The 71,148-nt window shown below is 40.6% G+C and overlaps 4 protein-coding genes across 12 annotated transcripts in view; 1 reads left to right on the top strand and 3 right to left on the bottom strand.

The window, feature by feature from the left end:
* The window catches only part of C1QTNF2 (C1q and TNF related 2), a 20,808-nt gene extending 14,744 nt beyond the window's left edge, over positions 1-6,064 (bottom strand). For both annotated transcript variants that reach the window (XM_055284760.1, XM_055284761.1), the window contains exon 1: positions 5,943-6,064. The gene's annotated coding sequence lies outside the window, so the exon portion shown is untranslated. The remainder of the gene's footprint in view (positions 1-5,942) is intronic.
* Positions 6,065-26,347: 20,283 nt separating this feature from the next.
* Positions 26,348-35,038, bottom strand: FAM200C (family with sequence similarity 200 member C). The gene is made up of 2 exons (XM_055285388.2): positions 33,143-35,038; positions 26,348-29,039 (listed from the first exon to the last, which is right to left on the bottom strand). The coding sequence occupies exon 2, from the start codon at positions 28,988-28,990 to the stop codon at positions 27,206-27,208; it is 1,785 nt and encodes a 594-aa protein (XP_055141363.1). The 5' UTR covers positions 28,991-29,039; positions 33,143-35,038; the 3' UTR covers positions 26,348-27,205.
* A 117-nt stretch (positions 35,039-35,155) lies between these two features.
* On the bottom strand, positions 35,156-52,733 carry SLU7 (SLU7 homolog, splicing factor). Of its 4 annotated transcripts, none has more exons than XM_055285381.1 (16): positions 52,583-52,733; positions 48,724-48,909; positions 47,911-48,064; positions 47,495-47,575; positions 46,848-47,012; positions 45,843-45,911; positions 42,190-42,237; positions 41,869-42,000; positions 41,514-41,611; positions 41,291-41,358; positions 41,021-41,160; positions 40,005-40,166; positions 38,564-38,668; positions 38,342-38,413; positions 37,971-38,087; positions 35,156-37,002 (listed from the first exon to the last, which is right to left on the bottom strand). In XM_055285381.1, the coding sequence occupies exons 2-16, from the start codon at positions 48,891-48,893 to the stop codon at positions 36,823-36,825; spliced, it is 1,761 nt and encodes a 586-aa protein (XP_055141356.1). In that variant the 5' UTR covers positions 48,894-48,909; positions 52,583-52,733; the 3' UTR covers positions 35,156-36,822. The 4 variants fall into 4 exon arrangements, with proteins under 4 accessions (XP_055141356.1, XP_055141355.1, XP_055141357.1 ...); XM_055285380.1 differs by having other exon boundaries at positions 52,166-52,642; XM_055285382.1 differs by lacking the exon at positions 52,583-52,733 and adding an exon at positions 52,162-52,185.
* PTTG1 (PTTG1 regulator of sister chromatid separation, securin) lies at positions 52,709-62,582 on the top strand. 5 transcript variants are annotated; one of them, XM_055285385.2, is made up of 7 exons: positions 52,740-52,788; positions 55,571-55,771; positions 56,157-56,258; positions 56,566-56,750; positions 58,014-58,107; positions 61,559-61,717; positions 62,445-62,582. In XM_055285385.2, exons 3-7 carry the CDS (start codon positions 56,168-56,170, stop codon positions 62,522-62,524), a joined length of 609 nt encoding a protein of 202 aa, XP_055141360.1. In that variant the 5' UTR covers positions 52,740-52,788; positions 55,571-55,771; positions 56,157-56,167; the 3' UTR covers positions 62,525-62,582. The 5 variants fall into 5 exon arrangements, with proteins under 5 accessions (XP_063499220.1, XP_055141360.1, XP_063499221.1 ...); XM_063643150.1 differs by lacking the exon at positions 55,571-55,771 and having other exon boundaries at positions 52,709-52,788; XM_055285386.2 differs by lacking the exon at positions 52,740-52,788 and having other exon boundaries at positions 55,670-55,802.
* Positions 62,583-71,148: the final 8,566 nt, after the last annotated feature.

Raw genomic sequence — 71,148 nt, 5'->3', positions numbered from 1 at the left:
ATTGTAATTGCCACTAACTGCAGTTGAATTAGCAAAAACCAGCCCTGATCTGCCACCCTGAGTCCTGCATGCATTTCAGGTACAGACTCCTGTAGCTTCTCATAAATTCCCATTTTCACTTAAGTTAGTTTGAGTTATGGCTCTGTCAGGCGCTATCAAAAAAAGTCCCAGCGAGGCCGGGCCTTTGTTCCTGCCTTGCTGTTTCTGCTCTGAGGGAAGGATGGGGTGTTGCCTTGGCTGTACAACTTTGAGCCACCTGGCATGTCCGTGCTCCATAATACAAAGACCAGGGAAGAAGTGGGATGGTGCTCATCTCATCAAGTGACAGGGCCAAATGGGATATGAGGTGTGCATGTGTGCATGATACTGTGGCCTGGCACATGGATACCCAATAAATAGTATGGTTTATTATTATTGTCTTTGAGGCCAGACACTGGGGAATTGGAGGTGGAAAGATGTAGTTTCTGCTCCTGTAGGGCCCACTCTGATCCCTAGAACTACCTGGGCAGGTTATAACTGTCTGCTTACCTGAGCATCCAGCCTGCACACCTGTGTGGCCAGGAAAGAAAAGCCTCACTCTCCTTTTCCTTTGTAATAGGCGCCCAACAGCATCTAGATGTAACAGCATTCAAGACCAGGCAAGCAGCAGGGGAAGGAAATTTTGGGATTAGGCAACAATCCCTGGGAATGACATAAAAGGGACTACACTTGAAGAGCTAAGAACTGAGGGAAAGAAACAAATTCTGAACTTTGAAGGGGACAGGGAGAAAAGGCTAAGTTTTCCTTGACTTCTCTGGGTGAACCCAAGAACTTCCATGGAGTCATTTCTGGTCAGGCCTTGATGGGCGTTCAGAGTAACCCTAAACTTCTGATATAGGGCTGGACACAATGTCTCACATCTATAATCCTAGCACTTTGGGAGGCTGAGGTGGGGGGATCACCTGAAGACAGGAGTTCGAGACCAGTCTGGCCAACAAAGTGAGACCCTCTGGGCAACAAAGTGAGACCTCCCCCCGCGTCACCCCGCCATCTCTACAAAGAAAAAAAAGAAACAGATACAGGTCTACCCTTAGAGAAGCACGAGCTGGTCTGGTGGTTAAGTCATTTTCCAGCTGTTTGACCTTGGGCCAAGTTATTTAATCTCTCTAGGCCTCAGTTTCTTTGTAAAATGAGAAAAATAATACTGTATGGTCTTATTTGAATTTGAATATTTATTGTTTCACTTGATTTTGTGAAATCTGAAATAACCCCAATTTTCCCAAGTTAAAAGTTGTCGAGAATCTTGTAAGGCAGTGTGAATTGTAAATTTTAAACTGTGTTTATGCTATAGCCACATAATAGCACTGTCCTAACAGGTAATCAGAAATATCTACCATTCTTCAGCAGGCGAGCTTTTTTTAAAAAAATTTTTAATTTCCATAGATTATTGGGAACAGGTGGTGTTTGGTTACATGAGTAAGTTCTTTAGTGGTGATTTGTGAGATTTTGTTGTACCCATCACCCGAGCAGTATACAGTACCCTATTTGTAGTCTTTCATCCCTCACTCCCTTTCACCCTTTCCCCTTGAGTCCCCAAAGTCCTTTGTGTCATTCTTATGCCTTTGCATCCTCATAGCTTAGCTCGCACTTATGAGTGAGAACATACGATGTCTGGGTTTCCATTCAGCCCATGAGCTTTTAATGACATAAGTTTTGAATTATTTGAGGTCTTTAGGAATGCCTCCCTTGAGTAATTTGACTGTTCACACCTCCCTTATAGAGTAATTGTGAATATTTAATGAGATAATGCAGCAACCAGCCCACAGTAAGCACTCAGTAACAGTAGTGATTTTTGATACAATAATCATTCCTGAGAACAAAGAGAGAGATGACGTCATGGGAAAAGGTTGCCACACTCATGAGAATAAACCAGCAGACCTGGGTAGACTTGGGTAGACCTGGGTCTGCTGTTTCTCCATCTGTAAAGTGGCCCTAACAGTGACCCTGTGAGGAGCTGAACATTTGCAAACTTTGGCATCAATGGCAATGAAAGCAGTTATAATGGCTGATGCACTTTTATAGCTGGGCATGAATGCAAAGAGGTACAGGATTTCTACAGGTGTGCCCCACTTTAAGCAAGATTGTGAAATTCAAATTTAGTCATTCAATGATTAGCTTTTAACTTTTTGTTAATATTAGAATGTGCAGGCTGAGTGCGGCGGCTCACATCTGTAATTCCAGCACATTTGGAGGCCAAAGCAGGTGGAGTGCCTGAGCCTAGGAGTTCAAGACCAGCCTGGACAACATGGCAAAACTTCATCTCTACAAAAACTATGAAAATTAGCTGGGCGTGGTGGTGCATGCCTGTAGTCCCAGTTACTTGGGAGGCTGAGGGGGGGAGAATCGCTTGAGTCCAGGAGGCAGAGGCTGCAGTGAACAGAGATAGTGCCACTGCACTTCAACCTGGGCAATAGAGCAAGACATTGTCAAAAAAAAAAAAAAAAAAAGAATAAACAACGTGCAAAAACTGGCTGAGAAGGATTAAAAAGCTATGGAACATGCCCCTGCCACTGAGGAAATTATAGCCTAGACAAGGGATCAGTTGGCTTATCAGTGGCCTCATGCGGATCACAGACTACTCTGTACTTTTTATTTTGGATTTTTAATTTGAAATTGTTGCCAATGTAAAACTTGGGAGATTTTCTGTTAACATCAACGTCTGCATCTTTTCTTGGGCAGCAGAAGGATCTGGGCAGCAGTGAGCCTGCATTTGGGCAGGTCAACAGGTAGCTGCCCCTTGAGACAAGGTATTACAGCCTGACTTGTGTCTCCTCAGAATTCACACATTGAAGTTGCAACTCTTAGATTCTCAGAATGGGACTGTATTTAGAGATAGGATCTTAAAAACAGTAACCAAGGTAAAATGAGTCATATGGGTAGGCCCTAATCCAGTATGAGTGGTGTCGTTACATGAAGAGGAGATCAGGACACAGACACACACAGAGTGACAACCATGTGAAGACACAGCAGATCATGGCCACCTGCAAGCCACGGAGAGAGGACTCAGAAGAAACCAACACTGCAGACACCTTGATGACGGGCTTCCAGCCTCTAGGGATCGTGAGAAATAAATGTCTATTGTTACAGCTCCCCAGTCTGTGGTATTGTCACGGTGCCCCACACTGACTAGGACAGAGAGCCTGTGTTCTAGAGTGTCCACAGTCCTCACCACTCCCAAATGTCATGCATCCCATTCCTATACACATTGTGCACAGTCTCTGTCAGTATCTGGGTTTGCAACCCCTAATCTAGAGGAAAAGAGTAATGATTCTCCATGTATGTTGTGTGTTCTTATTTCAAAGTTTCAACGTTCATATCTCCTTTAATTCTCCCCACACTTCTAACAGGCTGATACTGTCATCTCCACTTGGCAGAAGAGAAAACAGAGCTCAGAAAGGGGAAAAATTACTTTTCCTAGGTCACTGTTTGGGTGGAACTCAGGCCTGCTGGCTCAGGGCCCAGAGCTCATGTTCTTCTACCATGGCCCCTCAGCTAACGGGAGTTACTAACAGGGCAGTGATGTGTATGCGCATGTGTATGTGTGTTATAGGAGTAAGCCACTTAACAGAAGTGAACAAATCCAGGGGAAGGTTATTTGCTTGAAAAAATATTTAGAACACAATTCCTTTCAAAAGGAAAGCTAGAATGGGCTGGGCGCAGTGGCTCATGCCTGTAATCCCAGCGCTTTGGGAGGCTGAGGCGGGCAGATCATGAGATCAGGAGTTTGAGACCAGCCTGGCCAATATGGTGGAACCCCATCTCTACTAAAAATACAAAAATTAGCTGGGTGTGGTGGCGTGCGCCTGTAGTCCCAGCTACTGGGGAGGCTGAGGCAGAAGAATTGCTTGAACCCAGGAGGTGGAGATTGCAGTGAGCCGAGATCTTGCCACTGCACTCCAGCCTGGGCAACAGAGTGAGACTCCTTCTCAAAAAAAAAGAGAGAAGCTGAAATGGAATATAACTAACAGAAGTTTGATTTCTGCAAGAGTTCATCTCACAGAGGCAAATTAAGGTTGGCAGGCCTTTGACCTGGAAGAAGGAGTGGGTGAAGCTGTGGGTATGGAGACAGACTGATACCCCACAGTGAACATTCAGGAGTAGGAAGCATCAGTGATTGAGACAGAAGGAGAGACTGTCTGTCTGATCAGCAGGGTCAGGATAAGAGAAGGAATAGCGAGACAGGGGAGAAGAATAGGGAGATTTGCAGAGAAAAAAAGTGACATCTTGGAGAACTTGCTGAATATTCCATGGAGACAGAGTGGCTTCAAACATGACTCCAGCCTTGTGAAAAATAATATCAGTTCATCCATACAATGACGCACTATGACACCATTAGAAGAACAAAGTAGGCCTGTATATGCAGATACGAAAACATGGCGAAGACACACTGTTAAGTGAAAAAAGCAAGTTGTACCATGGAATGTTAAGTATGCTTCTCTTTGAGTTAAAAAAAAACAAAACAGCACAAATATAGAATATATATATGTACAGAAGGGTTGGGGAAATACTTTCTGAAAAGACACAAAATCTTGTTAAGGGGTTACCTTTCGGAATCGGGAGGGAGTGTGTGGCCTTTTGCTTTTCTCTTTCTACCTTTTTGAACTGTTCGAATTTCTTGTGATGAGCATCGTTACTTTTATAACATTTAAAACAAAAGGTAACCCTAAGGTTTAAGGATTGGAACACGGGTAAGTGTGATATCCCTGCTAGGAGATGGGGAGAAGTCAGACATTTGGGAGGAAACAAATTCTGCAGTGTATCTGATGTGTTAAAATGAAGGGCTGTAGTGATGCTTGGAAATGTGTGGAGAGTCTGAGGATCGGGCAGTTGAAAGCAGGAGTAATTGATATAATTACTCCAGACGACAGAATAAATTAGAGAATGGTGCAGAGGGAGGGCAAAAATAAGGATGTGAGAGGACAGATTTTTAACAGTGCTAACTGAGCACCAGCCTTGGGTTGACCTATGTAAGACATTGTCTTTCTATTACTGCTACTTCAGCATGGTGGAAACACAGGGTCTCTGAGAGATGGCCAGTCTAAGGAAGTTACCCCTGCAGGCTTTCAAGCAGGGCAGTTTTGTGGTCAAGGAGCAGAGAAGGATCACAATGAGGTAGTGCAAGGGACTCATGGTGTCAGAGGAGAGACCTGGGCTGGGAGACTATTAGGGCCCACTGCAATTGTTTAGCTGAAAAGCGAGGTCCTAGAATGGGGCAGCAGAAGTGGGGATGGAGAAATAAGGACAACGCATATTAAGACAAGTAGTTTAGGTGGGGAAGGAGAGTGAAGAGAGTCATGAAGAATTGGGTACAAATCTCTGCCTGCCGTTCAATACCTTTTGAGCTCAGTTCGCCAGTCTGTATCATATATTTAAATAAATGTGAAGATTAAGTGAAATAATGCATTCAGTAAATGTTAACTGTGATTGTTAGCTCGGGTATTGGACTCAGATTTACCAGACTTCAAGTCCCTTTTTCATCAATTACTAGCTGTGCAACCCTGTCCAAGTCATTAATGTCTCTGAGCCCAGTTCCTCTTTCGTAGACTATCCCCATCTGTTGTCATGAAAATGAAAGAGCACAAGTAAAGTGCTGGCAGGACTTGGCACAAAGTAGGCGCTCAATAAATGGCAGAGCTACGGGTGTTACTATTGTAACGGGTAAACCACTGGGCACAGAGCCTGGTACACAGTAAGGACTCAAAACATGTTAATTTGTATTATAATACAGAAGGCAGAAGTCGAGAGGCAGGAATGCGGGAGCTGCCCAGCCCGCAATAAAGGCGCGCTGGCAGCTCTCCCACCTTCCGCATCCCGCCCCGCCCGCAGCAGTGCAAGTCCTCCTCCTCCTCCTCCTCCCGGCGCGCACTTGGCGCCCCCGCCCGACCGCGGTGCGGGACACTCACCCTCGCAGCTGCCCGCCACGTCCAGGGGCGTCCGGAGCAAAGAAGCTCTCGGCGGGGCTCCGCGTCCCGGCTTTCCTCAGCGGCAGCAGCCGGGCCGAGCGCCGGCCCCAGGCATAGTTTTCCCATCCCGTCATGGGCGGGAGAGCCTTCCTCCCGGTCACGTGGGCTGGCCTGCAGCGCAGCATTCTCTTTTTAGCAGCTGTTTGGAAAAAACTTGCAGTGCTGATGACAACTCGGGTGTGTCGGTGCATCTCTGCGTTTGTAGAGCTTGTTAGTGTATTTGGAGGTTTTGTGCGCCAGAGTGATCAGAGTGATTGTTTCCCACGCGTTTGCAAAGGTGTGCATGTACTTGAGTGTGATGATAAATCATAGGGATGTGTTTAGTTGTGTGTGTGCATACGTGCGTTTATCCAAATTTTCATCAGGGCTGTTCGGTGTATGCACACATGCATGCACATGTCCAAGATGGCAGTTTGGTGTACAACTGGAGTGCACATCAGTGGTTGGATGTACACGATAGTGGCTAGACATCTGTATGTGGGGTGCATGTTTAAATGTATGTGTGACTGTGCAGTGGCTCATTCTGTGTGTTGTTTGACATCTGTATGTGGGGTGCATGTTTAAATGTGTGTATGACTGTGCAGTGGCTCATTCTATGTGTTGATTTCTATGCATGCCTTGGTGTGGATTTTGTCCGGATGTGAGTGTGCACGTACACACTAGTGTGGGTGAGTTCCCCTGTGTCCCAGCTCTCATTTCTCGTCTCCCCAGAAGGTGAGGATTCACTGGTCTCACTCACTCTCTGGCCCAGCCTCAAGTCATTGAGAGACTTATGGAGGGTCTCAGCTCCCAGGATAGGCAAAGCAATCCTGTTTGGGAATCAAGCAGGCAGTGGAGGAAAGGAAATCCTCCAAGGCCTGGCTTTTGCTTCTCCCTGTTCCTCCCACTGCTCTCTTCCACTAGCTACCCATATTTCACTCCTCGCAGCCAGAGCATCTGGTTAACAGCTGGTAAGTGACACAAAATTTACAGTCAGAATTTTAATACAGATATGCATTTGAATTCTAATGTTGTATCCAGCACCTTAATCAAGTCAGATAATCTCACAGATGGTGTTTTATTTTCTAAAAAATTGGGAGAATAATATTACCTGCACTGCCTTTACCCCAAAGTTGGGACACTAACTCATAAAGATGTTTGGTAAGCCATTGAACTATGTAGGGAATTATTACTAATATCACATAAATACGATTTGAGAAAGAAAGTTTGTAGGCTCAACGAACATTCATTTGACAAATATTTAATAAGCATCCATTGTGTGTCAGTCCGCAAGCAAGGTGCTGGGGATATAGAGGGAAACAAATAGGCTTGATGCCTACCCTCATGAAACTTAGAGTCCTCCAGTTGGGGATGACACAAGTGGTTACAAGTGAAATGAGTGTTATAGAAAAGAAAAACTCAAAGTATAAACTGGGCAGTCAGGGGAAGTCCTGGGAAACTGATGTTTCAGGTGAATCCTGAGAAATGACTGAGACTTGTCTGAATGTAGGGGAAGTGTGAACTCAAAAAATGAAGGAATGATAACATGTGGAGTGGAGTTTAGGGTGTTGATACACAGATGGCTGGAAAGGAAACTTCCATCCACCACCTCTTGGGTCAGATGTGTCAGCAATCGGAAACGTGAGGAAACTGCTTAGAATGCCTGGAGGCCATTCAGAATCTAAAGGGCTCAGGAAAGCCCCTCTCCTAGAGTAGAGTGGTAATATCTGCGTGTTATCCATGTGGCTCCATTATGACAGAGGTTGAAATCACTGGCATGCTCTCATTGGTTAAAAATAAAAAAGATTAATGAAAAGTTAAGAAAGGCAGTGGTGCTATACCTGGTAGTGTGAAACATTTAATAAACACTACTGATTGAATGAATGGGGGCAAATGTTTTCCCAACTTTTAAAGGATACCTGGAAACTAGGTTTCCTGAAGCCTAGCAGAGTTCCTGGGTCCTTGTCCTGTGGTTCCTTGCAGTGGTGATGGCTTCATGTAGCATGCAATCCAAAATACTTGTTAAGTGGCAGTTCCACGAGCTGCAGGAATTGTGTCAAGCTAGAATGGGGCTTAGAACTTCCTCTCCCTAGCCTCTCTTTGTCTTTACTCTCTGCTTGAATTCAGTCTACGAACATTTGTTTGTTTGTTTGTTTGTTTGAGATGGAGTCTCACTCTGTTGCCTAGGCTGGAGTGCAGTGGCACAATCTCAGCTCACTGCAATCTCCACCTCCCGGGTTCAAACGATTCTCCTGTCTCAGCCTGCTGAGTAGCTGGGACCACAGGTGCATACCACCACACCAGGCTAAACTTTGTACTTTTAGTAGAGATGGGGTTTCACTATGTTGCCCAGGCTGGTCCTGAAATCCTGGCCTCAGGTCATCCACCAGCCTCGGCCTCCCAAAGTGCTGGGATTACAGGCTTGAGCCACCGCACCCGGCCACAGTCTATAAACATTTATTACCTATTATGAGTATGGGGACAAAGAGATGAACTTCTGAATGAGAACACAAATTACACCAGGAGGCAAAATACAATTAAGTGCCATAGGAAAGGTGCAAAGTGTGAACATGAAAGAGGAGGATTTTCCCCTTCGATTTCATTCAATTCATTTCACATCCATTCACATCTAGAGAACATGCTAGTATCCATCTAGAGAAGATGAATGATATTATGACATTGATGGCCACAGAGCGGGGCAGCCATGAGGCAGATGTGGCAGATTGGCTTGTTCCACAATTGTCCAAACTTTTCTTGGTGTGCTTTCCTATACAACAGAGACTAGAAAGCTAAAAATCCATTTCCTAGACTCCTTGCTGTTGGGGCTCCCATTATAATTTAGGTTTAGCCAGTCCTGTGCACCTGGGAAAGACCTGAATTCAAAATTGTGTTAAGAAAAGCAAAAAACAAAAAACAAAAACAGTTATGTGAAGAGGAGGCAGCAGCCTGGGAGGAATCCACTTTGCTGGTGGTGACCTGGAAGGTGCAGTGTGACTCTAGAGTTCTGCCAGTTCCTGATCCCCAGATTACACCTAAGATGTTGTGTTCTTGTAGTCAGACTAGGCCAGTCGCTGGCCTCCTGATTGTGGCAGAAGGCCACAACCCTTGGGGTGGTGGGGTTAGTACAACGGCAGGTTTTGGGACTCATTCCTGCAAGCCCAAGCCAGAACTTGTTCTGCAATGGTTCTGAGTTTATTTGATTCTTTTTATTAAATTCATGTCTGCTTAAAATCCTAACTGATATGTCATGTTATGAACTATAGGTGCTATGAAAGTCAGGGAAAGGAGATGAGTGTGGATCAGAACAAGCAGAGAAGAAATCTAGAGGACTGCCTTCTTTCCTCTTTCTATCCACCTCCTATGCTCAACCCCATTTCAATCCTCCCATCAACCTTCAGATTAATCAGTTGATTAAGTATCAGCAACTACAATGCACCAGGCACTCTGCTTGATGTTGGGCTCACAGTGATGAACGAATAAGGAAGGTCTCTGCTTCCACAGAGCTTATGAGACAGATGTGAAACCAGCAATCAAATAAACATATAATTCAAAATTGTGGTGAAAATAAGAGGGAAACATGGGAAAGAATAATGGTATGAAGTCTGTGAGATAACCTACTTTGATTGAAAAGTCTAGATGATCTCTTCAGTAGGTGATATTTAAGCTGAGTCTCAAAGGATAAAAAAGGGCTAATCATACAAAGGTGGCCAAAGTGAAGAGTGGTGCCAGGCAGAAGGAGCAGGGTATGTACAAGCTACCTTAGTCTTTCTAAACATCTTTCTAATGCTTCCCTGTGTAACAGAGTATAAAGCCTAAACTCAGCCTTTTTGTTGAGGGGGCTGTCCTATGCATTGTAGGATTGGCAGGATCTCTGGCCTCTACCCACTAGATACTACCTACTAGTAGCAGCCCCCCTCGACCCCAGCTGGGACAACAAAAATGTCTTCAGACTTTGCCAAATCTTTCCAGAGAGGCAAAATTGCCCTCTGTTGCAAACCACTGTCTTATAGGTAACCTCTGCTTTGCTCAGGGTGGTTTTCTCACTGACTCCCAAATGCACCATCAATGCTTACATTTCTGCACCTACATATGCTGTTCCCTCTAATTACTATATCTTCTTCTGCCTCTCCACAAAGCCTTACCCATATTTCTACCACAAATTCATGGCTTTTTCCATTGGGGAACTCTATTTGGATGACTCTCATGTGTTTTGGGTGGTAGGGGAAGAGAGGTCTATCCTAGTGCTCTGTCTGCTCTCTGGCTACAGTGCCAGGGGCATGTGAATTACATACCCTTTCCTTTTCTGCCCAGTTAGGAGTTGAACTGGTGGGCATGAGACCCAAGTGAGCCAATCGGAGTCTTTCCACGTGATCTCCGTAAGAGTGTATTGCTTTTCTTTTGAATTGTTGACTGCAAAGAGGTAGCCCCTGGGCTGCCACTAGCCATGTTTTTCCTGCCACTTGGAGACAGCCTGCTTATGGCAGGAGACAATGACATCAATACACAAATAGAAGTAGATTCAAGAAGAACTGAAAGGTGGAGCAAGTGCCATGACTACATTATTAAAGCCCTTTTTTCAGATACTTGTGCTAAAACAGTCTCATTCTCATATTCTTTTTCTTTCTTTAAGCTAGTTTGAATTGTTTCTGTCAGTTACCACGGAAAGTCCTAATCAAAATCCTTCAATACCTAGTCCAAATCTTTCCTCTTTTATGAAATCCTCTCAGCATAGAACAGTATGAAGAAAATGCCTTCTTTGCATTCTTAACTGGTGGTTTGGTGGATCCCAGCAGCCAATTCCATGCATCTTTTCCCAGCTCTGAGTTTAGTGATGTCATGTTGGTAATGTGAAAGTAATCACACCATGAAATCAACAAATTCTACAAATCAGAGCACTGTTCCCTCTACCCCAGCCCCCAGCCTGTTTACCAGCACATCACTGTCTAAATCCCTTCACAACTGTATCACCCATTTGGATAGTAATCATGTAGTGATTTGTGACACTTCTTGCATTTTGAAAATGGTGAGATTGGGAGGACAAGTACCCCTTATGCTGCATCTGAATCTTCAGAATCTCAAAGGAGGAAAGATCCTGAGAAATAATTTGGTCCATGGTCTTCATTTCGTACCCAAAGACAAAGAGGTCCAGAGACCTTCAATGACTTAATGGTTGTGGAGCCAAGAAGAAAGTCTTCTGACTTAGCACTCATTATTTAAATGTAGGCTTTTTTTTTTTTTTTTTTTTGCCATTTTCAGCCTTTTATTTTCTCCAATTTTGGTATAAAATAATATTTTAAAACTATTGTTGAATCATTCCAAACAGCTGATGGCCAAGACCCAAGTTCTCAGATGCTTACTTTTAATAAGGGTCTGTGAGGTTCTCCAGAATGAGATAATTCCAGATGGTGCTCACCATTGTGGCATTACCGGGGAGATAGCTGTTCATAGAGAGGACTTACTGCCGTTCCACAGACTTCTAAGCCCTCAAGCCTGGAGAACTGTACTCACTGTTGTAATGCCATATGAGGCAAAAGATCAAAACAGCCCAGGTTTAAAAGACCATGACATGGAAGTGAATGTTGGCTGCTCTGTGTATTATGTCTCTTAGAATGAAACAAGATCAACCCAAATGAAAGCTTGCTGATTTATTAAAAAAAATTAAAAATACATGGTTTATTTTTTGATATAGCCATTCTGTTTCCAGGAACTTATTCCGGAAATGTGCATATGGATATTCACTGCAACCTTGTTTAATAAAGGATTGGACACAATCTAAATGCCCAGTAACAGGGAGCTGATTACATAAATCACTATACATATCTACACAGAGGCAGAATTCTATGTCTTATATGGAATGATCTCTGAGATATACTGTTTAGTGAGAAAAATAAGGAGCAGAACAATGTATATAGTTCGCTACTATATACATTAATAAAAGACAGGCAAGGAAAACACACAAACACACATGGGTATAAAAACAATTATTTCTGGAAGGATATAGAAATTGTAACCCATGAAGTTGTCTCTGGAGTGGGGAACTGGAAAAACAGTTGTGAGAGGGAGGCTTATTCACTGCTTGTTTTTTGGAACGATTTGATTTTTAAAACCATGGGAATATGTTACTTATTCAACATCCCTCCCTCCAAGAAAATAAAAAATAAAGTCTATGCTGTATTGTAGTTTTTGGAAATTTTTCTTTTGCTCTTATGGATGAGCTGGATCTGGGGATGTGCCAGAGTTTAGATAGTTAATAATAGTAACGCCTCTACAATGATACACTTTCTGTAAAAAAAAATTTAAATAGCTTTTTGTTCCATCTTTCAAATTTGGGACAAGTATTTCCCTCATTATACACCTGAAGGAACCGAGGCATAGAGGCAGGTCATCTTCCCAAGGTTACACATTGAATGAGGGTCAGAGTTGAGATAACCAAAATATTGCACCCAGCCATAAGTTCCTTCTACTGGACTATATTTAGCTGGGCAGAGGGCATCAACAAGCGAGTAGTTTTCATGGGAAGGAAAAGAAGAACCAGAGTTCTGAGAGGCTTTTCTTGCTTTAGTTTTTTTGTGTGTTTTGTTTTGTTTTGAGATGGAGTTTCGCTCTTGTTGCCCAGGCTGGAGTGCAATGATGTGATCTCGGCTCACCACAACCTCCACCTCCCAGGTTCAAGCAATTCTCCTGCTTCAGCCTCCGAGTAGCTGGGATTACAGGCATGTGCCATCATGCCTGGCTAATTTTTGTATTTTTAGTAGAGACAGGGTTTCACCATGTTGGTCAGGCTGGTCTCGAACTTCTGAATTCAGGTGATCCACCTGCCTTGGCCTCCCAAAGTGTTGAGATTACAGGTGTGAGCCATCATGCCTGGCCCCGTTTCAGATTTTAAGAAAGTTAAAGCTCTGACCGGATGCAGTGGCTCACGCCTGTAATCCCAGCACTTTGGGAGGCCAAGGCAGGTGGATCACCTGAGGTCGGGAGTTCGAGACCAGCCCGACCAAAATGGAGAAACCCCACCCCTACTAAAAAAATACAAAAAAAATTAGCTGGGCGCGGGGCGCATGCCTGTAATCCCAGCTGCTCAGGAGGCTGAGGCAGGAGAATTGCTTGAACCTGGGAGGCAGATGTTACGGTGAGCTGAGATCGTGCATTGCACTCCAGTAGCCCGGGCAACAAGAGCGAAACTCTGTCTCCAAAAAAAAAAAAAAAAAGTTAAAGCTCTGAGACAGAGTCCTAGTGCAGATGAAATCAGACTAAAATAGGTATCGTTTACATTAAACAAGAATTGACCCAGAAAAGCTCCAGTCGGTTTCCAGATGTAACTCGAAGGGCCTCAGCTGGAAAGACTTCATTTTGGAATCTGATGCAAAAAGCTCTTGATGAGGTTTCTCAACTCAGTGTGTGGATCAGAAATGAACTAACATTTGATTTGAGAAAATGCCCTGCTAAGTTCTAGAGGCTTCTGCTTTGTAGAATCAGGTTCTGAGGAAAGTAGCCTATGAATGAGTCCAGAAACAGTCTTTGCCACATTTTGCCAGCATGATTTTAGGAGGGAATATAAGAAATAAAGGATCCATCTTTGCCTTTTGGGAAGAAAAGTAGGAGTCCCACATTAAGGAAATGAGACATGATTAAACTGCATAAATGAGATATTGCTAGTGGCTGGAAAGGGGTATTTTATCTGTTAGCTGTTCTGAAGTAGAAGGTGACTAATTTCTCTAAATCTTGCATTTCAAAAGACTTCCACAGATGTCCTTTAAATAACACTCAGAAGACTATGCCTCATCCACTTAATTTACATCCAGTAAATTTATTTTATTGACAGTAAATTAAAAATCTTGAAGTATTCAAGAGTGTGTAATGTGCTACTACTTGTGAAGAAAAAAAGGAAAAAGGTTACACACACACACACAGACACACACACACACACAATGTACCCAGGCAGCCATGCACATACTTGTTTATTAATAACTATCTCTTTAAAAATCCATAATCTGGTAACTGTAGCTGCCTCTGGGGAGAATTCTGGAGCTGGGAGATAAGACGGGAGTCACACAGCTTTCTCTGTACTGTTGCAGTTTACCATATGCATGTATTACATATTAAAAATAAGACATTCTAAAAAAAGCTCAAAGGGAAAAACATAGATTTGGTGGCTACTCTGTAACCAATTAAGTAAATTTAGCATTACCAAGGATGTAACAATTTGGCATTTTATACCTACTAACCTGAATCAAAGGATACTAACCTGAATTGAATAAAGCCTTTCAATCGAACCTCTGATTAGTAGAAAACCTAGAATAATTCGTTAAATGGCATACAGTAATATACTCAAATCAAGTAAGTGGGATATTCTTCAAAATTTTAATGTCATGAAAAAATAAAAAGGTGGTTCAGAAATAAAAGATAATAAAATCAGAAATAAAAGATATTGGGGGGACTTTCAATATGGTCTGAGTATTAGGTAATATTAAAGAATTACTACTTTTTATCAGGTGTGAAGAATGGTTTTGTAATTATAAAGGATAATCTCAGCTGGGCATGGTGGCTCACACCTGTAATCCCAGCACTTTGGGAGGCCGAGGTGGGTGGATTGCCCGAGGTCAGAAGTTCGAGACCAGCCTGGCCAACATGGTGAAACCCCATCTCTACTAAAAATACAAAAATTAGCCAGGCATGGTGGTGTGCACCTGTAATCCCAGCTACTGGGGAGGCTGAGGCATGAGAATCACTTGAGCCCAAGAGGTGGAGGTTGCAGTGAGCTGAGATCGCGCCATTGCACTCCAGCCTGAGCAAAAAGAGTGAAACTCTGTTTAAAAAAAAAAAAAAAAGGATGTCCTTATTTTTAGGAGATGCATGCTGAAGTATGTAGGGGTAAAGGCACACGATGAACTCACTTTAAAATGGTTCAGAAAACACACATAAACACACATGCCAGTGTACGCATGCACATACAGACACACACAGTATTGGTTATTAAGCTATAGTCTCAGTTCCAAACTCAGCCTACCTGATGCCAGGGCTGGGACTTTGCACATCACATTTCTTCTTTACCAGCCGGCCTTCTGTGAGCCTGCAAATAGGGAATACTAGAAGAAGACTGGAAGTCAAGAAGAGTGGCAAGGAACTTGGTCCTTTCTGTTTTGTTCCTGTTACTGTCATTGTCACTAAGCAACAGTTCCTTACTCTGGCAATGACAGTTATTTCCTGTAGGAGCAGCTGGTTCAAGTTTGCATTTTTTTCCACAATCTCAGTCTCATTATACTTATTCAGACAACCAGTATCAGATGGCAGATGCTCTCTCAGTCCCAGCTGCATGGGGCCCTCCATCAAAGCTTCTGCATTTTAATAATCCCAAATTACTCTCCATGTTCTCCCAGCTGTGGGGCTTGTAGCTGCTTTGTGCATTTACTATAGTATTCCTTTTGCCCCTCCAGTTCTCCAATACCTGGTTAACACTTCTTTATGTTAAATTCTCCCTGTGAAAGTAACTGGTATAGCTTATGTATCCTGACTGAACCCTGATTGATTCAGAAATTGGGATCAGGAGTCCCAGGAAACAGACTCTCAAAGATGGAATTTTTTGAGGTGTTTGGGTTTGTCTTTAGACTTGAATGAAATGTTGAGCTCTTTGTCATGAAATGGGATGCTGGTAATCCATGGGATGGAATGGCACTGATATTCAAATTATTTATTGTAATAAAGAACCCCCTGAGGCAGGTGCCTTGGGGGCCCACGTGGCTGCTTAGAATGAAGATGACTATAAACACTGTGAGGTGGGATGCCTGCTTCTGAGTGCATGGAGTGCTTATAGGAAGAAAATGTCATACTCAGCTCTTTCAAATCTCAGCTCAAGTCTTTGTCAGAGAACTAGAGAGCATCTGTGGCAGTCCTAAAAGTATCTAAATGAGATTTTGATACATTTCATAGCCTACATTTCCCAGCAAAAGTTAGGGTGAGAATTTGGAAAGTGTCCCCAAGACTTGGAATGAGGACATCTTCATGGACTTGGATGAAGCTGAAGATCTTCCATGTCTGAGATTAGCTATCTTTTGCCTGAAGACCTTGTAATAACCTCACCTGAGGCAAGTGCCTTTCAAGGAGGTGCCTATATTCTCTAAGACACAGCCTAACTACTCCTTGTTGCCACCAGAACGTAACTAGGGTCAAACCCAGCATATTCCAAGGGAACAAACACAAAGTCTGATTCTGAAGGAAAGACTTATAATCCAAAAGAACTGCAAGATTTTTCTAATTTCTATAGGCAGAAACCTGGTCAATATATATTGGAATGGGATTCTAAGAGTGTTAGACCAAACAAGGTGGAATATAACAGGCCAAATTTACTGGTATGAGAGTACTTATCAGAGATTCTGGGTGTTAGATTGTATTAATAATTTACTTACTTAGATGACAGAAACTTGGACTAAACAGTAACCTACATATAATCAATTTGAGGTCTCAGAACTTTCTGGCATAATGTAGAGAAAAGAATCCAAAGCCTTAAGAGGTTCTTAGTGATAAGGCAAATGATTTTTTTTTCTCAATACCAATTTGCAATGAACACCAGAAACAGTTTGTCTTTACCTGACAGAGCCAAGAGATCACCTTCACAGACTTGCCTTAGGGATATATTAACTTACTGACTGCTATAATATAGTCTGCAGAGATTTCGATCATCTTGACATTCCACAGAGTAACTGATCTGATAAGAAGGTAGTAGCAAGTACTTTAGATGTCTTAGCAAAATGCATGTGGGTCAGAGAATGGGAGATAACCACCACAAAAATAGAGGGACTCATGACCTTAGCGAAGTTTCTGATGAACTAATAGTCTGGAGCATATTGCAATATCCCCTTCAAGGTGAACAAGAAGTTGCTGTGCCTTGCATGACCTACCACTATATAGCAGAGGAACAGTGCTTGATGAGCTTCTTTTTAAATCTGGATGCAACATATACCACGAATGAGTGATGCTGCTCTGACCCATTTACCAAGTAATCCATAAGACTGCCAGTTTGGAGTGGAGACCAGAGCCCGAAAAGGCTCTACAGCAAGTCCATGCTGTAGTGCTAGCTACTCTGCCACTTGGAGCTTAAGAGGCAGCAGATCCAATGACACCTGAATGTAGCAAATAGGAATTCTTTATGGAGGCTTTGGCAAATGCTAATAGGAGAACTGAAGCACTGACCTCTGGGGTGGTAGAGAAAATCCACACCCTTTTCTGTAGATAACTATTTTTCTCTTGAGAAATAGTCACTGATTTGCTACTAGGCATCTCACCATGGGACAGGGTGCTATTTGATCAAGCAAGCTATAAATTGGAGTGAGCATAGCAGCAATCTATCCTCAGGTGGAAAGAAGTACAGAAGAAACAAAGATTAAGCAGATTTGGAAGGCACAAGCAAGTTGCCTGAGTAAGTGGCTTAACACCTTTGACACCTACTTGTGTTGCAAGCCTTCTTTTTTCTCAATCCATAATTTAGGCTACATGGGGAGTTCCTGATGACCAGCTGACTAGCAGGAAGAAATTTAGAACTGCTTTATAATTTATTCTGACCAATATGCTGGTACAAGCTGGTTGCTGCAAAATCTATTGCAGCATTACAACCCCGATCAGGTACGTCTTGGAAAGATCCTAATGAAGGGAAAAGTTCCTAGAGAAAATTTTGAGCAGTACGTTTGGTTCTCTACTATGTCTGAATTGAACATTATCCAAAAGTATGGATCTAAACTGCAGTAGTCAAGGGAAGTTACTAATGGTTTGATGGATGATCAGGGACTTGGAAAAAACAGATTGAGAAGACAAGTGACAAGAAGGTGTGGGCGAGAGATATATGAAAGGACCTCTTAGAATAGGCAGAGAATTAAAGATAACTGTGCTCCAGATGAATACTTACCAAAGGATGTTGTGTGCCCATGAGAATGCAATTTGCAGCTGTCAACTACAGGCAACATAATTAACCAGGGGCCCCAGATGCTGAAATTAATGCACTCTGAATTTCATCACTGTACTTGTGCCGGTTCACGCTTCCTGGGAGCTCTCCCCAGCAAATGTCTGAGCGTGGCAAGAATACTTAGCCACGCCTATTCCTGGAATATATGGGTCTCTTGTGACAGCTGACTTTGGCTTGAGGTCTTCCGGACTGCCTTGCTGAACCTAAACTAACACAGACATCCATCCACTGCAGAGGAGGCTCTCAATAAACAGTAAGACAGGATGACACTCTTTCTCATAGACCAATGGAAAAGATAAAAGAACCCAGAAATAAATCTACACATTTATAGCCAACTCATTTTTGACAAAGGCACGAAGAACATAAACTTAGGAAAGGGTGGTCTCTTTAATTAGTGGTGCTGGGAAAACTGGATATCCACATACAGAAGAATGAAACAGGATCTCTTTTACAACATACAAAAATCAACTAAAAATGGATTAAAGACTTAAACCTAAGTTCAAGAACTATTAAATTACTAGACAAAAACATAGAGAAAACCCTACAGGATATTGGTCCGGGAAAAAATTTTTGAATAAGACCTCAAAAGCACAGGCAACAAAAGAAAAACAGACAAAGGGATTACCTTAAATGAATAAGCATCTGCACAGTAAAGGAAACAATCAACGGAGTGAAAAGACAACCTACAGAATGGGAGAAAATACTTGCAAACTATCCATTTGACAAGAGATTAATAGCCAGAATATATAAAGAACTCAAGTAACTCAATAGCAAAAACTAAATAATCCAAATTAAAAATGGGCAAAAGTCCTGAGTAGATAATTCTCAAAAGAAGACATAAAAATGGCCAACAGGTATATGACAAAATGTTCAACATCACTAATCATCGGGGAGATGCACATCAAAACCACAATGAGATATCATCTACCCCAGTTAAAATGGCTATTGCCAAAAAGACAAAAAATAATAAATGCTAGTGAGGATGCAGAGAAGGAGAATGCTCATACACTGTTGGTAGGGATATAAAGTGGTACAGTGAATATAGAGAACAATGTGGAGGTTCCTCAAAAAAATTAAAAACAGAAGCACTATATGATCCAGTAATCCCACTGCTAAGTATGTATCCACACGAAAGGAAATCAGTGTATCTGCACTCCTATGTTTACTGCAGCACTATTCACAACAGCCAACATATGGAACCAACCTAAGTCTCCATCAATGGATGAATGGATAAAGATGTGGTATATATACACAATGGAATATTATTTGGCCTTAAAAAAAGAATGAAATCCTGTCATTTGCAGCAACACGAATGAGACCGGAGGTCATTATGTTCAGTGAAATAAGTCAGGCCTAGAAAGACAAATATCACATATTCTCAGTCATATGTGGGAGCTAAAAACATGGATCTCATGGAGACAGAGAGTAAAATGGTAGTTAGCGGAGGCTGCAAAGAGTAGGGTGGTGGTGGTTGTGGTGGGTGGGGGAGAATGCAGAGAAGTTGGTAATTAAGTAAAAAAAATTAGCTATAAAGAAGGAATATGGGGCTGGGCATGGTGGCTCACACCTGTAATCCCAGCAATTTGGGAAGCTGAGGTAGATGGATCACTTGAGGTCAGGAGTTCGAGACCAGCCTGGCCAACATGGTGAAACCCCGTCTCTACTAAAAATACAAAAATTAGCCAGGTGTGGTGGCAGGCGCCTGTAATCCAAGCTACTCGGGAGGCTGAGGCAGGAGAATTGCTCGGACCCGGGAGGTGGAGGTTGCAGTAAGCTGAGATCTCGCCATTGCACCCTAGCCTAGGCAACAAGAGCAAAACTATGTCTCAAAAAAAAAAAAAAAAAAAGGAGCATGTTAGAGTATTCAATAATACAGTAGGCAACCTATAGTTAACAGTAATTTATTGTATACTTCAAAATAGCTGGAAAAATTGTAATGCTCCCAACACAAAGAAAAATGTTTGAGGTGACATATTACAATACCCCGATTTGATCAAGACACACTGTATACATGTGTAAAACTGTCACATGTACACCCCAAATATGTATAACTCTCAAATATCAGTTTAAAAAAAGAAAAAAAAAGATGACATCCTCTGTGGATATCACATGGCCTCTTTCCCCAGCCTTCCCAATGACTGCCCAATAGGTCCATCTACAAGAGAGGCCATGCTGGCAAGGATGGAGACTTACACTTAGGCTCAACAACATGGACTTCCCCTCACCAAGTTTGATATGCTGAGTGCCTGACCTGCCAACAGCAGGGACCAATACTGAACTCCTAACATATGTACTTGGTGGCACGTTGATTACAGTGGGCACTTTGTATTTACTGTCACTAGAAGAGATACATATTCTGGATACGACTTTGTCTTTATTATCTCTGCCAGCCTTATCAACTGTCATGGTATCATGCACCACATTACTTATCAAAAATTAGCAAAGGGGTATGTATTAGTCTGCTTGGGCTGCCACAATAAAATGCCACAGACTAGGTGAATTAAAAAACAGAAATTTATTCCTTACAGTGGAGGGTGTGAAGTCCAAGATCAAGGTACTGGCAAGGTAGGTTTCATTCTAAGGCCTCTTCTCTTTGCCTTGTAGGCAGCTGCCATCTTGCACAAATCTCTTGGCATCTCTTCTTCTTATAAGGGCACTAATCTCACGGGACCAGGGTCCTGCCCTCATGACCTCACCTAACCCTAACGACCTCCCAAAGGCCCCATCTCCAAGTACTGTCATATTGATGGGGGGTTAGGCCTTCAACATGTGAATTTGGGGGGGAAACATTCAGTCCATAACAGAGTGTGGCAATAGACTGATGCCCATGGAATTTATTGGCTTTGTCATGTACTTCATCACCCAGAAACATCTGCTTTGTTAGAAGGATAGAATGATTTACTTAAGACTCAGTTACTTGCAACTGAGAGAAAATAACCTAAAAGGATTAGGTTCTATTTCACAGGATGCAGTATGTGCTTTGAATCGATAACCAAAGATATGTAACCCTAACTTCCAAGGTCAAAATATGAGCCCAGAAATTAAGGAGTGAAAGTGGGAGTGGATCATTTTACTATTGCACCTAATAATCCACTCACAGAACTTGTGCTTCCCTTTGCTGCATCTGTGAACTGTTATTTTGGCAGTCTTGTTTCCCAAGAGAGGAATGCTTCCACCTGGGGATATAACAGCGGTTCTACTGAATTGTAAGTTGAGACTGCCACTGATCATTTTGGGGTTGTGCTATGAGGATGAATTCCAGTGGGCCTGAAATTGGCCTCAGCTGTTTGCATAGCACCAAATCCTGTTCAAGGCATAATATATCCTGATTAATAATATTGTTTTGCAACCTTATTTTTGAGGAGTTTCAGGGTAGTTTGTACCAGTTTATCAACAGTTTAATAGTCAGATGAATGATTTATACCTAGAGACCTCTGCCCCTCCCCCTGTTCTCCTTCCTCCAGGGACACAAAAACTTGGTTGCTGGGGCTGGTTATGTGCCAAAAATATGCCTGTGTGAACAGCAGGGTGTAAGAAACCCCAGCTGAGGCTCCATTTTGAGCCCTCTGGTTCTGAGGTGTTCCATGCTCATACTGTTGGTCCCTGATCCAAGACAGTGTGTCCCTGCTGCCCCATATTAGTTTCCTATTGCCCCTCTAACACTTTACCACAAAATCAGTAGCTTAAAACGACATAAATTTATTATCTTACATTCTGTAGGTCAGAAGTCCAAAATCAGTCTTACGAACTGAGGTAAAGTTGTCAGTCAACAGGCTGATTTCTTCTGGAAATTCAAGTGGAGAATCTGTTCTTACCTTTTCCAAATTCTAGAGGCTGCCTGTATTCCCAGGCTGGTGGCCCCTTCCTTCATCTTCAAAGCCGGCAGAGTAGCATCTTCAAAACTCTGACTCCCTGACCTTTGCTTTTACCCTCACATCTTCTTTGACTCTCCTGTCTCCTTATGAGAGGGACCCTTGTGACTACAATGGGCCCATTGGATAATCCAGGATAATCTTCCTATCTCAAGATATTTCACTTAATCAAATTTGCGAAGTCCTTTCTTCCCATGTAAAGTAACATATGCACAGGTTTCAGGGATAAATATGCAGACACCTTTGAAGGACCATTTTTCTGCCTACCACAAGCCCTGACACTTGGTGCTCAAAACTGTCCTCTCCAGACCTCTTCTTATGAGGCAGCCTTTGGGTATGATGCATACCTGTACTTTAATGCTGATACTATACTACGTCCTTTTCCTGTAATAAATTATAGATTTGTCATTTTGGGTCCTATTATCTGGCAAATGAATTCTGTCCATCACCATTAGTACTGGGCTCATGTCACTGAACCAATACGCAAAGAGGGGGAATATTTTACTGGCTAGGGCAATCAATAATGATTACTAAGGAGAAATTGGGTTGCTGCTACACAATGGCAGCAAGAAAGACTATGTCTGGGATACCAGTGGATGCTCTGAGTACACCTCTTAAAGCTTCCATGTCCAATAACAAATGTTAATAAAAAGTAATTCTTCTTTTTATTTCTTTTTATTGCCTAATTGCCCTGGTTAGAATCTCCAAGTACAATGTTAAATAAAAGTGGTGGCTGGGAGCAGTGGCTCACATCTGTAATACTAGCACTCTGGGAGGCCAAGGCAGGCAGAATGCTCGAGCTCAGGAGTTTGAGACCAGCCTGGGCAACATGGCAAAATCCCATCTCTACATCAAATTTGAAGCTTTCAGAGTCTACCTTAATTTGAAGGGCAGTATAAGGTTATTGTGTGTTGTGATTTGTGCTTCTGTGAATAAAGAGAGACTTTAGATTATTTTACTTTTGTTTTACAAATTTGCTGTAAATCTTATCATAATTCAGCAATGGATTGAGTCCTGTCTCAGTTACTAACTAGTTGTATAAACTTTGTATTTCTTGGCATATAGGAATCAAGAGATCTGACAGTCTGATCATCTTGTTTTGACTTGCTCAGCATTCATTCATTCACTTGCTTCTTTTAATAATAACACCCTGATTTTTCTTGAGGAACTATTTTCCCCCCACTATCAGTCCATATTACCCCCTCCTGGCTAATTAGTTAGCTGTAGTACTTTTGCTGGAATTAATGGGAAGCTATACATGCTAAACTAATAAGATGTGTCTGGACTTCCAGTGGTTTCTGAATTTTAAAGCCATGCTCATAGTATTTGATATAATTTAGTGCTAAAAAAAACCTGTATACTATCCAGAGCTTTTTTTTTTTTTTAATATGGGTCTCTCTCTATTGCCCAGGCTGGAGTGCAGTGGCACAATCACAGCTCACTGCAGCCTCCACCTCCTGGGCTGAAGCAATCCTCCCAATACAACCTCCCAAGTAGCTAGGACTATGAGGGCCTGCCACCACACCGGGCTAATTTTTGTAGAGAAAGGGTATCACTTTGTTGGCCAGGCTGGTCTCGAGCTCCTGGGCTCAAGTGATCTTCCTGCCATGGCCTCCCAAAGTGCCAGGATTACCGCTGTGAGCCACTGTGCCCAGCCTTTTTTTTTTTTTTTTCAGACAAGGTCTCACTCTGTCACCCAGGCTGGAGTGCAGTGGCACCATCATGGCCTACTTCAGCCTCAACCTTTTGGGCTCAAGGAAATCTCCTGTCGCAGTCTTTTGAGTAGCTGGGACTACAGGCATGTGCTACCATGCCCAGCTAATTTTATTTTTTGTAGAGACGGGGTCTTGATATGTTGCTCAGGCTAGTCTTGAACTCCTGGCCTCAACAGCCCTCCTGCCTCAGCTTCCCAAAGTGCTGGGATTACCGGTGTGAGCGACTGCACCCGGCCTCAGAGCCTATTTTTAAAAATTGAGGCTGGGTGCAGTGGCTCATGCTTGTAATCCCAACACTCTGGGAGGCCAAGGCAGGTGGATCACTTGAGGTCAGGAGTTCGAGACCAGCCTGGCCAACATGGTGAAACCCTATCTCTACTAAAAATACAAAAATTAGCTAGACGCAGTGGTGGGCATCTGTAATCCCAGCTACTTGGGAGGCTGAGACAGGAGAATCTCTTGAACCCGGGAGTGGAGGTTGCAGTGAGCCGAGATCATGATCACACCACTGCACTCCAGCCTGGGTGACAGAATGAAACTCCGTCTCAAAAAAAAAAAAAAATTGAGATATAATTCAAGTATCATCAAGTTCACTCTTTAAAAGTATAAGTTAGCCGGGTATGGGGGTGCACGCCTGTAACCCCAGCACTTTAGGAGGTCGAGGCGGGTGGATCACGAGGTTAGATGGAGACCATCCTGGCTAACATGGTGAAACCCCATCTCTACTAAAAATTAGCTGGGCATGGTGGCAGGTGCCTGTAGTCCCAGCTACTCAGGAGGCTGAGGCAGGAGAATGGCGTGAACCCAGGAGGCGGAGCTTGCAGCAAGCTGAGACTGTGCCACTGAACTCCAGCCTGGGCAACAGAGCAAGACTCTGCTTCAAAAAAAAAAAAAAAAAAAAGAAAAAGTATAAGTCTGTTTGGTTTTGCTTTCCATTGGCTCATGCCTGAAAATGCTGACCTATTATTTAATAACTTTAAGCAGCTTTTGGTGGCTTAGACAAACAGTGAGGATGTCAAAAATCCACATGCTTCTATTACAGAAAAAGTCATTTGTATTTTCTCTTTCCCACCTCTGTTTCCCAGTGATTTCTTGCAGTCTCGTAGTTACTGGCTCCAACAGAGTTCTGCCTGCCAATTTTCAGTCCACAGAACTCAGGTAGGGAATTTTAAATTTGAGCCACTACTACCTTTTCTAGAGATGTTTAAAATCAGCTATTTGGCAAAATCTGTAATGACAGTAAAGTTGCTTTCATTCAAACCTATACAGAGAGTGACATCTGCTGGTCATGAACATTATGTTTTTATTCTATTTTATTCCTTTTCAAAATTTATCAATGACTCTAAAATAAAACATAAGAAAAGTAATTATCTCTTCTTTGGGAAAAAAGAAACCAACACATGACTAAAATTCCAATATATGTACCATTGTGGGACATTTTTAAACTCAAAAAAGTTCAAATTCTTTCATTTTAGCAAACACTGCGGCTCTTTCATTTGATCAGGAGAAAATAAATTGTTGTAGAAGTTGAAAATGAATAAAAATCCTAGTTAGCCATTTCCTTAAAAATGTCCTTTGAGTTTTTGTTTCAGAGCAGCAATAACTAATTTAGTCTAAGACCTAATGAAAGACTGGCTATCAAAGGTCATTTCATCCTGGTCCTTCTATCATACTATTAAATCCTAGGTTTCATACATGCCCATGTCCCTATTCCTACCTCCTTCCTAACTTTAGAATTGCATACAGATTAAACTTTATATATACACATCTAGATTTTTTTTTTTTTTGAGATGGAGTCTCACTCTGTCACCTAGGCTTGGGGTGCAGTGGCACGATCTCGGCTCACTGCAACCTGTATCTCCCGGGTTCAAGCAATTCTCCCGTCTCAGCCTCCTGAGTAGCTGGGATTACAGGCGCATGCCACCATGCCTGGCTAATTTTTGTATTTTTAGTAGAGGTGGGGTTTCACCATGTTAGCCAGGCTGGTTTCGAACTCCTGACCTAGTGATCCGCCCGCCTTGGCCTCCCAAAGTGCTGGGATTACAGGCGTGAGCCACCACGCCTGGCCTACACATCTAGATTTCCATATTAGCTTTGGAAATTTTTCTTTGATGTTAGATTGTAATAGGAAAATTAGGACCTATATTCTGTTATTACATTTTTAAGTGAAAAAAGGCATGTATTTATACTTACTGATAAAATATAAACTTTGATTTGCGTACTAATGTGGCATCTAAATTTGGTAGTCAGGTTCCATTTCCCTTCAGGTTTATTTTTTATTTTTCACTATTATAAAAATGTTGTGATTAGCCATCTTATAAGTAAAACTTTTGGACATTCCTGATTCTTTCCGCATGATAAATTTATAGAGGAAAAAATCTTAATCAAAGGGCTATAAATAACCAACAAAGAGACTAACATTAGTGTAATAATAATAAAAAATTGAGAGGAATAGAAGAGATGGATATTTTATAAATTCAATCCTTACGTATTATCTAGGGGAGTCAATATATAACTTTTAAAGCTGATACAACTGCTATATGTCATGGTATGAACATACTACTTAAGAGATGTGGGTGGAACCACAAGAAATTACAGAAGAAATGGGTAATTGGGCAGGAAGGGGATTGTGGCTTTTCCTTATAGGACTCTCTATATCATTTTTTCCCAGCCTTGAGCATGTAGTACTTTGATAAAACATTAATGTTTAAAAATATACATGAAAATTTATTTAAATTAAAAAATATTTCGCCAAATTATCATCCAGAAAAAGTGTGCTAAGTTAGATTCCCATGGGGAATTTTTTGATGGTCTTGAATTACTCCATTGATTTCATGTCAATTTATTTATGATTTATACTCTGACATTTTGAACTTAGAAAAATACATATAAATGTAATATAAGTGACAAAATTAGGGTAAAGGAAAAATAAGTATAGGAAAAATTGAACCCAGAGGACCCAAGAATCCAAGAATCCATCAGAACAGTCTGGAAAGCCGGTTACGAATGAGGATCCTTGACCTTATCACAGACCTGCTAATCACAATCTCTAGGGTAAGGCTCAGGAATCTCCTTTTCAGCAGCCTTGATAACTTGGAGTTCTGAAGTAATTTAAGGATGACAAACAGTGATTAATATATTAGGCTATTTATTAATATGATATTCATAGCACAGGAGCTAGGGGAAGGGACACGGTGAGACTAACTCCAAAGAGTATATTTAAAAATAAGTCTTATATAAGCCAGATCATTCCTTTTCCCATTATATTTCATAATCCTCTTCTGATTTCATTAACCTCTCAACAAAGATGGGCGAACTTAATCTGTCATTTTGCCCTTTTGACTTCTAGGATATCTTCTCTTTTCTCCTGGCTCAATTCCTAGCCTATTGCACCATTTAGCTGGATATTCTAGTGCTTAGGTATCTTTTTCATATACCACACGAACACGTTAAACAGATACTTAGAATTAGGAAAATTTCATGATAGCAACTAGGCAGTAGTACTTAATCTTTTCTGCTGTTTGTGTTTTTATTCTCAAAACACATTTTCACATGCCTCATTCAAAATTAAAGTTCTTAAGTTTTTTAGACATAGAATTCAGCATATCATAAATATGAAAGAGACAGAATTACAGCTTAATTTTACAATGGCATTAAGATTATTCACTAAAAAAGTATATCAGCTTACAGTGACTTCTGCTGTAGCTGTAGCTTTTGTTCAATGATGTCTGAGAAACGAGGAACTTTTTTTGAAATAGCCACACGGATATCATCACTCAGATTAAAGCAGCTTCTGGACTTTGTTTTGAAATGTAAAAGTGATGAAAATCCCAACTCACAAAGGTATGTAGTTGCAAATGGCATAAGGATTTCTAGAGCTGTCTTTGCCAGGTTTGGAAACACTGTGAATTGGGCACACCAGAAATCCTCAAGCTTCATTGTCTCAAATTCCATTAGGATTTGGCCACTAGCTCGTAATTCAGCAAGATCATTTTTCGTTAAATAACTATCATCAACAAAATCGATATTAAAAAGAAATGGATCCAATATCCATTTACTTGCCTCATTAAGATCTCCAACGGAAAAATATCCATGGAAGAAGTTGCTCAATTGTTGCAGATGCAGTGTTATTTCAGCTGCAATGAATACACCTTCATTATCTGAAACAATTATTTCTTCAAGAAAAGGAAAATTGGTAAAATTTCTTTTCTCAATTCGTTTTTGCCAACATGGAAACTTCCTAACAAAAGCAGATAACTTCTCTCTAGCTGATACTGTGTTCATCCCAGTCCTTTGCATAGATGCACTGAGTTCATTTAAGTGTTTGAATAAATCTGCAAGGTATGCTAGGTGAATTTTAAACTCTTTATTTTCAAAGCCATCAACTAAATTACTGCTTTTGTGGTGAAGAAACTGATTTATTTCTTCATACATTTCAAAAATGTGAGTAAGTATTTGGCCTCGGGAAAGCCACCTCATTTCAGTATGGAAAAGGAGGACACTATATTCTATGCCAATTTCTTCAAAGAAAGCCTGAAATAGGCGATGATTTGGAGCTCTCCCTTTGATGAAATTTATTACCCTCACCACAGTAAACAGAGCATCCCTCAGTTTTGTAGGCAATGTCTTTATGATAAGTGCGTGAGGATTCAATAAACAATGTGTGACTACGATATGAGGTATCTCTTTTTTCACGTAGGCAACAAACTCGGAATTTTCTCCTAGCATAGAGGAGGCACCATCAGTACAAACAGAGCCACATACATCAAGTGCTATCTTATGCTTCAGAAAGAAGTCTCTGAAGAGATTGAACACATCTATTCCTTTCATGGATAGCTGCAATGGTTCACAGAAGAGAAATTCTTCTACGATCTCTCTTTCTTTTATATAGCGCACAAATGCCATTAGCTGACTGCAGTCATCCATGTCAGTTGTCTCAGCAAGCTGAATACCCACTTTAAGAGGACTGGCTTTGATATCTTCTAGAACTTGCTGTAAGATATCTTGGCTCATTTCATCAATTCTAGAATGGATCACGTCATCTGATAAGGGTACCTGCTGAAGCTTCTTTTGTGCATCTGGTCCCAAAACTATTTGTGCTATTTCCAGTGCACAAGGTTTCACTAACTTTTCAGCTACTGTATGAGGATTCTTCTCCTTGGCACATAAATACGCAAATTGATATGATGCCTGTAATAAAGTATCCTCATGAGATGCAACTCCAAATGCTTTCAAGGTTTCACTCTGATCAGATGGTGTTGGCATATGCTTCAGGCTATTGAGATCATGCCCAGCTACACCACCATGCTGTCTGTTAAAATGGTCTGACAGTTTTGATGGTCTGAGGTCAGCATTTGAAAATACTGAGTTACACAACACACACTGTGGACGCTGAGTTCCATCTACTTCCGTTGTACAGGTGAACCAGTAGCGAACATAGTCATCATCCCATTTGCGTTTCTTCGACATGGCACACAAAAATTCTCAGGTAGTATTCCAGAGATGCCACAGAATTTTGCTTTGGGAGTAAAATATAACCCACACATTAAAAACCAGTGGCTAACTGAATTAAAACAAAGCCACATCACATGCTATATTGTCATCACATGCTATCTTGTATATGTCAAGATATAGCCTGCAGCATGTCAATTCGAAGTAAGCCATGACAGGATATAGTTCAACTTAAAGCTAGCAACTCATAGCTAATGCCCTGGAATAAATGATTTACCAGCAAGTTATATATGGGAGATTTCAGCTTAGACAAGTTATGAACACCTGTAAGTCCTTTATTGGTGAATTATAGTTATGGCTTGTTTTCAATAATGTATGTTACAAACAAATCTAGCACATTTTGTATCCCTAGAAAGGGCATCTCACTACCACCACCTTCTTCCATTCAGCCCCAAAGATGTATGCATACCCTCAGTTAAGAATCATTGAAAAAAGGAGCAATTCACTAAATAAGGAAGGGTGGATTCTGACATGGAGGTTAAAATAATTGTATAAATTTATGGGGTAGAAGTGCAATTTTGTTATATGCATAGACCGCATAGTGGCGAAGTGAGGGTTTTTAGGGTATCCGTCACCCAAATAACATACATTGTACTCATTATTTCTCATCTACTCCCTCCCACCCCACCCTTCCAAGTCTCCTTTACCCATCACTCCATTATCTACGTCCATGTGTACATATTATTTAGCTACCATTTACGAGTGAGAACATGCTAGTTCTTTTTAATAGTTAAAGATTAAACAGGTCTGTAATACTATTTGAACCTTGAGCAGTTTTGACTCCAACTTAGGCAGAGAATTTCAAATAGATCTTTAAGTCTGATGAAGCCATCCTTGATGCAAAGGTAGGCTACAAATTGGCTCAGAGCTTCCTTGCTGCTAAGTGTAACACACTATCGGTCCATGATTCATAGTGTCCATATAAAAAAGCAAAACGGCCGGGCGTGGTAGCTCATGCCTGTAATCCCAGCACTTTAGAAGGCTGAGGTGGGTGGATTGCCTGAGCTCAGGAGTTCCAGACCAGCCTGGGCAATATGGTGAAACCCCACCTCTACTAAAAATACAAAAAATTAGCTGGGTATGGTGGCATATGCCTGTAGTCCCAGCTACTAAGCCAAGATCATGCCACTGCACTCCAGCCTGGGCGACAGAGCAAGTCTCTGTCAAAAAAAACAAAAAAACAAAAAAGCAAAACAACTTGCTCAGGGAAAACACAACTATTCTTGTTACTGAGACTTCAGAAAAATCCCTCTCATAGGATAACACTCTTAAGTAAAATAACGAATTTCATGATGCTTTTCCACCTAAATACCTCTAAGGGAAAGCAGTCAAGAACACACACACACACACATACACAAAATAAGCAGCATTCCTAAGGTTTGGTTTAACCCAAAGACAGGATGTAGAAGGCCCTACCCATAGAGATTCTGATTCTCTAGCTACGGAGTGGGGTCCTAGAATCTGTATTGTAAATAAGTATTTTAGATAATTCTTATAAATAGTAACTAGAACAGTGATCTGTGACAAGAGATACCGTATCATCACAATCACTGGGAAACCCTTTGAAAATATACAGGTCCCTGCACTACCTTAGAACTAATACATCATCTTCTCCAGAAGCAGAACAAAAGAATATGAAATAATGTTGTTCAGGCAATCCTGAAACACATCCTGGTTAAGTAGTCAGACTTAGGGGAATGAAAACATATCCTTCAAACCAATCCTCAGCTAACAAATATTCTAGGTTTCTAAGTGAATGGTCCCAACGTTTTAATAGATATTTAAATTTTCTACGTTTTCTGAATTGATGACAGCCTCCTATGAAAGTTGAAACCTAAAATGAAAGCCATGTCTTTTCTCTTTCTCTCTCTTTAGCAATGAGTAAAGGCATAATCCACAGGTAGGCTCAAATATACCTTAGAAAACATTCTATCTCCAAGGTAAGTAAGTGATCCCCAAAGTTTCCAAAGTTCTGTGCCAGAGAATGTGGCTGAAATAAAGTAACAGGTACACATTTAAATCTGAATGCCCACTTTGGCCATTAAAAGAAAAATCACAAGCCAAGAATATCTACTTAAAGCATTAGCTTTCAAGTGGATCTACCAAGATGAACTGGTTGTAAAGTGTACTCCAATAAAATAAGCTGAGCTGTTACACAGCTGTTATGAGCCTGTTAAATTGGAGGATGTCTGCCAATCAAAAAAGACAACCTGAAGTTTAAAGAGCTGATCTTAAGACTTCTTTTGTCAAGTAATGAGACTACATGGCCACTTTTGCTTAGAACCACTTCTAATTAATGATGATAAAATTATGACATTACCATAAATGCTTATTTTTCTGTATTCTATTAATGTATATTTATCATGTAATATTTGGGGAGGAAGAGGGAATAAAGGAATATGTTTTTAGTCACATTAGAAATCATTACAAGAGGGGCCCAGCGCGGTGGCTCACACCTGTTATACCAGCACTTTGGGAGGCCAAGGTGGACAGATCACTTGAGGTCAGGAGTTCCAGACCAGCCTGGCCAACACAGTGAAACTCTGTCTCTACTAAAAATACAAAAATTAGCTGGGTGTGGTGGCGCATGCCTGTCATCCCATCTACTTGGGAGGCTGAGGCAGGAGAATCGCTTGAACCCAGGGGGCAGAGGTTGCAGTGAGCTGAGATCACGCCACTGCACTCCAGCCTGGGTGAGAGAGCCAGACTCTGTCTCAAAAAAAGGCTGGGCACGGTGGCTCATGTTAATAATCCCAGCACTTTGGGAGGCTGAGGAAGGCGGATCACCTGAGGTCAGGAGTTCGAGACTGGCCCCGCCAACTTGGCGAAACCTCGTCTCTACTAGAAATACAAAAATTAGCTGTGCATGGTGCCTATAATCCCAGCTACTGGGGAGGCTGATGCAGGAGAATCGCTTGATCTGCGAGGCGGAGGTTGCAGTGAGCCGAGATGACGCCACTGCACTCTCCAGACTGGGTGACAGAGTGAGACTCTGTCTCAAAAACAAAACGAAACAAACTGGAAATCATTACAAGATCTGTTAAGAGTCCATTCCTATCCACCTTGACTATGTCTCTCAAGTATATTTTAATTTAAAATTTATCTGAACAGTTTTAGGAAAATCAATTTATAGTATTCTTCTCCATCCCCCTTAAAAAGGGAGAACAGGTGGCAAGAATTTTCAAGGGCCTCAAAGATGAACTTACGGCCCAAGAGGCTTGTGTTTTAGAACCTCACAATTTGCACTTGCGCTTTTGTGGTATTTAGGAATTACAATATCCGAAAAAATGTAACCATTAAAAAGCATCATCATGATAAGGAGATATTGTTAAACAGGCATGATAATGGTATTGTGGTTGTGTTTTTCAAAAGTCCTCATTTGTTAGATACAGACAATTATTTACAAGTGAAATAAGATGTCTGGGATTCCTTTGAAATACTGTACTTCAGCACACTCACAAACATGCACAAAGCGGGGTGGAGATAAAAGAAATGACTGGCCTTAAGCTGGTAACTCTTGAAGCTGGATGATGGGTACACATCATTACACCGTTCTATTTTAATGTATTTTGGAAACTTTCCATAACAAAAAGATAAAAAGCATTATCTTAAGATAGATATCACTCATTTTAAGAATGATTCTATTGAGAGATTATCTTCAGATGCTTAATGAAAGATCTGATATAACAAGGTAAAATGTTTTTGCAAGTTTATGAAGGGTAGATATGAAAAAGTATTACAATTGAGAAAAATCAGTTAAAAGTGAACACTCACAAAACAAATATTTAGGGAATGGTAATATATACACATATATATTCCAGCAGTGAAAACACCAAAGTGCAGTTGTAAAACTAAAACTCCAAACCAAATACAATTCAACTTCTATCTAGCCACTGCGTATGCAAGATCATGATAGGCGCAGGTGTTTGGGGAGGCAGAGCATTTAACCATTACATTTTACAGTTAAAATCAATAGCCAGGAGAATGGGGGCAGGAACTTGGTGGCTGGGCAGACGCTCCAGGGGCAAACGCCTGGGATCGTGGCTTTGTCACTTACAGGCTGGGACCTTTCCAAGCCTCAGTTCCTCCAGAGGGGATAACAGTACCTACCTTACAGGGTTGTTGGGAGGTTTAATTATAAGAATGCATGCAAATAACAAGCAGCTCTTAACTGATAGGGCCTGATGGTGTTACTGTTAAGGACGGAGATTTTTACAGCCTCCTGGGTGAGATAAGAACGCCAGCAGCTAGGAAAAAAAAAGACTCAGCGCGGTCTCCGCCCGCCCGTCTCCAAGCCTGAGGCGCAGGCCTATGGGATGCTCGGGCTTCTTTTAGGCGCCCGTTTCAGGCTCCAATCCCACTCTCCGCTCAGCCTAGGGCCCAGCCTCTGGCCGTCGGAACCAGTAGAGGCGGCGGTTCCTCGGGTCCGACCCCCGAGCAGGAATCTGCGGTGCGCCTGGAGAGAGAAGCATCCGCAACTACCTCCGCCTCAGCCAGGCCCGGGTTCCATCCGGGTTCTCCAGGGTGCTTCCCGCCCGCAAACGGGGCGAGGCGTCTCCCACACGCAGGCGCAGTAGCAAAGGGCTGTGGGATGGGCTGGCTGGCTTGAGTATTGAGCATGCGCGCTAGGCCTCCCCAATTTTTTTTTTTTTTTTTTTTTTTTTTTTTTTAGATTGTGTACGTGGAAAAAGAAATCGTTTGTTTATTGTGTCTGCCAGAAAGGATGAACTGTACAATTTCAGGAATGGAAGGGGCTGTAAAGTCCACATAGTTCTTTTTAACATGCAGAGAACTGAAACTTTTATATTGTGTCGGGCTTTGAACTTGGAGATAAAACGCTTGATAATTGCCATGTTCCATGTGGAATAAATGAGAGAAAAAGAGAAGGAAGCTCATTGTAATTTCAGATTAGACATTTCAGCAGTGAAGGATGAGCTTCCATAGCTTGTGTACTGTTGCCCATGCAAGGTGATTCCCCCACTTTCTGTAAGTGGGAGCATGGGGATTAATTTCTCTGGCATCATCCATCTCAGAGGAAATATTTTTATTTAAAATTCTTTCAACAACATGATTTCAAAGAAATAAACCCATATTAGAGAGGTTTTAGAGAAAAATCCCAAGTAGAAACTAGGAAACGTTGTTGAAAGAACCAGAATATAGCCCTTTCCTGTTTGGGGGTCTTTCCAGAATTCTTATAAACTTAATGAGTTTACTGATTTTTGTACAGTCTTGTTAGAAGCATTCCATAAGACTAGTGTGTGTGAGGAGTTGTGGGGCGTCAACGAATGTGGGCCAGATACATCATTTTCAGGTGTTAAGGGTGAGCCTGGTAAATATTGAAGGGCTGCTGACGTTTTTTGTGGATGGAAGAAACTGCTAAAGACCAGACTTGTTGGTCAAGAAACTATAGAGTCTTACATACTAGAGAAAGGGGTAGGCTTCAGAATCCGAGACAGCTAGCTTCATGTCCTGACTCCAACGGTTAGGATTTGTGCAGATTACTTGGAGTTAATTCCATGTGCTTTTTGTAAAATTTATATATCATCCATTACCCCATGAAGTTCTTTTGAGGAAGGAGATAACATTATGACAATTACAGTACATAATTCTCACACTCAAAGGCAGCTATTATTAGATAATAAAATCAAAGCTCAATCTGAGTAATGTCCTAGGCATTATGTTTTTCTTTTCTTTTTTTTGAGACAGGGTCTCATTCTGTTGCCCAGGCTGGAGGGCAGTGGCGCAATCTCAGCTCGCTGTAACCTCTACCTCCCGGGTTCAAGCAATTCTTATGCCTCAGCCTCCTGAGTAGCTGGGATTATAGGTGTGTGCCACCATGCCCAGCTAATTTTCATATTTTTCATAGAGATGGGGTTCTGCTACGTTGGCCAGGCTGGCTAGGCATTACTTTTCCAAAATAAAACGGAAAACAAGATTCTGGATATTACAGAATTCTTCCTAAATCAAAGTAAACCAGGCCTTATAGAAGAGGGAAAGAGGTCCAGAAAGGTTAGGTGACAAGATGCTGAAATTTTCTTAAACTCACAGAAGCTAATCCAGGTTCCCCTCCCTGTCCCATAAACACCTTTTCTGCCAAATACTAGAAATAATGCTACAAACCACTCACAGTTAAGTATTGTCATTTATCTATCTTTAACAAAAGATAAAATACAAAACAGACACAACATCAGCCTTTATGTTGAACCACCCTGTTTGGGTAGGAAAATGAACATTGTTTTTCATTCTTAAAGTAAATAAGAATTAATCTATTTGCATTGCTGTTTAATTTCATACCAATCTAAAGCTAGACACTATGCATATCCAAAGTACTTGACAATTTGACTCAGTTACTCACACCACCATTTCTGAGATGCTGACTTAACGCAGTATCCTACAGGTGGTTTCTGGTAGTTTAGAAAAGCCAGTGGGCTGTTAAAAGTTGACATACTGATGTCAGAGGTTTTGTTAGGCTGTTTTCACTGATTCCACTCTGTCAGTATTATCTTCACAGTGTTCTGAGAAGAGGCTTCAGGATCATGGCAATCTATTACTAATATCCCTACAAGCTATCCTTATAATTCTTTCAATAAACCAACTTCAGGTTTTGGTTTTTTGCAAAGTTTACAAACAAAGTAACAGCTGCTGGCTATAAACATTAGGATATTCTACAATTTAAAAAATCTAATATTCATGATTGTTACATAGGGGCAATCACAATGAAAACAAACAGTAACGTAAACCATATCCTCTATGATAAAGGAAAGGATTTCTACATCTAGGCTTATGTCCAGAATGGTAAAAGACCTACTACTGATTAGTCAATATTGACCCAATGGTGAGAAAATAGTTGTTTTCCATTCAAAGACTAACACATTTAGTCTACTCCAGAGGCCAAGGAGAGAGAATCGCTTGAGCTCAAGACTGCAGGGCAGTATGACTGTGTCTGTGAAAAGCCACTGCTCTCTAGCCTGGGCAACATAGCAAGATTCTGTCTCTAAAAAAAATAAAAAATAAAAATAAATATAGTCACAGAGTTGCTAGTAATTATTTTAAAAAAACAAAGCCCTGTTTTTTTCTCAAAACCAAGGTGTGCTGATACTAAATATAGGGCTACAAAAATCGAAGCAATAAAGTTTGAAGTTTAATAAATGTAGAGAAAGAGACATTCTTAATAGGTAGAGAGCCAAGGCTTTTTTACACATGACTCACATAAAACTGGAAATAGGCCAGGCGCGGTGGCTCATGCCTGTAATCTCAGCACTTTGGGAAGCCGAGGCGGGTGGATCACGAGGTCAGGAGATCGAGACCATCCCGGCTAACACGACGAAACCCCATCTCTACTAAAAATATAAAAAATTAGCCGGGCATGGTGGCAGGCGCCTGTAGTCCCAGCTACTAGGGAGGCTGAAGCAGGAGAATGGAATGAACCCTGGAGGCGGAGCTTGCAGTGAGCCGAGATCACGCCACCGCACTCCAGCCTGGGCGACAAAGCGAGACTCTGTCTCAAAAAAACAAAAACAAAACCAAAAAACAAAAAACAACTGAAAATAAAATCTTAATCCAGTTTTAAATTCTATTCCCAAAAGCACACTTCATGTGCCTCTTCTTTTTCTTTTCTTTTTTGTTTCTTCAGTATGGAAAGGAGTTAACTTACTGTGAGGCATCTGAAATATTTATTAAAGCCAGGCAGCAGGAAGAATAAACAAGGATTTTTCTATCTACAATCATCAATAAAAAGCTGAAAAGAATGTATCAGCTGCATCTATCTTGGATGGTCTTCTGACTAGTTACTACTGTCCAAGGAAAGAGGCCATGGGGTCATCTGGCCTCTGACGTTTCATTCTATATGCCTCCATTTCCTCTTCAGTAGGTTCCCGAGTTTCATACATGCTATTGTAAGGCCGCTTCCTCTCATCAATCTGCATGGTCTCCTTGACATGAAGAAGGCGGGCCTCCTCTGCATTCAGTGCCTATAGTGAGAGGAATAAAATCCATATCACAGCTCTACATCAGATGTCTTTTCTTCAAAAGTGGCAGAGTACCAACAGACCCCAACTGAATATGAACTGCTCTATCAAAAACGCAGATTGCCTGAAAGAGCTTTGGAGTCAGCCCTTCTACTGTCAAGCTACAACTAATCACTATTTGACTTATATGATATTTTTATAGAGCACAAAACATTCTATAACATTTTAAATAAATGTTGAAGAAATTTAATAACAAAAATTAAATGAGGTTCACTTTACTGATACAAGCTCACAAATGATGCTTCTGGTAGAGACTACAATTCTGACTTTTCTCAAGGACTTGCCGAAGCTTACAAATTATGGCGCTAGAAGGCAATTCTGGTCAACATGCCAATAACTCTAAAATGCTTTATAATGCACATTTCTTCTGTCCATTAGTCATAATTACTAAATACTCCAAGAAGAAGGCAATACCTACACCTCACAATATCTCCATTAATATAACTTGAGCAAATCACTCAGACTCTAGGCTTGTTTCGTCATTTTAAAAATGCATTTGGAGACAGGACTAGATCATAGGCCATTACAAATAAAGGCCTTTACAAATAATACTGGCCAAGAGCGGTGGCTCATGCCTGCAATCCCAGCACTTTGGGAGGATGAGGTGGGCGGTTCACCTGTGCTCAGAAGTTTGAGACCAGACTGGGAAACATGGTGAAATCCTGGCTCTATAAAAAAATACAGAAATTAGCTGGGCATGGGGGCATGTGCCTGTAATCCCGGCTACTTGGGACACTGAGGCAGGAGAATTGCTTGAGCCTACGAGGCAGAGGTTGCAGTGAGCTGAGGTCGTGCCATTGCACTCCAGCCTGGTCAACAGAGCAAGACCCTGTCTCAAAAAAATAAAAACAACCCAAAAAACAAAGAATACTGTTACTTGTCACTTTTACTATTTAGACTTCACAAATTACCTTTTTCAATTTTTCATGCTTCTTTTCTTCATCATCACTATCTGAACTGCTCTTTCGATGCTTCTTCTTTTTCTTTTTCTTCTTCTTCTTTTCCTCTTTCAGTTTTTCTTGATGCAGCTGAAAGGGAGGATTGTAATGCAGTGTTATTATGTGAAAACAAAGCTCGGGTGCACTACTTGGGAGGCCGAGGCACAAGGATCACTTGAACCCAGGAGGCAGAAGTTGCAGTGGGCCCAGACCGTGCACTGCACTCGAGCCTGGGTGACAGAATGAGATTTTGTCTCAAAAGAAAAAAAAAAACAACTCAGGCGCAGGTTTTAAAGCCCTCCCTCCAGGACTTAAAAATTCAGGACAAATGATTATCAACTTACCTCCATGAGGGTTTGAGGTTTTTTCACAGATTCTTCCCCAGTTATATCATTTATAATGCATTCTTCAGAGTTCTGTGGGAAATACATGTAATTTGAGTTGAGTGTCATAGTTACTAATCATCTAAGAACAAATTAAAATTTGAAACATGAGACAGTATGTTTTAGTTTGACTTAGGAGCTTCGGTTGTTTTATACCTTTAAGAACCAAAGACAATTACTTACAACAATCTCCTTCCCAGCTTCTCCAGTACAATAGGAATACTTGAAAAAAGAGTGACAGCATTTGTATCCCCATCGGCCTTCTTTCCAGTACGATCCCCAGATATGCTGTAGAGAGAGAAATTAAAGAGCTTAAAAAGGAAGCTGAAATTAGAAACTTCTGTATACTGTTGATAGGAGTATAAAATAATACAGCCCTTTAAAGGTAATTTAGGAGAAAAATTATGGGGATTCAAGGCTGGCTAACAGGGAGAAGGTAGTCTGACCTGAAGTGTGAGAAGCAGGACCTGTAGTTACAAAACTCTTAAATTCTATTCCCAAAAGCCTATAAAAAAATTTAGGATATCTGACTTCTCTTGAAAAACGCAGGAGTGGGAAATTCTGGGCCTATATAACCACTTGGTAATAATCAGCTGTTGCTGAACAGTGGATGCCCCATTAGATAGGGCTTGTGTTCTCCAGTTTGTACAATTTGCCTGGCTCACTTCACTCATGTATGATCACTGGTCTGGCTCCTATAGGGAGTTAGGTTTTTGACCCTCAGCTAAGAGAGACAATTGTCGTTTGGTTACTTCAAGAGAACAGCAAAGGACAATATATGCTTTATGATGTTTACAATGCAATATGAATGAATATACTACATTACTTGTTAAATATTCTTGTCAAAATATTTAACATATCCAATCAAGCCGTTAGACCTGAATTCCTATTTATAAAACATACAGGGATAGAGAAACAAGTTATATAACACTACTAGGAACCAGTCAATACAGAAAATGAGACAATTTACAAACTAATTGGCCTAATCTGTTAAATGGTCACCGTCATGAAAATGAAGAGATACACTCTAGAAAAGAGACATAATAACCAAATAATGATCAAAAGAAATTTGAAAAGAATTCTGACTAAAACAAAAAATAGGTGTTAAAGGCATTTTTCTGTATATTTTGGAAAATGTGATTAATGACTAGATATTAGGTGATATAGAATTAATGTTAATTTTCTAAAGTGCAATAATGTCGATGTGGTTATAGAGAAGAAAATCCTCATTTTAAGGAGACATGTGATACAGCGTTTATGGATAAAATGTCATGATATATATAATTTCCAAATGTTTCAGTCAAATGTATACATAAACTATATGTGTGTATATATGTGTATTTTACATGTATATGTAAAACAGTGTTTTACATATACAACTAGACAAAGCATATAAGGCAATATGTTAAAAATTTCAGAATTTAGATGATGGGTATATAGATGAACATAGTATTCCTTCAAAATTTTTCTGTTTTTGAAAAAATTCCATGAAACACACTTAAAATTTTTTTTTTTTTTTTAAAGCACAGAGCATACAAACGGTTAGCTAATAAAGTTGTAGTGGAAAAATGCAATACAGAGCAAAACCAACAAGGACACAAAATTGTTCCAGTTTAGCACATACTGTGTGATTGTGGATCTTCACATCCTCCTCATACTTAGAGCAGGCAACAGCCCGCTCCTGTCCTTTGATGACTGTCCCATGTCTTGAGTACTCCACATAGTCTTCAGTCTGGGCTAAAAGCAATTCAGCTGGAGGAGCATCCAAATGTTCTTGGCCACCATACTATAAGGACATTGGACATTATTCAATACATTTTACAACCTGATTTGCATTTAAATTTCCAGGAAAACATTTATTTCTAATCAGAAAGAAAGGGAACATTCTTTACTGGGTTTTGTTATAGAAAGCACAGTAGGAAAAAAAAAAAGCCACAAAGTTTTTCTGAGGCAAATAGAAGATGTCTCAGTTGCTATTCATCTGTTGAATACAGTAAGTTACAAGATGGCCATAAATTCCTCTTATCCCTGTATATATGCCCTTTCACCACAGGGCTTTGCTTTTCTTCCCATCAAGAGACGAAGTCTTTCTCTATCCCTTGAATCTGGGCTTGGCCATGTTACTTGCTTTGACCAATGGGAAGTTGGCAAATGTGATGCAAGCAAAGGCACTTATGTACCACAGCACACTTTTTGCTGCCACTCTCTAGAACTCCAAGAATGCCATTTTAAAAAGCTGTGCTACCCCACTAGAGGATGAAAGACCACATGGGGTGGAGATGAGCTGTCCCAGAAGAGGTCCCCTTAGGACAGTTAGCCTGTTAACTGCTAAACACGAGAGTGAGGCCATCTTAGTTCATCATCTAACCTCAGCTGAGCAAGCCCAGACCAGGAGACTCGGCCAACTGTGAGAAATAATAAATGTTTATTTTAAGCTACTAAGATTTGAGGTAGCTTGTTTTGCTGCAAAAGCTCATACAAAATTGTATACCATCTGCCTAAGAGAAAGGAAGAAAAGGACTATTCTTCATGGATTAAGAGGGCTGTCTTTGCATTATTTTCCAAATGTAAAACTAATGCTTATTAACTAGTAACTTCTCTTTAACAGAAGTTCTTCTTTAGCATTTTGGTTAAAATTACCTTTTCCAGGATGCTTTCTTTCTGCTGTTCTTTGAAATCTTCTTTTTTGACTTTGAAGGACTTATACAACAGCTCTAGCTTTGTAGGATCTGCCTGTAGATGCACTTCAGATCCCTTGTCATAGGCTTCCCACGCAAACACTAGAGTAATTCAAAACATCTTAATGAGTTGGCAGCTGCATTATTGTATGCTTCTTGAAAACAAGCTTTAAACAATCCCAAACGTCTTATGAGCTGATATAAAATGGCTTGACATAGAGGAGACACTTACACTGTGTCTGAGCCATTGAAATGGTATCTCCTGTGTACCTAACAAAGTTATCTCCAGCATAACTCACTCTGTAAATACAAATAAAGAAAATGTTTCAGATTGATTTAAGGAAAATTAATTCGTAAAACTGAATCTGAATTAAAATGAACACCATCTATGGTCAGGTCAGAAAACAATTAACTTTCCCTCATTTTGAAATCTGTACATTTAATTTGATACTTACTCATCTGGATTCTTTCCTGCATTGGCATAAGGATTCTCTCTCATTGCTCTAGTTTTTGGATCATAGTAGGCAGAATTTGGATCTAAATTCCTCAAATACTAGAAGAAAAAAATATTTAAAGAATAAATTAATGTTTACTCACAGCAAAAAAATTTCAGCAGACTAGTTGGAGGAGTTGAACATGATTAAATGTGTGTATACATTTCTGGGGTACAGGTGAAGAGAAAAAAACAGAAAGAAACCTTATCTTTCAATGACTCTGACTATATTATCCATATGCTACCCAGAGTTGATAAAATTTATGCTGGGAAGACAAGTATTTTTCAAATATGTATGTTGAGTTGACAAGACTTACTTTTGCAATATCTTCTCGAATCCTGAGATTCCGGACAGTAATTCGTCTCTTGGAGTCAAAATTCTGTCCAGGCATGTCAATATCATCTGCATATTTATCTTCATCCTCATCTTCACTATTATGATCTTTTTCCTAAAAGAGGGAGAGGAAGGAAAAAAAAACAAGAAAAAAAAGCAGCATGTAGTTCTTTTTTTTTCCTTTCCCTTTAACCAAACCCTTATTTACTTGTGTTCTTTAAAAGCTATTATTAGTGTTATTTATTATTAGCCATCAGAAATTTAAAAATTTAACATATACTCAGAGACAGCAAATATGTATTACCGTCTGAGAATTTGGTTCCTCTTCTCCCCACTGGTGTTTTGGAGAATTCTGCATCATGGAAGAAGAAAAATAATTCGTAATTTCATTCCACTTAATCCAATTAACACTTAAAAAATAGTTAATAAAACTTAATTCTAACTGAACAAACTCTCACATTTCTCAGTTGTAATGAGCACAAAAATTCTGAATACAAGAGTGCCATTGTGAATAATTTTATTACACTGTCTATAAAGCCACCAAATTTCAAGAGAATTTTAATTAAGATTATAACCACAAAATGGTAACAGGAAGATTAAGATGACCAAAGTACCCAAAAAATATTAATTTCTAAATGTATTAGTCTTCAGATATACTGTATTCATTAAACGTTACTAGTTTCCTAGTAAGTCCAAAAAGAAAATGTTACTGGGTTCATGTCTTCACAGCCAAAGTGAAGTTTGGGCAATGAAAAAAATCTACAAGTGACACAATATTGTAATTTAAGGAGAGGCCAAACTCCTTGTCACAAGGATACACTTTTCTTCGCTAGCAATTGGTCAGAATACTTTCTAACTCCACAGAATGCCTATACTAACGTGGTATTTCATCATGTCCCTTCATAAAGGCTTCAAAGATTAAAAATACTTAAAAAGAAAAAAGAATACATTATAGCATTAGTGAGTAGATATAGAAACACGTATATGTATATATACTATATAGTCGGAAGCATAAATCTGCATAGCTTTTCTGAATGATGGCTAAATGATATGTCATAAAAATTTTAGAAATACAAACTCACTGAAATACACTTCTAGAAGGTTATCCTAGTATCATGTCAATTATATAAAGATGTATAAGAATGTGATGTGCAGTGTTGTATATGTGCAATGTTTTTTCAAAACACTGGGAAAAAATCAAATTAATAGATCACTGGTTATATAATTTATTGCACTCCATGGAACACCGAACGGCCATTAAAGGTGACTCTATCCAAGAGGCAGAAAAGTATGTATCATTTCCTAACTTTTTTGATTAAAAAAAAGGGAGGGGAGAGAAAGGTGGGATAAGAGTATATATATGTATTTGTATTTATTCAAGAAAGTCTGAAAGGAGCCACACACATATACAAGGGGCGAGGGGAAGTTTAGTGTTAGGGTGGATAGAAACAGGGGTGGAGAGACTTCACTGTGCATCTTCTTAAATTGTTTTAATTTTTGAGCCATGTGAATTCATACAAAAATAAATGATGCTATACGTCTATAAATATAGACAGAAAACACATTCCCATTGTACTCTATGTTGTTAAATTTAAAAAGAAGGTAATAAATGAATATATAAAAATGGATTCATGTAAGAAACATTTTGTATTCTAGCACACATGAACAGGTATATGTGGACAAGAGAGACCTGGAAAGGCCTACTTTAAAATGTTCATAATTAACACAGGGATATTTTCTTTTTTATATAATGTTCTAATTTTTTTCCACTTAATATGTGTTACTTTCAAAATCAGAAATATAAATATTTTGTAAAAAATAATTTTTTTGAGTTCCCACTATTTGCTAGTTCACTAAAGACATTTACATACATTTCTATAGTGACAGCTAAGTCTCTAAATCTACTGTATGTGGTTCATCTTAATATCCAAGCATCCTGGGAGCGGGGAGGGATAGCATTAGGAGATACACCTAATGCTAAATGACGAGTTAATGGGTGCAGCACACCAACATGGCACATGTATACATACATAAAAAACCTGCATGTTGTGCACATGTACCCTAAAACTTGAAGTATTATAATAATAATAATAATAAAAAAAAAATCCAAGCATCCAAGTGGGCAAAAATCATTAGCCCCTTACATTAAGTATCCTTACTGGGGAAATAAATTACACTATGTTTACAACAAACAACAGAGAATATATTAGAACAAAAGAAACCGGCCCTGTATCTTTTCCCAAAGTTAGAAATAAATAAAAATAATCACAATAATAGCTACTAATTACCCAGTGTTTACTATGTCATATGTATATAAGCTTCCTGGGGGTAGATGTTGTCATTTCTATTTCAGACATACTAAAATGCAGCTCAGAGAGGCAAATTCTTTTTTTTTTTTTTAAGGAGTCTCACTCTGCACCCAGGCTGGAGTGCAGTGGCGCGATCTCGGCTCACTGCAAGCTCCACCTCCCGGGTTCACGCCATTCTCCTGCCTCAGCCTCCCGAGTAGCTGGGACTACAGGTGCCCGCCACCACGCCTGGCTAATTTTTTGTAGTTTTTAGTAGAGACGGGGTTTCACCGTGTTAGCCAGGATGGTCTCCATCTCCTGATCTTGGGATCCACCCGCCTCGGCCTCCCAAAGTGCTCGGATTATGGGCGTGAGCCACCACACCCGGCTGGCAAATTCACTTGTCTAAGAGCATGTATCTCTCATGAAGCAGAGACGGATTTTGTTATTGATTGATTGACTGATTGAGATGGAATCTCGCTCTGTCGTCCAAGCTAGAGTACAGTGACGTGATCTTGGCTCACTGCAACCTCTGCCTCCTGGGTTCAAGCGATTTTTCCGAGTAGCTGGGACTACAGGTGCTTGCCACCACACCCAGCTAATTTTTGTATTTTTAGTAAAGATGAGGTTTCACCATGTTAGCCAGGCTAGTCTCGAACTCCTCACCTCAGATGATCCACCCGCCTTAGCCTCCCAAAGTGCTGGGATTAGAGGTGTGAGCCATCGCGCCCAGCCAGAGATGGATTTTAAACACCTATCTGGTAACTTACGATGTTAACTTGCCTGATAGGTTACCTTAGTAACTTGGCAACTGCTTACTTAGTAATTATTTCAAGTTCTGTTTGCTTTGTTACTTATACGTGGTTGAGTCCCTTTTAGAAACTTAAACTAAAAAACTATAAATGTTTACTATTTATCTGTGCCTAGATTTGTTAAAAAGAAACTTGACAACTCTAATATGCATAATATACTCTGTTGACAAGGATTTAAAAAAAAAAAAAACTGGCTGCAATAGACCTTTCATTCATATAAAAAAATGTTTTTCCCAGTTATATAACTAATACATATTCATTGTGGAAAATGCAGAAAATACTAAAGAAAAGGATACAAAGAAAAATTCATAAATTCTACATTAAATAAAAACTAGTGTTCTGGTCTTTTTTTCTGTGTGATAATATTATACTATCTTTTCATGTATTATTCAAATACAAGTGTTAACCAGTGTTGTCAATGAAGTCTTGAAAATGCCATTTTAAGAACTAAGCAGCATTATACCATGCAGATGCACTTAACCAATTCCCTGTTCCTGGACATTTAAGCTATTTCAATTTCTTTACTATTGTGAAAAATGCTGTACTATCTTTATGCATAATGATTTTTCTGAACTCTAGAAAATTCTTTAGGATGATAGATCTAATAATTTAACTCGAAAAAGTAAGTGTATGTCTGTGTGTGTCTAAATATAAATAGTGGCAATATTGTTCCCAAACTGACTGCATCAATTTATATTACTATGAACTGTATACAAAGCATCAGTTTTATTTCTCCCCCAACAGCATTTCTCTCTTCCTCTTTAACTGAAGAGCTATAAAATGAATTCTTGTTTCAATTTTCATTTCTTTGTTTAAAAGAAATGAAACTTTTTTTATTGATCATTTTCATTACTTACAGCCTGTTCCACTAATTTTCCTGAGGCTAATTCCTCTTGGAGTTTCTGGGCTTTCAATGTTCGTTTTGCCTTTAAAAGAAAAAAAAAAAAAAGAAAGAAAAAGTAAACATTTAAATTTTACTTACAACATTCAAGTTACCACCTAAATTTTTATATATTTAAAATGAATAACTTTAAATTAATTTATTTCAGAAAAGGTCACTGAACAAACCTATCTCTTTGGGATTCCTTGTAGCCCTAGACCTATTACTCTACGAAGAGCAGGAGTTACACAGTGTTTGAACCAGGCATTAATGTAAACTGAGCCAAATGGCATCAGTAATAAATTGCAGGGAGCAAGCCCTGACAAAAACAAGCAGTTGCCACAGAACTCTAGATGACTGACTCTTACCAGGCAGGCGTGGGGTTACCATATATTACAATGTTCAAGAAAAGATAAAATCCAGATTTTTATATGAAATCTTATAATTTTAAAATGATACCTCTAATTAAAAAAAAAAAGGCAGTGTGACTATGACTTCAAAGGAATAAGGGTGAATAGATCAAATCATAACAGTAAAAACTGAAGTTGGTTTAAAATAAAATAAAATTTTCTGAAACAAATTATCCATTCCCTTTCTACTACTCCCAAATGCTATGGGAGGCAACTATAAAATAGGTTCGTGGGCAAGCTATAGCTTGGGGCCATGCATTTCTAACCTCACAAAACCAAAAGCTTTGGACACTAATCTGTCTTCATGTTTCCAATATCTTTTGCTAGCTAAGTCAGGGAGTAAAGGACGATATAAGAATCAAATAAGAAGAAACTGCTGGCAAGTATGGCTAGCACACTATTTCCTTTATTCAGTATTACACTTATAAAGGTAGCCTATACAGTAGTACTACTACTATCATAAAAATGCTACCATTTTTAAAGTGCTTCAAGATTTGAAAAGTAGAGCTGCTAGAGATACAGCAAAAGGACGATTCTTTAAAAACCCCAGGAAAGCAGGGAATTTTGCTCACCAGATCAACTTTGGCATACTCTTCAACAATTTTCATGTGTTCTTCTGGATTGTAGCCATTCCACCGATCCCTCTTCCCATCATAGTCAAACATCAGTTGAGGCTGGACATGTTCATCTGGCGCTATATTAGTACCTGTAAATTTGGCTCCAACTCGCCTAGGTCTCTAAAAACAGAGTAAGATTTAATCTTTTAATTTAGTCTTTTCCTATAATCTTTTAATTTATCTTTTCCTAAGTGCTTATGGCCCAAAGGAAAACTTCATACAACCTTTACAGAGTGGGCACTTTACGATCTATTCAATTATCGAATTCACTCAAACTACCAAAAATACATCCTAATAATATATACTGTTTCATATGTTTTTTCTCCTATAGTATGTGTAAGGATACTGTCTTACAGCAGAAAATTTTGTTGGTGTTGAACCAATTCCACTGAAACTAATTTTTCACCACTCCTATAGTATGTGTAAGGATACTGTCTTACAGCAGAAAATTTTGTTGGTGTTGAACCAATTCCACTGAAACTAATTTTTATTTAACTTGTACCTAAACATAGGTGATTTCAGAAAAAGAGAAGTAAGCTCTCTGACAAAGAAAAAAGAAAGACTCTGACAACGGTTTTCAAAATTTTCAAAGGTGAACTTACCTCAAAGCAGTCTTTCTTTTTGTGTGTCATGGCCCCACAATTTTCACATGCTCCTTTGCGGTACTTAGTAATTATGGAATTCTATAAATATATATAAAGAAAAACAAAATGTCTTAACCACTTAAGTTAGAAATAACTTTGACTCTCATTACTACTTTGTCTAGTGAAATGATTTCTTTGTTAAAAGGAAAAGGAGTTAGAGTCTCCACACATTTATAAATGTGAAAGTTTAAAGACTTCAGGAGTATAAAATTTATATAAGAAATACAAAGATAAAATAGTAAAGCACTGTGAATTTCAATACCAGATAAAGGGTTTTATTATCTGTTTCTACTTTAAATAGTATTGCATTAAAAGTTCTTACATTTTCTTAAACTCTCCATATCCATGAAGATGTATACAGGTTGCCTACATACCTCTTTTACACCCCTCTTGTACCATTCTCCAGATGAGCTGAACTGCTTTTGTTTTTCTGGTTGTGGTCTCTGGTGTTTTAAAGTAGGTCTTTTTGAAGGATCAATATACCATGGCACAGAAGAAATATACTGAGGAATATGGGGGTTGATGTCTCTGTAATAAAAGTAAAAAAAAAATAAAAATTTTAAGGATAAAGTTGGAAAATAATCAGTATTACAATTACAAAGGTAGCTTATACAAAATCTAAGAACAGAAATATTGCAGTGGTAGGGGGAAGAGAATATGGTTGCTATCTCTATACTATAATAAAGAATAATTAAAAATAAAGTAATTTATTTTAGAGTGAAAATATTTCTAACTAAGAAACTAAGAATAGTGATATAACTGAAGGGGGACAAGAGAGGAAGGAAAATAGAGATGTGTGTTAGTAATCTAAATTTTCTATCACAAGAAGTTTTGGTTCAAATAACATCTATAGTCAATTAATTAAAATAATTGTGTAGGTATTATTATCTAGAGATGTGACGGTAACAACCAGAAAAGCTCAAAATAGAAAGATTTAACAGCAGTCACTTCTGTAGAGCAGGCCAGGGGTGGGAAGGGTAAAAAAGGACTGTTGCTATTCATTATAAGTCCTTCAACATTATTTCATTATTAAACCATATGCATATGAGTTTGATAAAATAAAAACAAAAATGACATAAATGATGAAGAGAGGTTCCTCTCAAAGAAAAGGATGAAAAATTAATAAACTAAGTAGACATGAATTTGAATTTTGAATGAATGGATCATACAAAAAATTAAGTACTTACTTTCCTTCTTCATCAACTTCTGCAGGAGCATTGCCCAATTTTCGCTGTTCTTCTAGCTCCTTTTTCTTTCTCCAGTCCTCTCTGGTCATCTTCTTTGGTTCTTCCAAACTCATTTCTTTGGACCCTGATAGGGGTGCAGCATTAACTGCATCTACAACTGTGGCTGACATGGTTATCTGGCCTCCTCTAGGAAAAGAAGTCAAATTTACAGTAAAAAGTAGGCCTTCATGAATTCACTCAAACTACCAAAAATACATCCTAATAATATATACTGTTTCATATGTTTTTTCTCCTATAGTATGTGTAAGGAAGGGTCTCTTTCCCCTCCTCAAGGTCTCTATATACTGTTAGCACTGTTTCTCTCTCAACTCCAATTTACAAATGGAGACACACACATGTATTTAAAATTTCACAGGACTCTTTTCTCATATATATCCTGAATCCCTCTTTCTGTGTATGTGTCTCAAACTTTTCTAACACAGTAACTCTTAATGAGAGAAAAGAGGGTCCTATCTCTGTACCCCTTTAAGAATGAACATCTCAAGAGTTATCTATATTCACTGCCTCCATTTCCTCACCTTCTACTTTCAACCTCACTCACTCTAACTTAGCCCTCCACTCCCTACCATTCTAAAGAAAAGACTTAAATCATTAAGTCATCAAGGACCATTGTGCTAAATCCAATGGACATTTTTCAGCTCTGTTCCTTCCCTTTTTATATATTATGTCTTGACTTCCCTAACACTACATTCTCTTGGTTTTCTTTTTCCTTTTTTGAGACAGAGTCTCGCTCTGTTGCCCAGGCTCAGCTCACTGCAACCTCCGCCTCCCAGGTTCAAGCGATTCTCCTGCCTCAGTCTCCCGAGTAGCTCGATTACAGGTGCCCGCCACCATGCCCGGCTAATTGTTTTGTATTTTTTGTAGTGACAGGATTTCACCACACTGGCCAGCCTGCTCTCAAACTCCTGACCTCAGGCCATCTGCCCACCTCAGCCTCCCAAAGTGCTGGGATTACAAGCGTGAGCCACCGTGCCTGGCCCTCTTGGTTTTTCTTGTACCTCTCTTGTCATCAAATTTTGCCCAGTTATTTAATGTTGGATGCCTCAAGGTGCAGTCAGCACCTTTTAAGCCACTCTAAACTGCCAGTAATGGATAAGCTCATTTACTTCCAAGGCTTCAATGGTCACAACACAACACTGCTGGCTCTCCAACTTATTTTTCTATAAAATAAAAAATAATAAAGGAACAATGTATTTTTCTATTCAAGACTTTTCATCTGAGCTTCAGATACATATATCCAATTGCTTACTTGACATCTCCACTTAGAGGCCAGAGGCATTTAAACTCAATTAAGTCTTAATTCAATCTCATGATCTTCCCTCTGAAATCTAATGATCTTCCCTCTGAAATCTAATCTCCTACTGTTCCCTATCTTAATGAAAGACACCACCATCTGTCCCTTTACATTAAGTACTTCAGCTTATCCCTACATCTGTCTCATCACTAAGAACCGTTATTTTCACCTTTTGAGTATCAATCAAATGCATCTACTTCTTTCCATTCTTACTGCTACCACCCTAATGTAAGTTATTACTTTTTCCTACTTACTGGTCTCCTCTGATTCCCTCCAATCAATTCTCCACATTGCAGTGTTAATTTTTCAAAACACAAATCTGATCATATCATGTCTGACATGGTTTGGCTCTGTGTCCCCAGCCAAATCTCATCTTGAATTGTACGCCTATAATTCCCAAGTGTTGTGGGAGAGACCGGGTGAGAGATCACTGAATCATGGCGGCAGTTTCTCCCATACTGTTCTCTTGGTAGTGAATAAGTTTCACGAGATCTCATGGTTTGATAAAGGGAAACCCGTTTTGCTTGGCTCTCATTCTCTATTGTTGCCGCCATGTGAGAGGTACCTTTCACCATGATTGTGAGGCCTCCCCAGCCACGTGGAACTGTTAAGTCCAACAAACTTATTTCTTTTGTGAATTGCCTGGTCTGGGGTATGTCTTCACTGGCAATGTGAAAACAGACTAATACAATGTCCTACTGCCCAAGCTTAAAATCTTCCAATGCAGTACCGTCCAAAAATTCAATACAGCACCATCTAAGAGAAATACAATGCTAGTCCCATATGTAATTTTATGTTTTCCAATAGTCACATTAAAAAAAAAAAACAGGTAAAATTACTTTTACAAGATTTTATTTAATGTAATATATCCAACATACTATAACTGCAAATTTGAATTAGAAAAAAACAACTCTGTCTTTAAAAGTTGATATGGGTTTTACACTTATTTAAACTAATCACATTTCCAGTCTCAATAACCACAAGTGGCTAATAACTATCATCATGAATAGTGACAGCTGAGTGTAATCCCAGCACTTTGGGAGGCCGAGGCGGGTCACCTGAGGTAAGGAGTTTGAGAACAGCTTGGCCAACCTGGCGAAACCCCGTCTCTACTAAAAATACAAAAAATCAGCCGGGCGTGGTGGTGTGCACCTGTAATCCTTGCTACTCGGGAGGCTGAGACAGGAGAATCACCTGAACCCAGGAGGCCGAGGTTGCAGTGAGCTGATATTGGGTCACTGCCCTCCAACCTGGGCGACAGAGCTAGACTATGACTCAAAAAAAAAAAAAAAAAAAGTGACGCTCCAAAGGATTTTATCATTCGTACTCTAAAAACTGACATTTTTTAACACACCTACATGGTCCACCATGGTCTGGCACCTGCCTACCTTCCAGCCTCACCATTACAACTATCCCTGCTTCCTTCTCTACTAACTACAGACCTTCTTGTAGTTCCTCTGGTTCCTCTAACACACCGTGCTCCCTGTAGACACTGGGCCTTTACACAAGCCCTTTCCCAGTGGAAAGTGCTCGATGCCTGGGGGTCTACGATACTTCTCAAAGGTGTTCTCTTCTCCTGTGTCTGACCTATAGAAAACCTCCACATATATTTGTGTAACATATAAACTGATGGCCTAAATATACTGCGAAGAGAAGCAAAACAACGGTAAATTTAATCTTTATTAAAACAGCTACCATTTCTTGAGCCTACCGTGTATCACCTCATCTAATCTTCACAATAAGCCCAGTAGATAGGTCTGATGAACACCATTTTACAGTGAAGAAACAGGTTCTGAGAAGTAAGATCCTCAGCCAAGAACACATTGTAGTAAGAAACAAAGACTTCAAACACAAGTCTGTCTGATTCCAAAGTCAGTTCTCTAAACCAGTATGTTATACTCTGTCCAAAGAACATTGGTTTCTGGGCCTGAAATATTAAAAACTAAAACTGAATAAAGTATTATAGTCACCAAGTTGTACTCACTAGTTTCCGTCGCTGTGGAGGGGCCTATTTTCTCCAACTAAAAACAGTAATAGCTCCCACTTACTGAGGGCTTACCGTAAGACACTGTTTAGCGCTTTACCTACACAGATGTTTTCATTTATACCCGCATGATACCCCACTGAAGTCGGATCATCTTGACCTAACAGGAAAAACTGAAGCTCAAGTAAATTTTTCTGGCGAGGAAATACAGTCTGTCAATTTGGGTACTGGAAGCGGCTTTCCCTGCTCGCAGTCCGGGGATTGCTCAAGGTCTTCGAGGCACCGCCACAAAGGCGACACTCTCATAGTTATCCCGATTGTTACCGTGAAGACGCAGGCCTAGTCTGCCATGAATAGGTCTCAGGACAGTGGCTTCCTTTTCGGTCCCCCGTCCTCGCTCCCTCAACACCTGAGGGCTCATCACCCCCATGAAGACATATCCAATAATTAGGAGCCTTCGACCCATTTTCTCAGGTTCCCCAAATCCCCGTCGCCCGCAAGTTCTAACAATATTTTCTTACCTAGTCCCGCCGCAGCTAGCCCCAAGTCCATCCGACTGAATCCAAGCCAATCTCGTAATGTTTACTTCCGGCTTTTCGCCTTCTTCCGGCGGCCACTGCGGTAACTTCCGGAAGATCGGCACATGCGCACTAATTTCCTGGCGGGACGGGGGGCGGAGGGGGGCCTCCAGTGCTCTTGCGCCGTGGGAATCGCGAGAACTCTAGCTGTGCGTATCGCGCTATTTACCCGGTTTGTGGGGAGTTTCAAGTTGGGTAGCTTCTTTTTGGCTTCTATTTAGGAGCTTTCTTTTAGAATCGGAGAATTTTAGGAAGTTAAAAAAAAAAAAAAAAAGACCAGAACAGACAAGCGCTTAAGCCTCACCAGGAGACTATGAAATGAAGGGGGAAGTTGGTGAAGTATCAGCTAAAAAAAAAAAAAAAAGCAGTTAAACTTGGCACTAATTAGTACCAGGCTCTGCAACATGCTGGGGATTTGGTGAACACAGTGTCTTCCCTCAAATTTACATCAGCGTGCAAAAGACACCGAAACAACTATTCAGATAATTTAGCAGTTGTAAAAAGTTGCTATGAAAGGAATACCAGGTGCTGTGAGAACATAAGGCACGTTATCATTAGAAAAAAATACGACCATTTCCATTTTGGAGAAACAGTATCTATGCTATCCCATCCCTTCTTTAAAAGTATACATGTGATGTAAAATACTGGAACATAAACTAATTTTCGTGGTAGAATTTCTTGTGTGTTTTTTTTTTCTTTGTGCTTTCTATTCTGGTTGTTCTCCTCCTCCCCCCATAACGTGTATCCTTTTTGAATGTAAAAGTTAAAATAGCTACCATTTCTGCCTCAATAAAATAGCCCAACATAATAGAATCTATTTTTTTGTATTAAGAATTTGCAATACCTAAAGTTTAGGAACATAAATATTAATTGTGATTTTACAGGGCAGATGAAGAAACAGAGTCAGAGATTAACGTGAAAGTGAGTAGAGTCTATGAATCATTCAGGCTTTGTTTTTTTCCACTTAAAAACATTCCTGAAATTTGCTTAGGAATGTTAAGGCCTAATTAGCCAAAACCACCAGGAGAGCACATCTTGAAGAGGAATCAGAAAGCACAGGACAAGAGAGTTGAATCTTTTCTAAGACTTGAGGTCCCTCTGGAGGGTTCTGAGGAAGGTCTAGGAAAGCTGGGATTGGTTCTGGATGGGTTGCTGTTTGTATAGCAGGATTGGGAGAAACTGATTAGGGACTAAATGCTGTTATGAGTGAGGGTGGTTTAGCAATTGAGTATTTCCAGTAATAGGAATAGCAAAGCTGGTCTGAGGGCATCATTAGTAAGAAATCAGTGGTTATTCAAAGAGAGGGTGGTTATGGTTTACAGCTGCTGCGTGACCTTTGGAGAAACAATGCTTTCTGTTGGTGAAAAAAAGAAGACATCTGAAGGAGATAAACCTTGCACCCCAAAACCTCTGTAGATAGAGAATCCCCACTTGGAAGCTATAGGTGTTGTACAGATTCAGTCTCAAAAATTAACACTTTGAGTGCTGATAATATGATGATGTAAAATTTAGGAGATACAGGAGGAAATAAGGGATGGGGATAAAGGAAAGAGAACAGTGAAGGGACAATAAAGGTATGCATATTTTTCTGTCTTTCCTCTTTTCTTCACCTTAAGTTAGGCTCTTTTCTTCTTGATACCTAGGATAATGTCCAGCATTTAATAGGTATTCAATAAATATTTGTGAATGAATGAATCATTCAATCAATATTGGTCCTGAAATGCCAGGGAAGAAGAGATGATGAACTGGCATATATTGAGAACCATGTCTATGTCAGGTATAGTGTTAAGCCTTTTGTGAAAGAGTAATATGGGGCCGGGCGCGGTGGCTTACGCTTGTAATCCCAGCACTTTGGGAGGCCGAGGCGGTCGGATCACGAGGTCAGGAGATCGAGACCACGGTGAAACCCTGTCTCTACTAAAAAATACAAAAAAATTAGCCGGGCGTGGTGGCGGGCGCCTGTAGTCCCAGCTACTCGGAGAGGCTGAGGCAGGAGAATGGCGTGAACCTGGGAGGCGGAGCTTGCAGTGAGCCGAGATTGCGCCACTGCACTCCAGCCTGGGTGACAGAGCGAGACTCCGTCTCAAAAAAAAAAAAAAAAAAAAAAAAAAAAAGAAAGAGTAATATGGAATCAACTCCTCTCTCTCAGCTGATCTGCAGGTTAAAATGTATATATGGTGAACTGTGGGAAGTGGAGTTTGAATGACACAGGTCAGCCTTATCTTTTGAATTTATACCTTCATCTTGTAGTTGTTCAATGTATTCCATTTTACTATAGAAACAGGAAAAGGTCGTCAACTTTTTCAAGAAAAATTTCTTTTCAGATCTGGGAAATTGGAATTCCTTTTTTATATCTTTATTATCTCTCTGATGTTCTCTTGCTCCCTGGCCAAGCCCTCCCAGGCAGCTTTGGTTAATATATTATTGAGATGTTAGAGGTTTAAAATAAATCACTATCAAAGGACAGGATTTTAAGGGAAGACCACATTATGTATTCATTAGAATAATAATTTTGTTCCGAAGACAGATTCGTGATGGTATAATAGAAACAGCATCTTAGCCTGAAGTATTGAGGATAGTACTAAGATTAGGGAATGATCAGTTCGTTCTTAATCATAAGCATAGGAGAATGACTTAAACGCTACTGTTTGATATATCTGTACTTATACTTACGTTTCTTCTTAATTTTAAATTCTCCTCTGCTAGTATTCTTTAGACCCAACATTGGTGGTTTCCCCCGTTTCTACAATATTTCTATTTATTTTGCATCCTTTCTACAGTGCCATTTAAATAAAAATATCTTAAAGCAATAAAACTTTGTTATTGAGTCAGTACCTCACTCCATGCAGCTTAATAATATGGAGAGCAAAAAAAAAAAAGCCTCTCAATTCATTTTTTAATATTACACAATCCTAGCTTTTTTCTTCCCAGAAAACGTGCAACAAAGTTTGAGCGCTTTTGGGGCGGAGCCCTGGCTGCTTAGGTCCCTTCCATTGGTTCTACTTGGTGACCACGCCCCCTGCCCCGCCTCCTGGGCGGAAGAGCCAATTGGGCCGCGAGTTGTGGTTTAAATCGGGAGTGCGCCGCGGCCGTTCACCGCGCCCTTAGATGAATGTGGCTGTTAAGAGCTGCGTGAGTGAACGGGAGGGTCGCGGGTGGTTAGGTGAGCCGGGTCGGGCGGGGAAGGAGGCGGGCTGGGGCTGGGGTTGGGGGACTGCCCGGGGCGTAGATGGCTCCGAGCCCGTTTGAGCGCGGTCTCGGACTGCGAACTGGACCCACGGCGATTCTCTGATGAGTGCCAGCCCGAAACTGTCCGCTCCTCGGGACCTTAGAGCCCCTGACTCAGGCTGGAAGATTTGAGAGCTGGATTAAGTACTTGTTGGCTCACGCCCGTGACTGTCTGTCTGTTTAGCTCTTGTTTTTGTGTGGACACTCCTAGGATAGAAAGTTTGGTATGTTGCTATACCTTTGCTTCTCCCACCTTCCCTAATATCTAATATGTATTTCTCATTCTTAGAATAATCCAGAATGGCTACTCTGATCTATGTTGATAAGGAAAATGGAGAACCAGGCACCCGTGTGGCTGCTAAGGATGGGCGGAAGCTGGGGTCTGGACCTTGTAAGTATACAAGGCTGCAGTCGGATACACTGGTATTGTGGACGTGGCCTGGAGCTGGACGAGACGTTTGGTGTACTTTTTGGGCAATTGGAGTCAAGTTTGTTATTGGCCCTTTTTCATTTTCAATATCTTAATGAGATGATTTAAGGAAATACTGAATCTCAGCCATTAGGCCTATCATAGCCATGCCATTACCAAAAGTGGGGGGGTGGGTTTGGGGGTGAGAGGTCAAGTTTATATACACAGTATTCAAGTTGTACAGGTATTTTGCTGCTGGAATATTCTTATGGTAAGACTTTTTCTTCAGCAATCAAAGCCGTAGATGGGAGATCTCAAGTTTCAACACCACGTTTTGGCAAAACGTTCGATGCTCCACCAGCCTTACCTAAAGCTACCAGAAAGGCTTTGGGAACTGTCAACAGAGCTACAGAAAAGTCTGTGAAGACCAAGGGACCCCTCAAACAAAAGCAGCCAAGCTTTTCTGCCAAAAAGGTAAGTGTTGGCTATAAAGACACTGTTTAAACACTTAAGCACTTTTGACTCTTAAAATGACGATTGGCATCACCTTGCCTAGCTTTCTTCCCTCTGAGTAGAAGGGAAATAGGGGTTAGCATGCAGAGTAGTAGAGAAGACTCAGATTGTCCTTGTGGACTTCTTGGTACCTTGAGATTGGAAATCTCAGATGCAGCTAATGCATATTTTTGCCTCACCTGTCCTTAACTAGTGTCTTGAAACTGGTTGGTGATATCTACTTACAGATACATACTGAGAGAGAAGATGCTTTAAGAGGTTCTGGTGCTGCTATAATAGCACAGGTGCTGCCATTCTCCTCCTAGCCTTCCAGGGCAAGTAGCAGCTTGTTAGGTGACAATTTGCTAGCATGTTGATCTTTGTGTGAGTCACAAGCTACAGGTCTGTGTATCCCAGATGAGAGGACTTTGCTGTGAAAGATGTTAGCATGTGGATTAACACTTAATTTGAATAACTGTTTTGTATAATTTGCATTAGGAAACAGCTAGTGAATTACATGTAGTGCAACTTAGGACAAGGATGTCTTCTTTAAAAAGTGAATTAACTTAAAGAAAAATATTAAATACAGGAATTGCAAAGATATGGCAAAAACAATGAGACAGAGAACCGAAGTGTGAGAACCTCATAGGGAGTTCTAGGCATGCATATGTGAGGTGAGATAAATCGGGAACATACCACCTTCCATTGTAGCACCCTTCTGTAGTAGACTGTAGTAGACCTGTCAACTCCAGACTAGGAGATTGCCCATGGCGTTTATTCTAAAGTCCTTGACAGTGTCTTGCTGCCTCTTACTCAGTGTGTGTATTTGAGGAACACAAACTTGTTTTTAATATTAACCAAGCAAATAATTTAAGGTAACACTTGTGGAAAAAATCACACTCCTATAAGCCAAAAATGGCTTTGATGATTAGCTACTATCCGGGTGATTCATGCCCATTTTCTTCTCTGTTAGGTTGAATAATTGCATTGATTAGCTCTGAATTAACTCTGCATTCTTGATCACTTATGCTGACAGGTGCTGGTACTTAAATTTCAGATTTCAACTTCTGAGTCATGCTACTCGAATTACATTTGAATCATATTATTTGAAGTATATTTAGGTGCAATTATGAAAACTAAGGATTATGGCTTCTTAGAAGGCAGCATGAAATTGACAAATTTAAAAACTAATCAGCTAATAAGACTTCCACTCTCACTAACCCATATTTTCTTTGGCTGTTCCAGATGACTGAGAAGACTGTTAAAGCAAAAAGCTCTGTTCCTGCCTCAGATGATGCCTATCCAGAAATAGAGAAATTCTTTCCCTTCAATCCTCTAGGTAGTATCTTTTGCAATTGCGAAAAGTGCTTTTGGCCTTTAGTGTCTTCGTATTCAGCTCAGCTGTAACTTGTTATGAATATAATATATGACCAAAAACTATGATGAGACTGTCTGAATCTGGGTTGCTTTGGACAAATGTACTTGTTGATGGAATTATTTGCAAGATATCATCTTAGGTCAGGAGGGGAATAGGAACAAAGATGTAGAAGACATTGTTCCTGTCTGTAAAAGCTTATCACCTAGAGGAGGTAAGATGTATTCATGAACATTGAATAAGTCCCATTGTGGACAGTCTTTCTCACAAGCCTTTTAGAAAGTGAGCTTTATGTCAAGTTGAGCAATGCCTGAGAGTACTTTGGTAGGATTATTTCTTTGGTTAGAAAAATCTACATAAGACAGTGAAGACGTGTTTTTCAAATTTCTTCAACCTGCTACATGTATCTGAAATATTTTCTGTTTTGGAAACAGCTTTTCAAGCTTTAATTTACTCAGCCATTTGAGGAGAAGCTACTGTGTGTCAGGCATCATTAGGTGCTGGCCACACTGTTTAACAAGATGGGCCCTGCCTATGAGAGCCCATAATTTGAAGGGAAAGTCAGATGCTGGACAAGTCATCTCACTTTGAGTGTGAGCCAGAAAAAACAGCATTGTAGGTCAAGGTGGTGCAAAGATCGTGAGGTAGGAAAAGAGACTGAAGTGGTTGTAGGAAAAATACAGGCAGAGTAACTATTTACAGTTACAGAAAAATACAGGAGGATACAGGTGAGGTGTGGGAGCAGATCAGGGAGGGCCTTACAGATTTCTGAGCTGGATCTTTTACCCTTTTATTTAGCCGAAGAGGTCATGTAGTTATTCTTTTACTAATTTGCATTCAGATTGTTCTGGCTTTTAGAAACTGCAAACATTTCTACGATTAGTATTCTTGAAATGATCTTGTTGTAAGTTTGTGAGTACATCCAGAGGGAAACTCTGAGAAGGACTGCTGAGTTCAAGGGTTTGTGTGTTTAAGTTTTAAAATTATAAAATGTGGTGCATCCGTGCTAATAATTACCATTCAGCCATTGAGGAAAATGAGGTAGATTTATGCATATTGATCAAGAATGAAGACCACAATATCCTGTGTTATAGGAAAGAGATATTGCTAAGTGGCCCTTCAAAATAGTGTAAATTGTTCAATCCATCTACAGTGGATGAAGATGTCTGCTTCCTCTATGTTCACTAACTATCAATGTTTTAAAACTCTAATCTTTTTCAGAAAAGAAATATTTCATTGTTTTAAATTTGTTGTGTGTATGGTGAGCATATTTGATTATTGGCCACTTACAGTTTTTCTTTTTTTATTAACTTCCTGTTTGTGTTTTTCTTTGATTTAAAAGAGCTCTTTGTAGATAAAATTAGCTCCCCTTATATTGCAGACTTCTTTCCTCTGGAGTCTTTCGTCTGTTTATGGTTTCCTTTACAATTCAGTGGTTTTAAGTTAAATAGTCACATATCATTCAATTCCTTTTTGACTTCTGGATTTTACCAGGCTTGAAAAAGAGCAGACTATTTCTTGAGTACTTAGGCTTTAGAGAACTTTCACACCTACAGACAAAGATAAGGAAAACCATGATTTTCTAATCTTTTGAGAAAACGGCTCCTTGAAGAAAATTCAGTATTAAATCCTACTTTTGTTACTGTACAGAAAAATCACTTTTTAAAAATAATTGCTAAGAAGTAAGGTACTTGGATTTTAAGAAAGAATGTTACCTAACACAGTGGTTCCCAATTTTTTTTTGTTTTGTTTTAAAGTCCCTTTTACACTCTTAGAAATTATTGAAGACCACTTTTGCTTGTGTGATCTGGTCTTTTCTGTATTCAAAATTAAAACTGAGAAACTTGAGATATTTATTCACTAAGTAATCACATTAATGTAATTTTTTTTAACATAAAATATTTTTTGTTTTGGAAAAGTTTGGAGAAGAATGGCATGGTTTATATTTTTGAAAATTTGCTTTATTTGGCTTAATACAAGACAACTGGATTCTTGTCAAATTCTATGTTCACTCTTACATGTGTTAAAATATACGAAGAAAACCTGGCCTCACACAGATACGTTTTTAATAGATAAAACGTATCTGTTTTATCTTTTATCGCTTTTCAGATAAGTGTGGATAGTTTTTTTTGCCACTACACTAAAACCCACAAGTGGCTGTTTCTGAATATAAAATTGCAATGTGGAATCTGAAACTGTATCAATGAGCATTTTATATTTTGACAGTAAAATCCATTGGTCTATTTTGCACTTGGAATGTATCTTATATTCTTGCATCTATCTTGCATTGATCATTCAGAAATACTGATTCACTGAGATATGTAGATACCCACATGTTGAGATGCTTTATTATACAATATCAAAAGCACATTAATATCACAACTGATCTCATCAGAAAAGTCTAAGACACCTGTCAAGCTAATGACTGCAGATAAGTTTTCCAAAATTCCTTTTTCTGGCCAGATGCAGTGGCTCACACCTGTAATCCCAGCACTTTGGGAGGCAAGGCGGGCGGATCACCTGAAGTCACGAGTTCAAGACTAGCCTGGCCAACATGGTGAAACCCCGTCTGTACTAAAAATACAAAAATCATCCGCGTGTGGTGGGCGCACCTGTAATCCCAGCTACTTGGGAGACTGAGGCAGGAGAATCGCTTGAACCCAGGAGGCAGAGGTTGCAGTGAATGGAGATCGTGCTACTGCACTGCAGCCTGGGTGAAAGAATGAGACTCTGTCTCAAAAAAAAAAACAACTCATTTTTTAATTTTTGACAAAATTTTGACATTTTATATTCTGCCATTGGCAACAAAGACTGTCAGTTTTCCTTGATGTGATAGACTTCTTTCATTCCTTTGAGAAAAAGTGTGACAAGCACCCAGGTCTGGGTGACCATGGGATTTCTTGCAGTTGTTAATTCAAGTAAAAACAGTATTCCAGGAAAAAGTTCTCTAGTTTTAGCTTGTAACTGAGATAATTGCACAAATCCTTTTGCTTTGAGATAGTCATATTTTGGTGTACAGTGGAAGTGCTTTATGGCATACTTTTATCACACAACATTAAAAAGACATCTTCTCAAGGATGGAGAGATAATAAAATTAATACTTTCTACTGCATATGGCGAAGTGACATTAAGTGAAACTGGCATTTTTAAACTACAAGTGAAGAAAGATGTAGAACAGAGACTGCTAATAGGGTTTACTGTCACTGCCTTGATTTGTGTTGAGGCACCAGCAGCTTTATCCGCCATTGCCTTGGTACCATCATTACAAATGTCAACCCAGTGGGAAAAAGTGTGAATATTGTCATGAAAATAGTTCTGACCTTATGGACCCCCTGAAAGGGTCTCAGACCACAAGGGGTCTACAGCCCACACTGAGAACTGCTGTCCTGACAAAAACGCTTTCTCTCTGTAACAGACTTTGAGAGTTTTGACCTGCCTGAAGAGCACCAGATTGCACACCTCCCCTTGAGTGGAGTGCCTCTCATGATCCTTGACGAGGAGAGAGAGCTTGAAAACCTGTTTCAGCTGGGCCCCCCTTCACCTGTGAAGATGCCCTCTCCACCATGGGAATCCGGTAAGTGAGCAAGTGCCATTCTAGAAGGGCTACAAACAATTTGTTTCATAACACTTCCATTACCGTGGGAACAGGGTTGTGCGGGAGGTGAGCCTGTGAGTAATTTCTATCCTTCAAAGGACAAGGATTAGTTTTCAGAAAAATAAACTACTCTAAATTGGTATTGCTTTTTAGTCCCAAGTGCCCCAGTAAAATTGTTGTTCGGGAAACTGGATAGTCTTACTACAGTCAAAAGATTAATTCTCACTTACATCTTCTTAGGCTATAAGTTGAAGCATATATAATAAACTTGCTTGGAATGATGATTCCCTGTTATATCCAAAGCTAATATAAGATCAAAACACCTGTGCTATAGCATAGACAATAACTTCTTACTGCAGAAGGTTTGAGGTCTTTGTTTGAACTGGTAGTCAAAGCCATCATTATGTTTTCTGTTTGTTCTGATGTGGGATAATTTGTGCTAATAAGTTACGTTAGTGAGACTGTTAACTCTTACTTTGGTCTCTAAGAACAGTAGAGATTCAGATACTTCTAAGACTTACTTCCTAATGAAAGTCAATTCTGGGGCCACAGACACATTCCAAAAAGTGTGTGTCAGGAGGGGATGGAGGTGATTGATTTGACAAAGAGAAAAACATGAGTTTTTGATTGACAGCTAATGTCTATGTTGATATGGACAATGACTCAAGGATTTGCAGAAATTTAATAAGAGATTCCTGTTTTCTAGATCTGTTGCAGTCTCCTTCAAGCATTCTGTCGACCCTGGATGTTGAATTGCCACCTGTTTGCTGTGACATAGATATTTAAATTTCTTAGTGCTTTAGAGTTTGTGTGTATTTGTATTAATAAAGCATTCTTTAACAGATTCTTCCTAGTATTGTGGTTGCTTTTCCGTGGAGGTTACTTAAAACAACCTGAAAGCTAGCTGAGGTGTTTAACAAAGAGTCTGTAATGTGACAATAGAGATTTGTCTGATTTCTAAAAACTTAAATCTTTTTGGTTTAACAGCTTATTTTAGAAGCCGCCACTGTTTTTCCTGAAAGGTATACCCCTCAATGTGTACTTTTATTGACTTTTTGTGGCCATTAACTAGTGACAGTTATTAGACCTCTTAATTAAAATAATATAATCTAATTAATAATTAGACCTCTTCTAATTAAAAGAGCTACTTCCAACTCATTAAGTATCTATTGCTAGGCATTCTTTATTGCTGGTTGTACTTAGTTTCTAATGACTTTAATACTCAGTATTGAAAGGCTCTGTATCTTCTGAGAATTCACCCTCCGTGGGATCTTCAGTTAGGTTCCTTAAAGATCACTGGAGATAATTTACTGATAGTAAGGTCTACACTCCACCTATAGGAAACTGTATTTAGTTGTTTACCTTGTGTTGGACATGAGTATTTGAGAAGCATTATTATGTTTAATGTTTGACACTTTTCCAGATAAGACAATGAAGCTCAGAAGTTCATTGATTCGTCAAAGATGTGAAGAGCTAGAAAATGATAGAGCTGGTATTTTGATGTCAGTTCTGAGGTTGGAATCAAAATAGAGATGGCAAATGGTTGCTCATAGGTTTTTTTTTTGAGGGAGGGGGTGGATATTTGAAAAACCTTAATCATTTCCACTATTTAAAATTCCAGTGTTTCACCAATCTGGCTTTGGAGATTCTCTTGGAAAGAGATGTGTCCATAGTAGACCCTGTTTCCAACACTTGCTGGGGCTAGAGGTGGATTGCTGGCTGCTGCCTTTTAGGTGGAGTGTAGGCTTTCTATCCCACAGACCCTGCCTTAAATGGCCTCAGTGAGAACTGAAGTGATCCTTTTACTTTTCGTGTCTCTTCTCAGACCTAGCCTACTTAACTCTCTTGACTTGCTTGGGCCATGTAGTCACATGAATTTGACCCTTGCTTGATTCTAAGTTATATAAGTCTTTCCCTTGATATATCAGTAGCTTCTATGGTCGAGTTAGAATGTGAACCCTTTGCCATTGTTATCGGAGGAAGCTGAAGGATATTAGGCATGAAATACTAAGAACACCTACAACCGCTTATCCTGACTTTAAAACTTTTTACCTTCTAAATACAACTGAATCAGTGTGACTTTCTGGAATTACTGGAAAGGCAGACTTCTAGAAGATAATACCATAAGACTACTAGGGCACTTGGCTAGGGCACTTTCACTTGGGAGAGTATTAGGTTTAGCATCCTCAGGTAAAATAGGGCTGCTAAGAAAACCAAAGTATAGGTTGGACACAGTGGCTCACACCGGTAATCCCAGCACTTGAGAGTTTGAGGCGGGAGGACTGCTTGATCCCAAGAGCTCAGGTTCAACCTGGGCCATGTAGTGAGACCCTTGTCTCTAAAAAATTAAAAATAATTAGCCGGGTGTGGTGGCGCATGCCCGTAGTCCTAGTTTCAGGAGGTTGAGGCAGGAGGATCGCTTGAGCCCAGGAGTTCAAGCTTACAACTTGAGTGGCTATAATCATGCCACTGGGTGGTAGAGTAGCCTGGGTGGTAGAGTGAGACGCTGTCTCAAAAACAAAAACAACAAAAAAAGCAAAGTGTAGTTCTGAATGGCTTTCATACTCTGCAACACAAACTGAAGCTCTGGAAAATTGTCTTTTGTGGTAGAGGGAACCAAGGGCTGGGAGCAAGGGGACTAGTCAGTCCCCTACCAATTAATTGCTGTCCTCTGGGTCAGAACTGAGTATAGAGGGATCTGATTTTTTCATCTGCTGTTAATCAGATTGCAATGTGCATAATGTGTTTTGAGACTGAGAACTTTAAGCAGCTGCTCCTTCATTAATACAGATAATTTGCATCTTGTGGGGGTTGTTGCTATTTTGTTAAGTTCTGACACTTTGAAATAAGACAGACTTTATTCATACCTTTACAACTCTGTAAACCTTCTACATTTCTCTACACCACCTCTGAACCTGCCTCTCAGGATACTGTACCTTCTTAAAGTAGGAGCTAACAGTCAGGAATGCCATTATCTTGCTACCATTTTTTCTTTCTCATCACAAGTTGTATTTTTCTACTTCTTTGCATGCCAGCCATGGATTTTACCTTTTTTCATGCTGGGTGTTTTTACATTTCTATTAATATTCTTAACCTTTGTTCTGGAGTATGGGTAAGTTACCTAGAAGCAATTTGATTCATTTGAGACTTGCCTTTAAGGTCAGGCATCACCAGAGCAGCATTTAGCCCAGGGCTAATTTCCCCCTACTACTGAAGTGTGAGACGCTTAGGACTCTGCTGCCCCCTGAATTATGAGGTTTTCCTGTCCTGCTGGTGGGAGCAGACATTATTCCCAGCCCTGTGTGGGCTTCAGGAATTCTTCCCTCTCATCTTTTCAGCTAGTTTTCTCATATGCGTGTATGGATCAGTGCTCTTCTGAATATTACAGGGAGACCCTCCGCAAATTTCCAGGGTTCTCTCTGTGCAGCGCTCTCCTCTCCAGTGCTCTGCTCTGCAAACTTGGTCTGCCTTGGCCTGACTCTCTGCTTTGTCTCTTCAACTCGGGAAATTCACTGAGCTCTGCCTGCCTCCCTTACTTCCCTACTCTGAGGCCTGGAAACTCAAAAGTAGCCAGTGAGGACAGTCATCGGCCTCGCCTCACTTATTTCACATTCCTCAGGCATCGCTGTTCTCTGTTGCCTGATGTCCACTCTTTGGGAAGCCCTTGTTTCATATATTTTGCCTTGTTTTTTAGTTTCAGGCAGGAGAGTAAATCTGGTCCCTGTTATTCCATCTTGGTTGGAATTGAAAGTTCCTTCCAGGTATTCATTTTTTTTTTTTTTCTTTTTTGAGACGGACTCTCGCTCTGTTGCCCAGGCTGGAGTGCAGTGGCGTAATCTTGGTTCACTGCAAGCTCCGCCTCCTGGGTTCACACCATTCTCCTGCCTCAGCCTCCCTAGTAGCTGGGACTACAGGCACCCATCACCACGCCCGGCTAATTTTTTTTTTTTTTTGTATTTTTAGTAGAGATGGGGTTTCACCGTGTTAGCCAGGATGGTCTCAATCTCCTGACCTTGTGATCCGCCCGCCTCGGCCTCCCAAAGTGTTTGGATTACAGGCGTGAACCACCACGCCCAGCCTTTTTTTTTTTTTTTTTTTTGAGGTAACATTCACATAAGAAAATTCATTTAAACATGTGGCTTTTAGTTCATGGAGCATATGCAACTATCACCACTATCTAATTTCAGAACACTTTCATCACCCTCAAAAATAAACCCATGCTCATCAAGCACTCATTCCCTACTTCATTTACTTTGGAATGATGTCCCTCTGCCACCAGGATGAAGTCTGAGTTGCTCAGTGTGGCTCACACGGCCTTGTGGTGGCTCCTTGTGGGTGTAATTTCCTCTCCTGATTCACCTGGCTCACACCTGTCCATCTCTAGTACTCCAATGAGATGCTTTTCTTACCAGAAGCCTTTTCTGATACCCCAAGATCAGGCTATGTGTCCCCCAGTTTGCTCGATTAGCCCCTGACCTTAGCTTTTTCCTTGCACTTACCATGCTCAGCTGTGTCTGGTCCTCTCCTCTGCTATACTGGGAGCTGGAGGAGGTGTGTCCTGTGCACTGGTATATTCTCTGCCTGGCATGTGGCAGGGGCTCAGGGACTTGCTGAAATGAGTAAAGATGTCATCAGTCCCTGGGGATCCAGGTTCCTAGAGACCCAGTGACTGCACTGTACCCACTGTTAGCATCACACAGTATCAGGGCCAGGGAGCCTGACTTCAAGGTTTCCATAGAGAGAGTGGTGGGGGCAGGCACAAGTCTAGGAGGTCAGCTTCTCCCACCCTAGATAGTTCCTGGTCACCTGTTTGTCTGTGCCCCGCCGAGCCCAGGTATAACCTGTTTACTGAGAAGCACCAGCTCTGTGGGGGAAACATAAACTGAGTTTCTTTCTTTTTTAATTGCCACCAACCGTGTTTTGTTGACCTATTCTCCTTTCTGGGTGGGGGGTGATGCTGGGCAGCATTCAGACAGATTTCATAGCTTTCCAGTTACTTTGGGTTAAAATTAAACTTTGTTTATTTTAAAACTTGAGGTTCAAACCTATTTCAGGCTCTTCTCCCTCTCCCCTAGTACAGGCGAGGGCCCGGCAAAACCCATGTGCATGCTCTGCTCGCCACACATGTCCCCTCTCCCCTTCTGGTGTTAACGACCCTCACAGGGGCTTAGTCCAGCCCCAAGCCTGGGAGGACAGCTGGAGGAAGAAGAGAGTCTGCTCGTGTGACAGGCCACTTGTTGGTTATGGGGAGTGTGCTGGCTTCGTTCTGGCTCTGCACGATGCTGGTGGCCTCTGCTCTTGGGGAGATCTTTGTGTAGAGAATCACCCTCTCATCCATGGCTGAATGGACCGTGTCCCTCCTGAGAATGGCAGCCTGCCTCTCTTCCCACACGTTTCCCAGGTGAGCCCTTCTATTCCTTGGTCCAGGGGCTGTCCAAGGCCTCTGCCCTTCTATTATTAATTACTGGGGTCTTTTCCATTCCCTTTGAGGGCTGCAGAACCAGGATGGGGGGAAGATTTCCCTGCAGGCCTGGGTACTCCAGCAGGTGTCCCACCATGAGAAATCTCTGGACCAGGAGCAGGTGCCAATCTTTAAGTTGCAGTCAGTCTCCACATGCCGATGATCCTCTCCTTCTCCCCATAGTGCAGTGACAAGACTGAAAAGGACAATAAATACTCCCAGAATGCTCTCTCAAGAGCCCTCTCTCTCACCAGTCTTGGTTCTGTTGGTGGCACCAGCATGAGCTTACCTATTTCTCCTGCAACTCAGCAGGTGTGTATCTGGGAGTGAGAGGCCCTTCTCCCCTTCCTGAAGATTCCTATCTTTACGTGTTCATTTAAAGCTTCTCATACTGCAGGAAGGAGAGGAACACGTCTCCCACCATGGACACAGCTTTCCTCTGCAGACATCCCCAAAGTGGACCACCTCATCTATCAGGCCTCTTTCTGCTCCTGATGGTTGATGCTCCTAGGACTGGCATCTCTTGGCAAGCCCAGAGCTAACTTTAGAATATGCCACACTCAGCGGCTTTTGGGGACCTTAGCTGCATGTTTTCAAGCAATAGGAACAATCAAACAGCAGATCTGTCTCTCCTTTCCAGCCAGAGTGAACTTGGACGAGGGTCTTGTTTATCCTTGCACTCTCCAAGTCCAGTGTCTTGCCTGGAGTAGACGAATGATCAGTTTGTGGAACTGAACCATGGCAGGAAGAATGAGTGCAAAGAGGCTCCCTTTGGCTCTGTGTGCACAGGCTTCTGGGAGGATTTGTGCCTACACTCCCTTCTGAAGAGGGCTCTTTTTCCTGCAAGAGGAGCCTGGGACTGATGAGCCATTTCTCTTTTCAGATCACATAGTGGAACAGAGCGCAGGCCCCACCTTCCTCTGCTGCCTGAGGAGTGGGAGTGGGTTTCCATGGCAATGGCACGCACCAGCGCTCACCTCTGCTTTGCAGCCCTGCTGCAGAGGTGAGAGCTGCCTGCCTTTGGTGTGCTGCTCAGAGCCCAAGCCAGGCTGGTTCCTGGCTTCCTGCACTGTTGCGGGAAGGGACCCCAGAAAGGACAGCACTATAGGGACACTAGCCCAGAGGTGTAAGTCCGGGGCAGGTCACATGACTAAGAAGCATCTTCATCTTACCGGAAAGATGAAAAGTTAGTTGAGTATGATGTTCTGTATTACTAGTTTGAAAACTGGGCATGTGACTAGAGCCGTACAACACATCGTATTTCAGTCTTGTAGTTAGAGGCAGAGAGTGGTATGTGAGATGGCAAAGGGGAAAGAGGGAAAGGCAGGCATGGATTCATACCTTGAAAAAGAGACAGAGAAAGAGGGAGGAACTAAGAAAGCAGCAGACACAAAACTACATGGTGCTTGGTGCCTACCGGGTACTCAGACACAGGGCTGTTGAGTTTTATGGGAGAGTTGTGTTCCTGAAGACCTTGTATAATTACCATAAATTAATGTAATTTAAGACTAATCCTGACATGGATGTTATATTTATGTGCTAGGGCTACCATAACAGAATACCACAGACTGAGGGAGCTGAAACAATGGACATTTGTTTTCTTATGATTCTGGAGGCTGGAAGTCCAGGACCGAGGGGTGGCAGGGTTGGATCCTTCTGAGGGCTCTCTTTTTCTATTGTAGTCCTGTCCCTGGCTTCTTACTGTGTCCTCTCACGGTCTTTCCTCTGTGTTGCCTGTGTCCTAATCTCCCCTTCTCCTAAGGACATCAGTGAGATTGGATTAGGGCCCACCCAAATGACCCCGTTTTAACTTGATTAACTCTTTACTGGACCCATCTCCAAATACAGTCACATTCTGAGGTGCTGGGGGTGAGGACTTCAACATATGAATTTTGAGGTGGGGGGGAGGGACACAATTTATAACAGATATCAAGTGTTTCTGTTACAGAAGCTAAGTTATATGGCAAAAGTATAAACATTAATTTAAAACCCAATAAAAGTGAAATTAGATGATTCTTAATAAATTCTAAAACATCAATAGATTTAAAATTTTATGTAGAAGTGAGATTTAGTGATCCTTTTTATTGTTTCAGATCTGCATAATCTAATTTTCCTCATGCAAAAAGGAAAAAAAATCAATTGAATGGCCACTATGAGCCAGGAACTCTTCTAGGTACCAAGGATACTGCACTGAACAAAACAGACAAAAATCTCTGCCCTCCTTATGAAACTTACATTGTAGCCAGAAGAAACAGACTATCTGCAAAATAGTCAATTACATGGTATGCTAGAAAGTGATAGGTGTAGTGGATAAAAATAAAGTGGGAAGGGGGTATGTCCTGTGGGTGAATGGGTAGGTGGAGGAATTGCAATGTTAAACAGAGAAGTTTTGGAGGGCCTCATTGAGAAGGTACTTTTGAACAGAGATTTGAAGGAAGTGAGAGAGATACCCAGAGGACATCCAGGTCTGTATCTATCAAGGAAGCAAGAGAACATTGGCAAAGGCATGGACTTTGGAATGGATTTAGTATGTTTAAGGAATTGCAAAAAGGTCAGCAGGGCTGGAGGGTAGTGAGTGATAGGGAGAGGGGTAGGAGACAGGGCCAGAGAAGTAGGCAGAGGTTGTATCATGGAGGATCTTAGGGGCTGTGAAAATGAGCTTGGATTTTAAGTGTATGTCCCTGGAAGACCAAAAGAAGGAGGCAGAGTAATGTTGAGCTGGGAAGATGGAGAGTAGGGTGCTTGAAGATCAGATAATCAGTTATGGAGAGTTTGAAGTTTTTCTTAGTGACAATGTCTAGGAGATGACCATGGGACTGGGTGGTTGAGGTAGATGGAAGACAAGCTCATTGGAGAATTGCCAAGGAATTCAGAGGACAGCATCTTGGAAGGCATAGACAGAACAAAGGAGCAGTATTAAAGAGAATGGCAGTGAGCTATGGACAAAATCTTTAAGCGGTGGGTGGGGGAGCGGCGGGGGTGGGGGGGGAGAAGGGAATGACACAGGTGTTTGCAATGAGATAAGCAATGGATGGGCCTGTTTGATGATATAACAGTCCAAGCTGGAGTTTGAGGGTAGAGGGAGGGAGTGTGGTCTGGAGGCAACAGCGAGGATCCAAGAGGACACTATCCCATCCCCCTACTGTCGTAGTGGGGAATGGGGTGGAACAGCGGTCCCCTCTTCACTGATGCTGATGGGAAGGCCACATGAGGGTTGGTGACTAGGGAGGGATGACAGCCAGGGGAGCCCCCCTCTAGATGTGAAATATGATGTCTTTTAGGATACTGCTATTCATGACTCATTTACATATTTTAATAAAACACAATTGGGAGTATCACTTCTTGACACTGGTCTTCTTCATCTAGGTGAAATTGAGTGAGAATTTTTAAAAAGTTCTTTTCCCTAGAAATGGAATAATAGGAATGAATAGTGATATGGTTTGGCTGTGCCCCTACCAGAATCTCATCTTGAATTATAGTTCCCATAATCCCCACGTATCGTAGGAGGGGCCCGGTGGGAGGTAATTAAATCATGGGGGTGGTTACCTCCATGCTGTTCTCATGATAGTGAGTTCTCACAAGATCTGATGGTTTTATAAGGGGCTTTTCCCCACCTTCGCTCTGCACTTCTCCTTGCTGCCACCATGTGAAGAAGGATGTGCTTGCTTCCCCTTCCTTCATGACTATAAATTTCCTGAGGTCTTCCCAGCCCTGCAGAACTGTGAGTCAATTAAACTTCTTCCCTTTATACATTACCCAGTCTTGGGTATTTCTTCATAGCAGTGTGAGAACAGACTAATACAAATAGTTTATATTCCTTGGTCTTTATATAGAGGCATCTAGGATTAAAGCAGTGACCCTCTTTATTGCTTGAAGGATTCTGTTTTGGAACTCATCATAGCCCTGAAGGGCTGGCTGCATCTGGAACACAGAGGAAGAAAGAGTTGCC

The sequence above is a fragment of the Symphalangus syndactylus genome, chromosome 7 (genome assembly GCF_028878055.3).
Source record: "Symphalangus syndactylus isolate Jambi chromosome 7, NHGRI_mSymSyn1-v2.1_pri, whole genome shotgun sequence".
Lineage (NCBI taxonomy): Eukaryota > Metazoa > Chordata > Mammalia > Primates > Hylobatidae > Symphalangus > Symphalangus syndactylus.
The sequence above is the reverse complement of the archived record's forward strand: the minus strand, read 5'-3'. Positions and strand labels throughout refer to the sequence as shown.

What these genes read in the sequence shown, in the direction of transcription:
- PTTG1 (XM_063643150.1), top strand. Translation starts at nt 56,168, where the DNA reads ATGGCTACTCTGATCTATGTTGATAAGGAAAATGGAGAACCAGGCACC. An exon ending in CTTTCCCTTCAATCCTCTAG is followed by an intron (nt 58,108 to 61,558) that starts GTAGTATCTTTT and finishes TCTCTGTAACAG; the next exon opens with ACTTTGAGAGTTTTGACCTG. An exon ending in CTCTCCACCATGGGAATCCG is followed by an intron (nt 61,718 to 62,444) that starts GTAAGTGAGCAA and finishes CCTGTTTTCTAG; the next exon opens with ATCTGTTGCAGTCTCCTTCA.
- SLU7 (XM_055285380.1), bottom strand. An exon ending in AGTATGCCAAAGTTGATCTG is followed by an intron (nt 45,912 to 46,847) that starts GTGAGCAAAATT and finishes TTTCTTTTAAAG; the next exon opens with GCAAAACGAACATTGAAAGC. An exon ending in AGGAACCAAATTCTCAGACG is followed by an intron (nt 42,001 to 42,189) that starts GTAATACATATT and finishes TCCCTCTTTTAG; the next exon opens with GAAAAAGATCATAATAGTGA.
- FAM200C (XM_055285388.2), bottom strand. Translation starts at nt 28,990, where the DNA reads ATGTCGAAGAAACGCAAATGGGATGATGACTATGTTCGCTACTGGTTC.